Source organism: Phoxinus phoxinus (genome assembly GCF_949152265.1).
Source record: "Phoxinus phoxinus genome assembly, chromosome: 8".
Taxonomy (NCBI): domain Eukaryota; kingdom Metazoa; phylum Chordata; class Actinopteri; order Cypriniformes; family Leuciscidae; genus Phoxinus; species Phoxinus phoxinus.
Window position 1 is genome coordinate 350783 of NC_136883.1, and position 60000 is coordinate 410782.

General features: G+C 45.4%; 1 protein-coding gene across 5 annotated transcripts; it reads left to right on the forward strand.

Annotated features, from left to right (window-relative positions):
* The first annotated feature begins 1518 nt into the window (after positions 1-1518).
* pik3c2g (phosphatidylinositol-4-phosphate 3-kinase catalytic subunit type 2 gamma) lies at positions 1519-46943 on the forward strand. Of its 5 annotated transcripts, none has more exons than XR_013798654.1 (32): positions 1519-2086; positions 4386-4465; positions 4623-4768; positions 5104-5215; positions 6788-6899; positions 6977-7050; positions 7553-7616; positions 8192-8317; positions 8408-8438; positions 8550-8730; positions 10136-10258; positions 12704-12832; positions 13324-13438; positions 16217-16362; positions 16453-16638; positions 17897-17990; positions 18329-18423; positions 22315-22495; positions 22568-22675; positions 23591-23683; positions 27465-27594; positions 28276-28412; positions 29697-29866; positions 29951-30107; positions 31375-31484; positions 36289-36516; positions 37272-37390; positions 38209-38305; positions 44173-44227; positions 45414-45505; positions 45938-46063; positions 46145-46942. XR_013798654.1 is itself a non-coding variant. In XM_079621456.1 (32 exons), exons 1-32 carry the CDS (start codon positions 1868-1870, stop codon positions 46295-46297), a joined length of 3936 nt encoding a protein of 1311 aa, XP_079477582.1. In that variant the 5' UTR covers positions 1519-1867; the 3' UTR covers positions 46298-46943. The 5 variants fall into 5 exon arrangements, 3 of the variants coding, with proteins under 3 accessions (XP_079477582.1, XP_079477580.1, XP_079477581.1); XM_079621456.1 differs by having other exon boundaries at positions 36289-36463; positions 46145-46943; XR_013798653.1 differs by having other exon boundaries at positions 29697-30107.
* Positions 46944-60000: the final 13057 nt, after the last annotated feature.

Genomic DNA, 60000 nt, shown 5'->3' on the forward strand with positions numbered 1-60000 from the left:
GAGAAATTGGTCATTTGACCACATAATTTTGAAAAGCAATCAATTTTACTCATCCTCCAAAGAAGAGAGACACATGGCATGAGTGTAAACACATTTTAGCTCAAAAAACAATTTTTTTCCTTTCAAAGTAAAATTTCTATGATTAAGGTTTTTTGATTGTAGTGTCTGAACAAGTATAGACAGGTTTGAAAACATTTCACATATGTTTTAGTGCTTTAGCATGCTATACAATGAGTATATACAGTTAGCATAAAGTTAGCTCTTAACTGCTGGATCATGCTAGTTTTTCAAACTTGTGGGTCTGGGGTGATTTGTGCCAGATCCAGACCACCTAGACCTCCATACTCACAGGGGATAATCTGGAGAAGTGAGGAGATGGGCATGCCTCATCAGTGTTTGTTTTTAGCTAACACTGATTTCAGTTTTGAGTTTGCACTATGTTATTAAAGAGAAGTTTTATTAAGTTTTTAAGTGGCCTAAATCACAGGATGTTTAGAAATTAGCCTAGTCACTTTATTCTTATATGCTACATAATTGACAGACAGTGTTCTATGTCAAAAGGCATCTATTGCCACAGCCTTTTTGCCTGAAATGATTCACAAATATCATAAATTGTGTTGCTATGGTGCTCTAAATGGTTGCTAGGGCGTGGCTTGATAGCTTCACAATGATCCTGAGAGACTGATTGGTCGTCTGAGTAAAATGAGCCCGCCCTCTTGTCTCTGTGACACTGTGATCCAGAGTTATGTTCAATACAAAATGTACCATATCGGAAAAACGCATGCTGTGGTATTCTAACAGTTTAATAGGGTGACAATATCTAAATAAACCTTAAATTAGTAATTTTGTATTGAATTTGTCTTGCTTTTATATAGCATTACAGTTCATAACATTAAAATGTTCTGTTTTACTTCAGAAATCACTGGCACAATTTACCCCCAACGTATTCCCCCAAAGGCACAACTTACCCCGCACCAGGGGCAAGTTGTGCCACGAGACCACTTTTTTCCCAAAAGCTATATTTCTGAAACAATTTATTTCAGATCCAAAGTTATTGTTCTCAGGGATGCACCACATCCTGAAATATATGTACATCCTTAAGTTGAAGGCATTACTGTCATGGCCCCACTTTAAAGTCACTTTGAGTAAAAACTGGCACAACTCACCCCACTTTCCCCCTACAGTTAAAATAAAAATGGATTTGTTGTGGAGTGAGGGGAACTAAAATATGTTAATTCTATTTACTGTTTTTTTATTATTATTTTTTATCATTATCATTATCTTAATTAGTAATAAAATGCGATTTAAGTTTGATTCTGTGCTGTGCAACATACTATGGTAAAGAACGTAATATAAGGTAGGCTAAATTATAAAATGTATTTATTTGTAAATAAAATGTACAGATGGGGACCATTTGCACCAGTAAAACAGGCACATTGTTTTCATTACTCCCACCACCCATTCTAACTTTGAGTTTAATCACTGTTGTATATAAGTTTGCTTTAGACTACAGTCGTTCGGACGCACTGCAGTATGACCCCTATGGCGCTCCATACAGGTGACCGCCTGTGGGAGGAGCCAGCAGAGTCCGAGTGCGCGAGAGTTTCGCGCTGAAAAGTGCCTGTGAATTCCTGCTTGTGTTCCTTCCCAGTCGTTTAATCTACAACAGTCCAAAATACTCTTTTATTCCGATTCTGACCCACACAATCTCACTCAAGACGACTAAAAGATCCACGCCGGCGAGAGAGCGAAAGAAAAAACCTGCATTCTGATTTCTTTCTTCTTTTACGGATGAAGAAATGCCATTCATATTTCTGGACATAAAGACATAAACCCGGACTGCCCACAGCTCTCTGTCTCTGATCCAATGGACCCTGAAGATCCGGCTGGAGGAACCGAGGATCACGCGTTTCATGGATGGGATGTTCATGTTCCTGTCTTCTCAGAACAGGATTATTTGGATTTATACACACCCGTCTCTGGTGTACTAGCAGCCGATCAGAGGAAAGAGCAGGCGGATGTGGACATGAGGAATGAGGAAGCAGCGGTGAGGAAAACACCTGGACGACACCTGCGCGGGCCACAGGTAACAGACACTGACACACACACACACACACACACACACACACAGACACACAGACAGACACACACAGACAGACACACACACAGACACACACACACACACACACACACACACACACACAGACACACACACACACACACACACACACACACACACACACAGACAGACACAGACAGACACACAGACAGACACACACAGACACACACACACAGACACAGACAGACACACACACACACACACACACACACACACACACACACACACAGACAGACACACACAGACACACACACACACACACACACACACACACACACACACACACACACACACACACACACACACACACACACAGAGACAGACAGACAGACTCCTTCAACATTTCTCACATTATTATCAGTTTTCAGAATCAGGTTTAATATCTGTCAGCTGTTAAATTTAACTACACAATTAATAGCCAATTTAGCTTTACATTTATATAAATCTTATTGGTTTTCCACCGTATGAAGAATTTTTGGGTATAATACTTTATTTTGCTCTCCTCACTCCTCACATAAATGAAGTATAGTGTCCTGCACATACCAGTAAAAAATATAAAAAATTATATCTGGTGTCTGAATAATTTTTGGTTTGACTGTACAGACACACACACACAGACACACACACATACAGCCACACACACACACACACACACACACACACACACACACACACACACACACACACACACACCCCACTGCTTCCACAGAAGCCATAACCCATAGTCTGTCCCTCATTAATCTCCATAACCTGAACATTAGCATCGCAGAAGTTACGTGGCAGAAAAGACTTTGGCTCATAGCTAAACGTTTACTTAAATTTTACTTCACAGTTTACTACTTCAACTAGTACTATGTTTAATACTAGGCTACTAAAAACTAGATGCTTATTAAATTAATTATATTAATATATCAAGCCAACAATAGGTCTACATGATGAATGAAATAAAGCCCGTAGCAGATCCTGACTGTAGGTTAGGTGGGGCAGACTCCGGGTCAGGGAAGTGTAAGCTTTAGAACTACTACAGCTAATTATTATTAAATAATATTATTACATTTAATTAAATTAAATTTTACAGGTAAATTATGATTAAATGCTTGTAAGTTTACATTCTAAACAAATCATTTCAAATAATAAGTATTTACTGAAATATTTCTAATTTAGGGAAACACAATTTGTTGTCTGTTAAAATGAGGGAAAGCCCATTGAAACCATTAAGCACCAACACTTCTAACTATAGGAGTATATATATTGCTACTGTGATATTTAATACGTCTGTAATGGGCCTATGAGCTTTTGAAGTTATTAATGTTCTGTTGATGGTAATTTGTTAATATTTTGTTAAACTTTTCTTTTGGTGTTCGATGGTTGAGTGGTGAGGAGAAGACGGCAGCGCAGTGTCCGCTCAGATCCGCCTCCGTCCTGGGCCAGATCTGGGTCGACTGTGGCTGTCTGGGTTATTATCGCATTCATAGATCAAACCTTTAAACAACGTTATTTGCAGTATCTGATTGTTTGTAAAAGCACAATGAAATCAAAATTACAATCCTTATTTTTTTTATGGAATATTGTAGTTTATTGTAAATGATTTATCGGTGCACATCATTACTGTGTTAATAATGTTGAATCAGAATAACAGCAGCATCTCTTCTCTGATGACGAGGGCGGGGCTATAACCTGTCACTCACATGAGATCAGCCAATAGCAAACCACAACATCCAATCAACTCCCCACAGACACAATCCATGGCCAGAGCCATGTGCTCAACTTTTAATCTCTCCAACTTACATCACGGTAGATAGTGTAGAAAAGCCGAAACATATTTGTTGTAGAACGCTGAGCACATTACGAGTGAACAATGCATCGATAGATTTATGTAGAGGTCTGTTTTCAGACATGTGCGTCCTGGTTACGGTTGGGAATCTGGAGTCGAATACTTAAGGTCAGGAATTGGATACATGTTATAAAATTTCAATTTCGATTCCTCTTATCGATAAGAATCAGAATCGTTTAAATAAAAAAGATACCCAACCCTAGTCCTGGTGCATCTTGCCAGGGGAAAAAAATATTTTCAAAATGACCACCAAGTGTGAACAAGAAAAGGCTTTTCTTTTTTTAACCTTTTTTTCTGACTGCATTCTATATTCATCATGACTTGCAAAGCGTAAGATTGTTTCCATGGGCCTCACTGGCAACAGAGGATTGTAGACGTTGTTTCAAGCGTTCTATGACCGTAATATCATGATCGCTCTCCTCATGTCTGCAGGACTCGTGGAACATCGCTCTGATCGACTCGGCCCGAGGCAGCAACAGCAGAACCGCACTGCTCTGCACGTCAGCGTCGCGGTAAGATGCACTCATCCTAATCAACACACGAATGTACATCCATGGGTTCTGAACTCACTTGAAGATTTTCACTGACCCGAAATTCAATTCACACAGCTACTTTCATAATATAACTGAGCACATCTGTCCTCGTGTCTGCACTGCTGTTGTCTGCCAGAATCCTCTCAGAACACGGCGTGACCCGTGCCGAGTCCAGCAGGAGTGTGCTGTGGGCCCGCGCGGCTCCGGTTCTCGTGTCCGACGACCTGCTCTTCAGGGTCTCTGTGCCGTGGCTCTCTGTGCCACTACCGATCCGATGGAGACGTAAGCGATGCAGAGGACACACTCAACATATCAATCCTGTAGATCCAACTCGTCTGGGAAACACATTCTTCTGGACTGGCCAAACTTTAATGTTATGAGACAGCGCTTGTTATCAGGACAAACGTTTAAGGACTTATTTATGGATCCAGAATTTTAGCAGTACATTTAAAAAATATTGAATGGAATTGTACTTATGATGTTTTATATGTATCTGCCATGTAAGGCAATAAACTCAAATGCTGCCACTACAACATCACCAGATGACGCACTCAGTTCTACATTAGGCTGGAGCTTTCAGGACACTTTGGCACACTTTATTTGCATTGTTCTATCAGTAGACGGCACAGCCCGGGACCTGATGGAGGCGGTTCTGGAGACTCGAGACCAGAGAGCGCTCAGTGGACACTACCTGATGAAGCTCTGTGACTCCGAGGAGTTTCTCAGAAGGTAATCAGTAGTGGATCTGATGTTCTTGCTGTTGCTGGATGGAAATGCTCTCTCTCTGGTCATTAAGTGCATCAGATATTGATGCAGGGTTATGGTTAGGTAAGCAGGTTGGGTTAGGGTTAGGTTAGCAGGTTGGGTTAGGGTTAGGTTAGCAGGTTGGGTTAGGGTTAGGTAAGCAGGTTGGGTTAGGGTTAGGTTAGCAGGTTGGGTTAGGGTTAGGTAAGCAGGTTGGGTTAGGGTTAGGTAAGCAGGTTGGGTTAGGGTTAGGTAAGCAGGTTGGGTTAGGGTTAGGTTAGCAGGTTGGGTTAGGGTTAGGTTAGCAGGTTGGGTTAGGGTTAGGTTAGCAGGTTGGGTTAGGGTTAGGTAAGCAGGTTGGGTTAGGGTTAGGTAAGCAGGTTGGGTTAGGGTTAGGTAAGCAGGTTGGGTTAGGGTTAGGTAAGCAGGTTGGGTTAGGGTTAGGTTAGCAGGTTGGGTTAGGGTTAGGTAAGCAGGTTGGGTTAGGGTTAGGTTAGCAGGTTGGGTTAGGGTTAGGTTAGCAGGTTGGGTTAGGGTTAGGTAAGCAGGTTGGGTTAGGGTTAGGTAAGCAGGTTGGGTTAGGGTTAGGTTAGCAGGTTGGGTTAGGGTTAGGTTAGCAGGTTGGGTTAGGGTTAGGTTAGCAGGTTGGGTTAGGGTTAGGTTAGCAGGTTGGGTTAGGGTTAGGTTAGCAGGTTGGGTTAGGGTTAGGTAAGCAGGTTGGGTTAGGTTAGCAGGTTGGGTTAGAGTTAGGTAAGCAGGTTGGGTTAGGGTTAGGTTAGCAGGTTGGGTTAAGGTTAGGTTAGCAGGTTGGGTTAGGGTTAGGTAAGCAGGTTGGGTTAGGGTTAGGTAAGCAGGTTGGGTTAGGGTTAGGTAAGCAGGTTGGGTTAGGGTTAGGTAAGCAGGTTGGGTTAGGGTTAGGTTAGCAGGTTGGGTTAGGGTTAGGTTAGCAGGTTGGGTTAGGGTTAGGTTAGCAGGTTGGGTTAGGGTTAGGTTAGCAGGTTGGGTTAGGGTTAGGTTAGCAGGTTGGGTTAGGGTTAGGCAAGCAGGTTGGGTTAGGGTTAGGTTAGCAGGTTGGGTTAAGGTTAGGTTAGCAGGTTGGGTTAGGGTTAGGTTAGCAGGTTGGGTTAGGGTTAGGTTAGCAGGTTGGGTTAGGGTTAGGTAAGCAGGTTGGGTTAGGGTTAGGTAAGCAGGTTGGGTTAGGGTTAGGTAAGCAGGTTGGGTTAGGGTTAGGTAAGCAGGTTGGGTTAGGGTTAGGTTAGCAGGTTGGGTTAGGGTTAGGTAAGCAGGTTGGGTTAGGGTTAGGTTAGCAGGTTGGGTTAGGGTTAGGTTAGCAGGTTGGGTTAGGGTTAGGTAAGCAGGTTGGGTTAGGGTTAGGTAAGCAGGTTGGGTTAGGGTTAGGTAAGCAGGTTGGGTTAGGGTTAGGTAAGCAGGTTGGCTGGAGGTGGACGATGACGCAATTTTCTTCTAGAAACAAACTTGATGTATTATTTTCATGTTATCACTGTGAAGCTGCTTTGATACACTCTGTATTGTTTATACATCTATACACTCTTCCAGTGATGACATCTTGGGGTCTCACGAGCGCCTCCAGGTGTATCAGAAGTTTGCTTCAGACGTTCCCGTGAGGATGATGCTCAGGGACGCCGCTGACAAAACCCTGACGCGAGATGTATGACACTTTATTACAGTGGCTCACAACTATTACTAATTTGAAGAAGCTCATATTGTGATTGCATGTGTCTGTAGGAGGAAGACGGCGACGGGCAGATGTTTCATTTTAAACAAGTCCTCGTTTCTGCTTGTGCTTTCAACACAATAAGGTTTGTGTACGTCTGTTCTATGAAAGCATAAAGCTGACAAAATTACATTTTTTGAAACGTAATTTCTCTATGTGCGGTATTCCTGTATTTTACATTTCCCTTACCTCTGCTTGGTGCATTTTATTTTTAAGTTGAAACATCACTTTATGTATGTCATGATTTGCAAAATTAAAATGTATTATGTTGTTCGCTGTGACGTGAATATGTTAATGCTGTCACTGCATTTTCTTACCGACATTGAATTTATAATCCTTTTTGACATTGAAACACTAACCCTTGATGGATTTGCATCAATTTTATGTGACATTTTGCACATAAAGGCATTTAAATGAATTTTACATTTACATTAAAACCAGAACTGGAACTGACAAATTCAAATGACATTTTAGAATTGTAACTTTATATTCCTCTAAACGCTGCATATATGCGTATGGGAAATGTACAGAAATAGATTGCCACCATTTCAAATGACTGGTACATATTGAGCATCATGTGTTCTTAGGTCGTGTCTGCAGGAGAAGCTGGATATCTACAGCAAGGAAGTGAACGCGCTCATGAGAAGCCAGGTTTGTGTTGACCTGAACTCCACACGATTGAAATGCTTAGAAATTCTGTACATATTTAGAGTTTATTCTGAATGATCGGAGTGGCTTCATCCGTTGATGGATGGACTGTAGTCAAGATGATGGTGTGTAATTATGAAACTGCTGCAAAGCATCTCTACAGGACACATTATTGTCATTATTCCGATCAGTTCAAGCTTTGTTCTCATCTGCAGTCTAATCAGTGATATTGCTGAATATTAAAGAAATAGTTCACTTAAAAATCAAAATTATCATCATTTACTCAAGTTGTTTAAAACCTTAAAGTTTCTTAGAGTTTCTTTCTTCTGCTGAACACAAAATAAGATCTTTTGAAGAATGTCGGTAACTAACAGTTGATGGACCCCTTTGACTTCCATAGTGGGAAAAACTAAATACGGATGTCAGGCAATGCGGTCCATCAACTGTTAGTTACCGACATCTTCAAGATATCTTATTTTGTGTTCAGCAGAATAAAGAAACTGAACTATTCCTTAAGTTACCTGACCGCTGCAGAAGCGCTCAGAGACCTGACTGAATGTAATGAGTGTGTGTGTCAGGGTGGCGTGTGTGTGAGTGCGGTCGTGGACAGCGTCAGCGGTGTGTGTGAGCAGATGTGTGGCGTCACCACAGCAGATCTAGAGGAGGCCGTCGGGCGGCTCAAGCGCTCCGCTCCTCTCGCACGGGTACGGCTCGCATCTTACTCACTGCATGTGGGTCACTGGAGCAATATAATACCCAGAATTTATTATTAATTATAATGTTCTTTTCCCTAGACTCCAGTGGACATGAGTGACTGTGAAACTGGTGAGTCTTTAATAAGGTGCCTCTGGACAGACTCGTGCTGTGGTCTGTAGGGGACGAGTGGGCAGTCTGTGGTTTGCGTGTGTTTGTAAGCGTGAAGTCTGCATGTTTCAGCGCTAGTCACGCTCCATCAAGCTCTGCTGAAGCTGCTCCACATCTTCTTCACAAACTTTGATTTGGACTTCAGAGGACCGGAAGTTCCCGATCCGCCAGCATCCGACGTCCGGCTCAACACACACATGCTTCAACTCGACCTGACCGGCTTCTACAGGCTCCTGCCCGACTGGGTCCACGGGTATGACACCAGTGCAGAACACACACACACACACACACACCAGTGCAGAACACACACACACACACACACACACGCACACCAGTGCAGAACACACACACACACACACACGCACACCAGTGCAGAACACACACACACACACACACACACACGCACACCAGTGCAGAACACACACGCACACACACACCAGTGAAAAACACACACACACACCAGTGAAAAACACACGCACGCTAGTGCAGAACACGTGCAGTATATGTGCAGGTTTGTAATTCTCTACAAACCAATCCTAAACAAACTACTTGTCTGGACTTAAACATTTCAGACAGAATTTTATCACTTCGGGGTAGATACGCGAAACCGAAATTTCCCCACAACGCTTTATCTGTAGAGTGGTAAAGGGATCCTCCACAGGGAGAGGCTAGTGGACACTTCAGCGCTGAGGTGTCATCGGGTCCAGGCGAAGGTCCTTCCTCAGATCTGGATCCGGCAGGAAAACCTCGGGATAAACAGAGACTAAAATTAGCGTAGATGCCATTCTTCTTATGATGTATCGAGTTCATCAGGATTTAAGGGAAGTGTTCCCAGTTCCGGCTGACCTAATCTATGCAGCCTAACATTGAGTTATATAAGTCTATAATGTGTTATGTGAATGCTAGGCCGAAGAGATGTGTCTTTAGTCTAGATTTGAACTGACAGAGTGTGTCTGCTTCCCGGACAATGGTAGGAAGACTGTTCCAGAGTTTTGGTGCTAAATAGGAAAAGGATCTACCGCCAGCAGTCGATTCTGATATTCTAGGTATTATTAACTGGCCGGAGTTTTGAGATGGCAGTAGACGTGAAGGACTATAATGCGTTAAGAGCTCGCTCAAGAACTGCGGAGATAAACCATTTAGTGCTTTGTAAGTGATCAGCAATATTTAAAAATGTATACGATGTTTAATAGGCAGCCAATGTAGATATTCAATTAATTTCATTTCATTAGTAGGTGCACATACTGTAAAATAAAGTGCAACCAAACAGTTTTCTTTACAAGTCTACTTGTTCACATTACCAGGAAAATATGTGGAAACGGATTACCTTAAATTTCTCAAGAAAGTTTTACTCAAAATTGCAAGTGGTTAATACAAACAAAACAGTGCATTAATTAAACTGCAAACACTGCTCAAATACGTTGTGTGTCTGAAGCTCAACTGAATGAAATGAATTGAATAAAACTAAAAACTTCACTTTACCTCAAATCCCCAATAGCATACATGCATGAACTAATGTAACTAGCTAATAAACAGCTAGCAGGAGTAAATGTTGATAGTATGTTCCTTTATGGGTGAACAGTCTCTTTAATACACAGAGAACATAGATGAATGTGTGTGTGTGTGTGTGTGTGTGTGTGTGTGTGTGTGTGTTTCAGCTACGATCACTTCAGCGTGAGCTGCGCGCTCACACACTGCGGCAGGAGTCTGACGGAGCCGGTTCTGTGTGAGAACATCAGCACGTCACTGCAGATGCACTGCCAGATCCACTGCAGCCGCCTGTAAGAACCCGGCGCCGCCTTTATCCCGTTTATCAAAGGCCTCATCAACTAGATCTATTGTGGTTTGTGTATGCATTATTGGGATTGGGTTTAAAAGGGAAAAAGACCTATTCTGCTTATCTCCACGTTTATCTCTCTTTAGTGTGTAGTGTTGCGGTTTGAGCATTGAGCAAGTTCTTCGCTCCAGTTCTTCTCTATATCAGAGTCAGTGTTTCTGAGCTCCTGAAGCGCCTCCACTGTAGTCTCGAGTTTCTTCCGGGAACGAACACGTCACAATATTCCTCATTATAATAATTAATGCGCAGAATAAAGGGGCGGGGCCTGGGTGAGTTAGTTAGTAGTGTGTTAAACTGGCGGTTATGGTAAGGGGCGGGACATTTCCCAAACACACTCGAAGCGCTCGACCAATCACAACACACTGCTCCAGCCGACCAATCAGAGCACAGTGTGCTTTTCAGAAGGAGGGGCTTCATACTGTGCGTTCACACCGGTGCCGGCGAGAGCGTCAAAGTGGGTGGAAGTCATTCATTTTCAATGAGAGCCGGCGGCGAGGGCGGCGAGGAGAGTTGGAGTCAGGTCAACTTTATGGTAATGAGCTATGACACGGTTCGGCGGCAACCAATTAGAATGTAGAAGTCCTCCACTTCAGAGGATCCAGAGAACGCAGTCAAGTAAAATTTGCTTCCGACCACATTAGTTCCAGTGGCGACTGCTGGTCTTTCAAAGAGGGGAAGCTCATTTTCGGCCTACATCATAAAAATTATCCAAAACTTCCATCAAAATATGTGTATCGTGATTGTCAAAACATTAGGTAATTAAACAGAATTTTATTAAGTTTAGTAAAAACATGTTACAATGTTTACATGGTACAATGACTGTAGGCTACTGATTTTATTATTGCATTTCAATTCAATTTTATTCTTTTGATTTGATTCGGATCTTGATTCAATATCGATTCATTTGGATAAATATTAGGTAACGTTAGCCTAACTTACATTAATTTTTTTTTTTCAAGAAAAAAAAAATCTCATACATGCTGAGAGCCCTGTCAGCTGGTATTATTATTAAAGGTTAAATAACATCTCAAATTAAATATAATACAAATATAATATAAAGATGTCATACAGTGCACATATTTAGCAAAATACTCCTCTCTGTAGCTAATTTTTCTAGCCAACTAACGTGCAATGGTTATTAAATGGCTTTCTTGATCCTGAGGTAACGTACGTTAAACCCTGCTAAACCTAAACGTTGTGCCATTTTTCTTTCCGCGTTGAAAAACACTGATTGCTCGATATTAAGTATGAGGGATATACATTTTGGTAAGTTGTACTGGATCTTTCAACATGCTGATTCGTGTTTATTTATTATTTACTAGTTGTAAAGAGTGAGAGATGATCTGTCACGTCACATTTACAAGTGCTAAAGCGATATTTATTGTTTGAATTTCGTAATACAATTTACAGAATCGGAGAGCTGAGAATTTGCTTATCAAAAGTAACCTTCTCTTTGTTGTCTGTCAGTGTCAGTGTCCTCTTTGCTTCGCGATTTTTCCCTGCGTGAGAAAAGCGTTTTTCAGTTTACTTTTCATTGAGCTCGAATAGCTTCAGCTATGGACAGAAATTCTGTCAATCAAAAGGAGATGACAGACCCTCCAATCACCACGCAGAAGCCCGGAGTCCGGGCCCGCCCACTCCTCCATTCCCCCCAGAGACGCTGAGCGTCCGTGGGCGGGACATAATCGCAGCATTTATCCAATGACCGTCTAGTTTCGGAGCACTGAAAAAAACTGTTCAAAGCAGCCCCATTGAAGTCAATGGACGCTCGGCTTCAACAGAAAAATGCACTGTGACGCTACGGCAATGAATGAGAAGAAAATCGAGTCAGCTGACCAGCTGCTGATTCTGAACGAACTCGTCTTCGAGATGAACGCGTTCTAAAGCATTTTTAGTCAATAAAATGTTAACAAAATAGTACATATATTTGACCATTAATTGTTGACATTATAGGGGAAGCCGAGCTTCCCTTGCAGTCTTAAAGAAATCGCCACTGATTAGTTCCCAAGCAAAATAGAAGAGAGGTTGATCATGTGAATTTGATAAGAAGGCGTGCAACACTATTTATAGGCAACATTTTTGTGCTAGCTTGTTTTACAGCGGGAATGCGATTTAGATTAGCACTTAACCATGAATACAAAAGCCACACTACACAAATGGATTTTTGTTAGCAAACATGTCACTATAATTGTTAAGTTCTTTCCATCTATCAATTTCTTACTTTCACATTTAAAAGATTCCATGAGGTTAACTATACCCTACTTGGTCAGTCTGCACAAATAACGATCAACATGCTTGTTTGCTTTGCGGCCCCTTTAAATAAAATAAAATAAAAAGACCAAGCATTCGATCTACGTCTGATGCTCTTTCTGTGTCTGCTGTGCTTCAGGTTGGTGTTCCCTGTTCCAGTCAGAGAGCTGCCATATGAGTCCATGTTGACTTTTCATCTTTTGGGCTCAAAACAGTCCAGAAACCCTGAGCTCCTCTGCTGGGCGGCCCTTCCTCTCTTCAACAACAAGTATGCCATCAAACGATCTTTCATATAGCACTGATTTCTCTTGTTGTTTTCTATCTGCTGTTTCACAGATGCTCTACACACACGTGCACAAACACACACACACATTCCTGCTGACTCGAACAGTTTTCCAGTGCTAACGATGAAATTGTTTGGTAACGACGAGGATTTTAGATTTCATAAATTATAACAAAGATGAAAGATGCATGATAATGAAACTATTTCAAGTCAAACATATTGTCAACAACAAATATGACAGACAATGCTGCTGTTCTTAAACAGTTGTTGCGTGTTTTGTGTTGTTTTACAGTAAAAGTCCATTAGTAAACATGATGTACTTGTGTAATTTGTGTCAGTGACAGTAAGAGTACATTTAGGTGTCAATACTTTTATGCATAATTACTGAATTTGTGGTTCTGGACCGCCATGGTTCCAGCCATTAGATTCGAGCCGTGTTTCTGTGAGCTGCTGTGATTTGATGTTGTATGTTGCAGGACTCTGGTTCACGGCACTGTTCTGCTCAGCATGTCCACACAGGTGCCGCCCAGATGTCCTCCATCCGCAGCACTGACCCACGGCCATCGGCAGCCCACCGGGGTCATTCTACAGGTCAGCTTGTCCGTACCGCACACACACGTGCTCTGGAAACATCAGTACCGTACACACACACACATGCTCTGGAAACATCAGTACCGTACACACACACATGCTCTGGAAACATCAGTACCGTAAACACACACACATGCTCTGGAAACATCAGTACCGTACACACACATGCTCTGGAAACATCAGTACCGTACACACACACACATGCTCTGGAAACATCAGTACCGTAAACACACATACATGCTCTGGAAACATCAGTACCGTACACACACATGCTCTGGAAACATCAGTACCGTACACACACATGCTCTGGAAACATCAGTACCGTACACACACCTGCTCTGGAAACATCAGTACCGTACACACACCTGCTCTGGAAACATCAGTACCGTAAACACACCTGCTCTGGAAACATCAGTACCGTACACACACATGCTCTGGAAACATCAGTACCGTACACACACCTGCTCTGGAAACATCAGTACCGTAAACACACACCTGCTCTGGAAACATCAGTACCGTAAACACACACATGCTCTGGAAACATCAGTACCGTAAACACACACACATGCTCTGGAAACATCAGTACCGTAAACACACACACATGCTCTGGAAACATCAGTACCGTACACACACATGCTCTGGAAACATCAGTACCGTACACGCACCTGCTCTGGAAACATCAGTACCGTACACACACATGCTCTGGAAACATCAGTACCGTACACACACATGCTCTGGAAACATCAGTACCGTACACACACATCCTCTGGAAACATCAGTACCGTACACACACCTGCTCTGGAAACATCAGTACCGTACACACACATGCTCTGGAAACATCAGTACCGTAAACACACACACATGCTCTGGAAACATCAGTACCGTAAACACACACATGCTCTGGAAACATCAGTACCGTACACACACATGCTCTGGAAACATCAGTACCGTACACGCACCTGCTCTGGAAACATCAGTACCGTACACACACATGCTCTGGAAACATCAGTACCGTAAACACACACACATGCTCTGGAAACATCAGTACCGTACACACACATGCTCTGGAAACATCAGTACCGTACACGCACCTGCTCTGGAAACATCAGTACCGTACACACACATGCTCTGGAAACATCAGTACCGTACACACACATCCTCTGGAAACATCAGTACCGTACACACACCTGCTCTGGAAACATCAGTACCGTAAACACACACATGCTCTGGAAACATCAGTACCGTAAACACACACACATGCTCTGGAAACATCAGTACCGTAAACACACACACATGCTCTGGAAACATCAGTACCGTACACGCACCTGCTCTGGAAACATCAGTACCGTACACGCACATGCTCTGGAAACATCAGTACCGTACACGCACATGCTCTGGAAACATCAGTACCGTACACACACATGCTCTGGAAACATCAGTACCGTACACACACATGCTCTGGAAACATCAGTACCGTACACACACATGCTCTGGAAACATCAGTACCGTACACACACATGCTCTGGAAACATCAGTACCGTACACACACCTGCTCTGGAAACATCAGTACCGTACACACACATGCTCTGGAAACATCAGTACCGTACACACACATGCTCTGGAAACATCAGTACCGTACACACACATGCTCTGGAAACATCAGTACCGTACACACACATGCTCTGGAAACATCAGTACCGTACACGCACATGCTCTGGAAACATCAGTACCGTACACACACACATGCTCTGGAAACATCAGTACCGTACACACACACATGCTCTGGAAACATCAGTACCGTACACACACATGCTCTGGAAACATCAGTACCGTACACACACATGCTCTGGAAACATCAGTACCGTACACACACCTGCTCTGGAAACATCAGTACCGTACACACACCTGCTCTGGTAACATCAGTACCGTACACACACACATGCTCTGGAAACATCAGTACCGTACACACACACATGCTCTGGAAACATCAGTACCGTACACACACACATGCTCTGGAAACATCAGTACCGTACACACACATGCTCTGGAAACATCAGTACCGTACACACACATGCTCTGGAAACATCAGTACCGTACACACACGTGCTCTGGAAACATCAGTACCGTACACACACGTGCTCTGGAAACATCAGTACCGTACACACACATGCTCTGGAAACATCAGTACCGTACACACACATGCTCTGGAAACATCAGTACCGTACACACACACACGTGCTCTGGAAACATCAGCATCACATTTACAGAGATATAAGTCGTCTACACACCCCTGTAAAACGTCTTGCTTCTGTGATGTAAAAACTGAAACAAAGATACATCATATCAGACCATTTGTACCTTTAATGTAAACACCACAAGCTATGCTGTGACACTGAAAACCAAAGTGACGCGTTTCAGAAAAGAAAATATAAATAAAAACTAAAAATGTAAATAAGCTAACTGCATAAGTGTGCACCCCCTGTTATATTTGGCTGTGTTGATAATGAACTAATCATGTTCCTGTCTGTGCATAGCTTGTGATGTTTACATTAAAGGTAAAGGTCTGATATCATATGATTGATCTAGTTCAGTTTTTACATCACAAAAGCCAGCGGTTTTACAGAGGAGTTTTCTTCCTAATGAGTGAACGTGTATATGTAACAAATTCAACTATTTCCTCTTGAGATGTTTTGTTAGATTTGTTCCAGAGTATAATTGTATGTTGTTTTGGCTTAAGTTCATAAGTGAAATCTCATTCATGTGTGTTTGTGTGTGAAGCTTGGTTTCCCAGACTCTGATCAGTGGCGATACGAGCGAGCGTCCGCACGGCCCGGCTCAGTGCTCGGGTCTCCTGCGTGTGAACCTGCGTGTGAAGAGCTGCAGAAGAGAATAGCAGACGTGTCTCAGAAACACTGCCTGTCGCTGTCAGTATAAGATAACCCTCTCCTGAACCTGTGGGTAATGTGGACACTGATGTACACACTGATGTCACTTCCTCTGTTAATCGCCCGCAGCTTGACTGAGAACGAGAAGGTGTTCCTGTGGAGCCGCCGGCAGGTGTGCAGCTCGAGGAACTCACTCCTACACCTGGTGTTGGGCAGCGCTCCTCAGTGGAGACCGCAGGACCAGCCCGAGATCTACGGGATCCTGCAGCGCTGGGGCATCAGCTGTGAGGAGGCCCTGTTCCTCCTGAGCCACGAGTACGTGCTGTCTCTGCTATCTGGCTTCAATAGACCAGGGTTAGGGTGTCATTTCTTCAAGGGTTAGTTCACCCAAAAATGAAAATTAGCCCATGATTTACTCACCCTCAAGCCATCCTTGGTGTATATGACATTGTGTGTATGAAAGGTGCATCTATCCATGATAAAAGTGCATCCATCCATGATAAAAGTGCATCCATCCATGATAAAAGTGCATCCATCCATGATAAAAGTGCATCCATCCATGATAAAAGTGCATCCATCCATGATAAAAGTGCATCCATCCATGATAAAAGTGCATCTATCCATGATAAAAGTGCATCCATCCATGATAAAAGTGCATCTATCCATGATAAAAGTGCATCCATCCATGATAAAAGTGCATCCATCCATGATAAAAGTGCATCTATCCATGATAAAAGTGCATCTATCCATGATAAAAGTGCATCCATCCATGATAAAAGTGCATCTATCCATGATAAAAGTGCATCTATCCATGATAAAAGTGCATCTATCCATGATAAAAGTGCATCTATCCATGATAAAAGTGCATCTATCCATGATAAAAGTGCATCCATCCATGATAAAAGTGCATCCATCCATGATAAAAGTGCATCTATCCATGATAAAAGTCCATCTATCCATGATAAAAGTCCATCTATCCATGATAAAAGTCCATCTATCCATGATAAAAGTCCATCTATCCATGATAAAAGTGCATCCATCCATGATAAAAGTGCATCTGTCCATCATAAGAAGCGCAGCTGCGTTGTATTCTGGGTTTACCAGGGTAACTGCTATATTTCTGCTGTCCACCTTACATCTAAACAATTAGGATAAAATCATATCAGACCTTTTGCACCTTTAATGTAAAAATCACAGCCTGTGCAATGCCAATAAAAACCAAAGTGACACGTTATCTTGGAATAACTGCTTAAGTGTGGCTCTTATAGTAGCAGCAACTAGAGAATATGTTAGAAAAATCTTACAAGAACAGCTGAGACTTACAGCTGAGTTAATCAGTCAAGACAGGTGTGTACTATGACTACAGGTGTGTACTATGACTACAGGTGTGTACTATGACTACAGGTGTGTACTATGACTACAGGTGTGTACTATGACTACAGGTGTGTACTATGACTACAGGTGTGTACTATGACTACAGGTGTGTACTATGACTACAGGTGTGTACTATGACTACAGGTGTGTACTACTAATCTGTATTATTTGAACTGTAAAGCTGTTTCTGATCTTTCAGGTTTCATGACCAGTTCGTGCGATCAGTGGCAGTGCAGTATTTCCAGCAGATGTGTGACAGTCAACTGGAGGAGTTTCTGCCTCAACTGGTGCAGGTGAGACGCACACATACACACCTGTAAACACACATCTGAGACACACACACACACACACACACACCTGTAAACACACATCTGAGACACACACACACACACACACACCTGTAAACACACATCTGACGCACACACACACACACACACACACCTGTAAACACACATCTGAGACGCACACACACACACACACACACACACACACACACACCTGTAAACACACATCTGAGACGCACACACACACACACACACCTGTAAACACACACCCTCACGCTGACCCTCACGCTGACCCTCAGGTGCTGATCAGTGTTGTAGTGAACCCTGATGTGTGTGTTCCTCCTCAGGCTCTGAAGTTGGAGTGGGACTCTGATGGGCCGCTGGTGACGCTGCTACTCTCCAGATCCCTGCGCTGTATCCGTATCGCTCAGCAGCTGTACTGGTGCGGGAACACACACACACACACACACACCAGATCCCTGCGCTGTATCCGTATCGCTCAGCAGCTGTACTGGTGCGGGAACACACACACACACACACACACACACACCAGATCCCTGCGCTGTATCCGTATCGCTCAGCAGCTGTACTGAGCAGTAACCGAACCAGAGACCGACCCGAGACCGACATAGCAGTAACCGAACCCGAGACCGACCCGAGACCGACATAGCAGTAACCGAACCCGAGCCCGACCCGCGTCCGACAGAGCAGTAACCGAACCCGAGCCCGACCCGCGTCCGACAGAGCAGTAACCGAACCCGAGACCGACCCGAGACCGACATAGCAGTAACCGAACCAGAGACCGACCCGCGTCCGACATAGCAGTAACCGAACCCGAGCCCGACCCGCGTCCGACAGAGCAGTAACCGAACCCGAGACCGACCCGAGACCGACATAGCAGTAACCGAACCAGAGACCGACCCGCGTCCGACAGAGCAGTAACCGAACCCGAGACCGACCCGAGACCGACAGAGCAGTAACCGAACCCGAGACCGACCCGAGACCGACATAGCAGTAACCGAACCAGAGACCGACCCGCGTCCGACATAGCAGTAACCGAACCCGAGCCCGACCCGCGTCCGACATAGCAGTAACCGAACCCGAGCCCGACCCGCGTCCGACATAGCAGTAACCGAACCAGAGACCGACCCGAGACCGACATAGCAGTAACCGAACCCGAGCCCGACCCGCGTCCGACAGAGCAGTAACCGAACCCGAGACCGACCCGAGACCGACATAGCAGTAACCGAACCCGAGCCCGACCCGAGACCGACATAGCAGTAACCGAACCCGAGCCCGACCCGCGTCCGACAGAGCAGTAACCGAACCCGAGACCGACCCGAGACCGACATAGCAGTAACCGAACCCGAGACCGACCCGAGACCGACATAGCAGTAACCGAACCCGAGCCCGACCCGAGACCGACATAGCAGTAACCGAACCCGAGACCGACATAGCAGTAACCGAACCAGAGACCGACCCGCGTCCGACAGAGCAGTAACCGAACCCGAGACCGACCCGAGACCGACATAGCAGTAACCGAACCCGAGACCGACATAGCAGTAACCGAACCCGAGACCGACAGAGCAGTAACCGAACCCGAGACCGACCCGAGACCGACATAGCAGTAACCGAACCCGAGACCGACATAGCAGTAACCGAACCCGAGACCGACAGAGCAGTAACCGAACCAGAGACCGACCCGCGTCCGACAGAGCAGTAACCGAACCCGAGCCCGACCCGAGACCGACATAGCAGTAACCTAACCCGAGCCCGACCCGAGACCGACATTTAAAATCCCATTTTTTTCTCATACTAATTACACATCTACGTTTGTTTGTGTGGAAAGCCCGCTTTTATTAAGCAACTGTAGGAAGGCATTCGGTAATGTCAACAGGATGAGCGCATCAGCGCGCGGAGCAACAAGTGCTCTTAACATAGGCGCGCATGCACGTGTTTCGTTGTCACGGCTACTAGGGGTGGGACGATACAGGTACCTCACGATTCAATTCTGTGGCGATATGTGGTCCACGATATGATAATATCACGATTCAATATATTGGAAGAAATTTCATCAACGATATATCACGATATATGTGACTGAAAAGAAAAAGAAGGAATAAGGAAATAAGGAAATTTTATGCATTTATTAATGCCAACATTTCCAAAATTGTGCAAAGAAATATGCATTTGCATAATAACTCACTGCCTCCTGGTCTTTATCCAGTGCCTTTCCGTCGACTGTCTCGTAAAACCCGAAGTGTCTCCACACTTTAGAGTGGAAACTAGCGGGTGGGTCTTTGCGTACAGCGTGCGCATACACTGTCACACACACACACACACACACACACACACACACACACACACACACACACACACTCTCTCTCTCTCTCTTGTTTTTTTATGTTGAACGGAATGGCTACTGTTCTCTGCTTTTCAACAAATCATTTGCACACACATTCTGTCATTCTTCTATCTGAAGCTCTTGCCTGCATCATCGAAAGCTCCGGTCTCTGTGTTTAGCGCGAATGCTCACGTGATTGCCGCCGGCTCGGGATCAAATGTGTGCAGGACAGTCGTGCCGTGTACCGGCTGCTTTGACCCGATTATCAGTTTAACTGACTCGTAATGTGTGCAGTATCTCACGACCTCCCGAGTGTCCGAACTCGCACCGTGTACTGTGTTCTTCACCGGCCGCTGTTTGCGCCACTTTACCCCTATAACTCGAACAGCGCCCCCCGCAAACAGAATGGTAGATATTGGGTAGTGACAGTGACACTGACAACGGGTAAATTAATCATTTTGTGTTGTAATAAAATCTCGATATTGGGCGTTAGTGTATCGATTATTTATTGCGACAGAGAGCACAACAATATGTTGCAATATCTATTTTTTTTCCCACCTCTAACTCGGCTACATAAACAAATTTCCGCACACAGGAAGACAGATGTTATGGTAATATTTTACACATATTTTAGCCTGCACTAAAGCTAGATGTTGAGTTGGTCCAGACAGGAGTTTGGAGACATTGACGGGTTGTTGATTCTTCTTCCCTTTTTCATTGGCTTTCATCTGATTTATTTTGGCCCAAAATGGTCTCTTTTGGAATTGAGGTCTCTTTCCACCAATGACTCAACCTTGACCAATTGCTCCACTGTATGCACAGCACCCCTTAGGCTTCCTGCCAGAGAAGGGTTGCAGTTATTTAGGATTCTTCTCACCACTTCTTCCTCAGGAAGGTCAGTCTTCCACTTATATTTTCAGGTGGAGCAGGATTGAAAGGAAGGGACTCTGCTACACCCACATCATATACTGGAATTAACTCTGCCTCTGAATTAGAATTAACAGTTTCCATTGTAAGTATAAAACATTGTTTGACCATCCATCCATCTTCTTCCGCTGACGGATCGGTGCAGCTTCCGCAGTAATGCGGTCAATGTACCGGTCTGTCGTGGTGAAGAAAGAGCTGAGCCGCAAGCTCTCGATTTACCGGTCAATCTACGTTCCTACTCTCACCTATGGTCATGAGCTTTGGGTCATGCCCGAAAGGACAAGATCCCGGATACATGCGGCCGAAATGATGGCCTGGGAGCGCCTCGGTGTCCCCCCGGAAGAGCTGGAGGAAGTGCTAGGGAGAGGGAAGTCTGGGCATCTCTGCTTAGACTGCTGCCCCCGCGACCCGGCATTGTTTGACCAAAATGATCAATAAAAAATCAGATAACACCGTTAAATCAATTCATTTCAATACCACCATTCACATCAGTTTTAGTTGGTACAGGGTCTAACATACATGTTGTTGATTTAGATGATTTAACAAGCTTCTCTTCCTCTCCTATAGCAACGAATGAATGTAATTTTTCCTCAGGAACACTACAATGCACTGTCTGATGCGATACTGTAGTAGACGGTTGCATTTTGCAATTTTCTCTAATATTATCAATCTTGTAAGTAAAAAAGTTAATAAAGTCATTACTGCTGTTCTGTTTGGAAACATCTGGGGGTGAAGCTTTATTTCTTGTTGATTTAGCCACTATTTCAAATAAATACCTAGGTTTGTGTTTGTTTTCTTCTAAGAAGGTAGAAAAATAAGCAGATCTAGCCGTTTTAAAGGCCTTTCTGTATGCAATAATGCTGTCTTTCCATGAAATGCGAAAAACCTCTAGTTATGTTTTCTTCCAGCTACACTCCATTGTTCTCCATTTTTCGGGTGTGCTCGTTGTACAACGGCGTTGGACTATTTTCTTTAATCTTCAAGCGCGAAGGAGCAACTGTGTCTAAAATGCTGGAAAAGAGAGTCAATAGTGTGTGTGTGTGTGTGTGTGTGTGTGTGCAGGCTGCTGGTGGATGCTCTGGAGGACTGGCTCTATAAGAGCTGGATCAGTCAGGTTCTGGCGACGCTGAAGCACTGCTGTGGACGTGCGCTGAGGCTCGAGCTGCAGCGGGAGAGTCGACTGATGGATCTGCTCACACACCTGGCCCAGAGAATACACACCGCCGACAAAAACAAGAGAAAGGTGTGAGCTGTAACACACACACACACACACACACACACACCGCTTTAGTGCTGAAGTGTTGTGTCTGTGCAGGATGTGTTTCGCAGAGAGCGATGGAAGATTGCCAGCTTCTTCTCTGATGGTGTGTCCTGCAGGCTTCCGTTGGACCCGGCGGTCGAGGTCACGGGTGTGAACGTCGAGGTAAAGCCAGTACACGCATTCGTGAGATTGACTGTGCTTTAGTGAACAGGAACAGACGCAGGGTTTCAGACAGAGTAAGAGTTCAGAGGTCAAACCCTGTGAAACTTGAATCATTCAATAATTCCTGATACTTTACAATCTTTAATCAGTTATGAACTTTTCTCCTTGTTGTTTTGTATGTCAGTAAAAATAATCTGGCATCTGCTCAACATTATGATCAGGATCAGATTAATTATTACACTTGTAATCTCCCGTCTCTTGTGTCGGTCTGTCCTTGAACTCTATCTGGAGAATGTTGTGATCTGTAGAAATGTCAGATCTTGTGAAACTATCAGTGAAAAGCAAGTTTTTTTGTATAAGGACTAAGGAGCATAACTGAGCAAACATGACTTATGTTTTCTAATAATTTAGTTATAAATGGAAGATTCAATGTACTTTCCCATTTCAATAAGATCCAGTTGTGAAGGTGTTTCCCAGCGAGCAAGACATGTTCTAAGAACTTTTGCTAATGTTCATATAAACGTTTTTTTCTGAATGTTCTCTGAATTTTCTGAAACCAGTAAACATTTAAAAACGTTTGACGAACATCAACTAAAACATTTCAGAAAAAGCGCTCCATGAAGGATGTATAAATAATGTTTTTGTGCTAATGTTTAGCGAACATTGTTAAAGGCCTGTGAACTACTGTTCTAGTAATGTTACTGGAAGAACGTTTGTTCATAACATTCCCGGTTCGCCGAGGTTAAATCCGGCATGTTCTCTGGATGTGAGCTAGAGATGCGGAGGATCTGACCGTGTTAGACGGCTTTAACCGATCCGTAGTCAGTGCCGTTGTTGAACTACAGGATTAGTCAGTGTTAGTGATGTAGTGTTTGTTTTGTGTGAATCATAAGAAACCCTGTGTGTGTCTCTCAGGCTTTTAAGGTTTATAACTCCAACGCAGCTCCTGTGGAAGTGTCCTTCATCACCGCCGACCCGCTGGGACGAAGCTACAGCATCATCTGCAAGGTATGAGGGTCTCAGCAGTTTCAGTTTCAGTCCGGCTGAGCGGAGTGTGTGTGTGTGTGTGTGTGCTGTTTCAGTCTGGCTGAGCGGAGTGTGTGTGTGTGTGTGCTGTTGTTTCAGTCCGGCTGAGCGGAGTGTGTGTGTGTGCTGTTGTTTCAGTCCGGCTGAGCGGAGTGTGTGTGTGTGCTGTTTCAGTCCGGCTGAGCGGAGTGTGTGTGTGTGCTGTTTCAGTCCGGCTGAGCGGAGTGTGTGTGTGTGTGTGCTGTTGTTTCAGTCCGGCTGAGCGGAGTGTGTGTGTGTGTGTGCTGTTGTTTCAGTCCGGCTGAGCGGAGTGTGTGTGTGTGTGTGTGTGTGTGCTGTTTCAGTCCGGCTGAGCGGAGTGTGTGTGTGTGTGTGTGTGCTGTTTCAGTCTGGCTGAGCGGAGTGTGTGTGTGTGTGTGCTGTTGTTTCAGTCCGGCTGAGCGGAGTGTGTGTGTGTGCTGTTGTTTCAGTCCGGCTGAGCGGAGTGTGTGTGTGTGCTGTTTCAGTCCGGCTGAGCGGAGTGTGTGTGTGTGTGTGTGCTGTTTCAGTCCGGCTGAGCGGAGTGTGTGTGTGTGTGTGCTGTTGTTTCAGTCCGGCTGAGCGGAGTGTGTGTGTGTGTGTGCTGTTGTTTCAGTCCGGCTGAGCGGAGTGTGTGTGTGCTGTTGTTTCAGTCCGGCTGAGCGGAGTGTGTGTGTGCTGTTGTTTCAGTCCGGCTGAGCGGAGTGTGTGTGTGTGTGTGCTGTTGTTTCAGTCCGGCTGAGCGGAGTGTGTGTGTGTGTGTGTGCTGTTTCAGTCCGGCTGAGCGGAGAGTGTGTGTGTGTGTGTGCTGTTTCAGTCCGGCTGAGCGGAGTGTGTGTGTGTGTGTGTGCTGTTTCAGTCCGGCTGAGCGGAGTGTGTGTGTGTGCTGTTTCAGTCCGGCTGAGCGGAGTGTGTGTGTGCTGTTGTTTCAGTCCGGCTGAGCGGAGTGTGTGTGTGCTGTTGTTTCAGTCCGGCTGAGCGGAGTGTGTGTGTGTGTGTGTGCTGTTTCAGTCCGGCTGAGCGGAGTGTGTGTGTGTGTGTGTGCTGTTTCAGTCCGGCTGAGCGGAGTGTGTGTGTGTGTGTGTGCTGTTTCAGTCCGGCTGAGCGGAGTGTGTGTGTGTGCTGTTTCAGTCCGGCTGAGCGGAGTGTGTGTGTGCTGTTGTTTCTGTCCGGCTGAGCGGAGTGTGTGTGTGCTGTTGTTTCAGTCCGGCTGAGCGGAGTGTGTGTGTGTGTGTGTGCTGTTTCAGTCCGGCTGAGCGGAGTGTGTGTGTGTGTGTGTGCTGTTTCAGTCCGGCTGAGCGGAGTGTGTGTGTGCTGTTGTTTCAGTCCGGCTGAGCGGAGAGTGTGTGTGTGTGTGTGCTGTTTCAGTCCGGCTGAGCGGAGTGTGTGTGTGTGTGTGCTGTTGTTTCAGTCCGGCTGAGCGGAGTGTGTGTGTGTGTGTGCTGTTGTTTCAGTCCGGCTGAGCGGAGTGTGTGTGTGTGTGTGTGTGCTGTTTCAGTCCGGCTGAGCGGAGTGTGTGTGTGTGTGTGCTGTTGTTTCAGTCCGGCTGAGCGGAGTGTGTGTGTGTGTGTGTGCTGTTTCAGTCCGGCTGAGCGGAGTGTGTGTGTGTGTGTGTGCTGTTTCAGTCCGGCTGAGCGGAGTGTGTGTGTGTGTGTGTGCTGTTTCAGTCCGGCTGAGCGGAGTGTGTGTGTGCTGTTGTTTCAGTCCGGCTGAGCGGAGTGTGTGTGTGCTGTTGTTTCAGTCCGGCTGAGCGGAGTGTGTGTGTGTGTGTGTGCTGTTTCAGTCCGGCTGAGCGGAGTGTGTGTGTGCTGTTGTTTCAGTCCGGCTGAGCGGAGTGTGTGTGTGTGTGTGTGCTGTTTCAGTCCGGCTGAGCGGAGTGTGTGTGTGTGTGTGTGCTGTTTCTGTCCGGCTGAGCGGAGTGTGTGTGTGCTGTTGTTTCAGTCCGGCTGAGCGGAGTGTGTGTGTGTGTGTGTGCTGTTTCAGTCCGGCTGAGCGGAGTGTGTGTGTGTGTGTGTGCTGTTTCAGTCCGGCTGAGCGGAGTGTGTGTGTGTGTGTGTGCTGTTTCAGTCCGGCTGAGCGGAGTGTGTGTGTGTGTGTGCTGTTTCAGTCCGGCTGAGCGGAGTGTGTGTGTGTGTGTGTGCTGTTGTTTCAGTCCGGCTGAGCGGAGTGTGTGTGTGCTGTTGTTTCAGTCCGGCTGAGCGGAGTGTGTGTGTGCTGTTGTTTCAGTCCGGCTGAGCGGAGTGTGTGTGTGTGTGTGCTGTTTCAGTCCGGCTGAGCGGAGTGTGTGTGTGTGTGTGTGCTGTTGTTTCAGTCCGGCTGAGCGGAGTGTGTGTGTGCTGTTGTTTCAGTCCGGCTGAGCGGAGTGTGTGTGTGCTGTTGTTTCAGTCCGGCTGAGCGGAGTGTGTGTGTGTGTGCTGTTGTTTCAGTCCGGCTGAGCGGAGTGTGTGTGTGTGTGTGCTGTTTCAGTCCGGCTGAGCGGAGTGTGTGTGTGTGTGTGTGCTGTTGTTTCAGTCCGGCTGAGCGGAGTGTGTGTGTGTGTGTGCTGTTGTTTCAGTCCGGCTGAGCGGAGAGTGTGTGTGTGTGTGTGCTGTTTCAGTCCGGCTGAGCGGAGTGTGTGTGTGTGTGTGTGTGTGCGCTGTTTCAGTCCGGCTGAGCGGAGTGTGTGTGTGTGTGTGTGTGTGTGCGCTGTTTCAGTCCGGCTGAGCGGAGTGTGTGTGTGTGTGTGCTGTTTCAGTCCGGCTGAGCGGAGTGTGTGTGTGTGTGTGCTGTTTCAGTCCGGCTGAGCGGAGTGTGTGTGTGTGTGTGTGCTGTTGTTTCAGTCCGGCTGAGCGGAGTGTGTGTGTGCTGTTGTTTCAGTCCGGCTGAGCGGAGTGTGTGTGTGCTGTTGTTTCAGTCCGGCTGAGCGGAGTGTGTGTGTGTGTGTGCTGTTTCAGTCCGGCTGAGCGGAGTGTGTGTGTGTGTGTGCTGTTGTTTCAGTCCGGCTGAGCGGAGTGTGTGTGTGTGTGTGTGCTGTTGTTTCAGTCCGGCTGAGCGGAGTGTGTGTGTGCTGTTGTTTCAGTCCGGCTGAGCGGAGTGTGTGTGTGCTGTTGTTTCAGTCCGGCTGAGCGGAGTGTGTGTGTGTGTGTGCTGTTGTTTCAGTCCGGCTGAGCGGAGTGTGTGTGTGTGTGTGTGCTGTTGTTTCAGTCCGGCTGAGCGGAGTGTGTGTGTGTGTGTGCTGTTGTTTCAGTCCGGCTGAGCGGAGTGTGTGTGTGCTGTTGTTTCAGTCCGGCTGAGCGGAGTGTGTGTGTGTGTGTGCTGTTGTTTCAGTCCGGCTGAGCGGAGTGTGTGTGTGTGTGTGCTGTTTCAGTCCGGCTGAGCGGAGTGTGTGTGTGTGTGTGTGCTGTTTCAGTCCGGCTGAGCGGAGTGTGTGTGTGTGTGCTGTTGTTTCAGTCCGGCTGAGCGGAGTGTGTGTGTGCTGTTGTTTCAGTCCGGCTGAGCGGAGTGTGTGTGTGTGTGTGTGCTGTTTCAGTCCGGCTGAGCGGAGTGTGTGTGTGCTGTTGTTTCAGTCCGGCTGAGCGGAGTGTGTGTGTGTGTGTGTGCTGTTTCAGTCCGGCTGAGCGGAGTGTGTGTGTGTGTGTGTGCTGTTTCAGTCCGGCTGAGCGGAGTGTGTGTGTGTGTGTGCTGTTTCAGTCCGGCTGAGCGGAGTGTGTGTGTGCTGTTGTTTCAGTCCGGCTGAGCGGAGAGTGTGTGTGTGTGTGTGTTTCAGAGTGGAGAGAACCTGCGGCAGGACATGCTGGTGCTTCAGATCGTGCGTCTCCTGGACCGCATGTGGAGGCTCGAGCGGCTGGACATGCGCATGGTCACATACAGATGCCTTTCTGCTGGCAGAGATCGAGGTCAGTCTGTGTGAGAGTGTGTGAGATCGAGGTCAGTCTGTGTGAGAGTGTGTGTGAGATCGAGGTCAGTCTGTGTGAGAGTGTGTGTGAGATCGAGGTCAGTCTGTGTGAGAGTGTGTGTGAGAGTGTGTGTGAGATCGAGGTCAGTCTGTGTGAGAGTGTGTGTGAGATCGAGGTCAGTCTGTGTGAGAGTGTGTGTGAGAGTGTGTGTGAGATCGAGGTCAGTCTGTGTGAGAGTGTGTGTGAGAGTCTGACGAACACGCTGCGTCTCTTTCACCTTTGCTGCAGATTCACACACACTCCAGTTATTTGCAGTGTATTGCATATCAACAGTGTCTAGTAATCCTGCATGATCTCTTTCTGTCACACCTTTGTTTTAGTGAAAAGAATGTAAAATCTGATTGAATCTTGGATTCTTGGTTCCAAACCTGGAGTTACAACCGCAATAATCACGAACTCTTTACATTTAAATGACCTTTTATTGAATAAGATAGGCGATGCATTGTTTTGCTTTAGTTAAAGTGTGCGGTGCGCCGTGAGTGTGTGAGTGTGAGTATGTGTTCTGAGTTAATTGGTGTGAGTATGTGTTCTGAGTATGAGTGTGTGAGTAGTATGAGTGTGTGTGTGTGTGTGTGTGTGTGTGTGTGTGTGTACTCTTACCGCTGGTTTGACTGTGTTCAGGTCTGGTGGAAGTGGTGCAGGACGCAGTGACTCTGGCGACGATCCATCAGGAATGGGGTTTATCCGGAGCGCTGAGGGAAGACACCTTAGAGAAGTGGTTCCACATGAGGAACAAGACGAAAGAGGACTACGAGAAGGTGACGGATCAGTACTAGTGCTTTATTTCTGCAATCAGTATTTTCTGTTTGAGTGTGAAAATAAGTGTACATACTTGCGATACTGACGTTGTTTCGAGAGCAAAATAAACTTAAAGGGGGGGGGGGGGGGGTAAAATACTTAGTTTCAGTCAATCTCATGTTAATCTGGAGTACCTATAGAGTAATAGTGCGTCCTTCATATCGCCAAAAAGTCTTTAGTTTCATCATATTTATAAAATAAAAATACAGCTTTCCGATTCTATCTGGAAAAAGCCGAGGTCGTTGATTCTGGGCGTGGGCGGAGCTATAGAGTCAAGCGGGGATTTCCAGCACAAGAAATAAATCTGATACCGTTGTACTTGCATGAATGGGGTGTTTTATCACTGGGACCGCACCATTGTACCCCCCCTTTAACGGGAAACAATGAATGTATAGCTGTCATTGTTACCCCTTTTCCACCAAGGCAGAGCTGGTGCTGGTTCGGAGCCAGAGCCTAGTTTCAAATCGGTTCTTTGTTTTTCGACCACCAAAGCACCAGCTCCGAACCAGTAAAAGTGGTTCTTAAGTAGCACCAAAACATTGCTGGGCTAGAAGTAAGAACCGCTTGCGTCGGGGGCTGGGGGCGGGGTTACCGTGACCAACAAGACCAACAGAAACTTGTGACCGCCATTTTTTAAATGGCTGCTAATCGAGCTAATAGCTGCTCGATTGTAATCTCCGTCTGTGCAAGTTACGGCGAGCTGCACGAACGCGTTGGATTCGCCGTGTTTGGATGCCGATGTAGGTTCGCAAAGCCATGAGCATCAATAGTAACGCAACGACCGCCATTGTTGATGTAAGACTTGTTCGAGATGCATCGGAGCGGCGCGGACCGGTCAGAGCTCCGGGAGTGTGTGGAGAGACACGACTCCTTGTGCTTTTGGATCGCTTTCGCAGTGCTTTGATGTCACGCGGCGATCGGTCTGCGAGAAGCCGAACCATCTCGAACAAGCCTGGTGTGTTTGTGTTTGGCGCTGCTGCGTTAGCGTTGCTGGGCAACATGAGATGTGTACACAGTGACGTAAGATCTGGCTCTGTTGTGGCGCTCTAGCCGGTGGAAAGGCAAACCGGTTCATAGAAGACCCGTCAGTAGAACCGACTCCGAACCGGCTCTAGCTCTAGCTCTGAACCAGCACCTGTTCTTGCTGGTGGAAAAGGGGTATCAGACAGCGAGAGCAGACGCAGACACACACACACACACACACACACAGACTGACCTCGATCTCTCACACACACTGTCCTCAGGCTGTGCTGAACTTCCTCCACTCGTGTGCCGGCTGGTGTGTGGTCACGTTTGTTCTGGGCATCTGTGACCGTCACAACGACAACATCATGATCAAACACAGCGGCCACATGTTCCACATCGACTTCGGGAAGATCATGGGAAACGCCCAGAAGTTCGGCAGCATCAGGAGGCGAGTGTTTGTTCTCTTGTCTTGTAGTCTTTTGAGTAATGGAAAGGAAACCCTTATAAAAGAAGCGTGTGTTTGTGTTTGCAGAGACCGAACGCCCTTCATCTTCACGCCAGAGATGCAGCGCTTCATCACAGGCGGCGGCGAGAACCCTCAGCGCTTCCACCGGTTCGTGGAGCTGTGCTGTAGCGCTTACAACAGCCTGCGCACACACACACCACTGCTGCTCAGCCTCCTGCAGCCGGTGAGACACACACACACACACACACACACACACCACTGCTGCTCAGCCTCCTGCAGCCGGTGAGACACACACACACACACACCACTGCTGCTCAGCCTCCTGCAGCCGGTGAGACACACACACACACACACACACACCACTGCTGCTCAGCCTCCTGCAGCCGGTGAGACACACACACACACACACACACCACTGCTGCTCAGCCTCCTGCAGCCGGTGAGACACACACACACACACACACACACACCACTGCTGCTCAGCCTCCTGCAGCCGGTGAGACACACACACACACACACACACACCACTGCTGCTCAGTCTCCTGCAGCCGGTGAGACACACACACACACACACCACTGCTGCTCAGCCTCCTGCAGCCGGTGAGACACACACACACACACACACCACTCCTGCTCAGTCTCCTGCAGCCGGTGAGACACACACACACACACACACACACACCACTCCTGCTCAGCCTCCTGCAGCCGGTGAGACACACACACACACACACCACTGCTGCTCAGTCTCCTGCAGCCGGTGAGACACACACACACACACACACACACACCACTGCTGCTCAGCCTCCTGCAGCCGGTGAGACACACACACACACACACACACACCACTGCTGCTCAGCCTCCTGCAGCCGGTGAGACACACACACACACACACACACACCACTGCTGCTCAGCCTCCTGCAGCCGGTGAGACACACACACACACACACACACACACCACTGCTGCTCAGCCTCCTGCAGCCGGTGAGACACACACACACACACACACCACTGCTGCTCAGCCTCCTGCAGCCGGTGAGACACACACACACACACACACACACACACACACACACACACACACCACTGCTGCTCAGCCTCCTGCAGCCGGTGAGACACACACACACACACACACACACACCACTGCTGCTCAGCCTCCTGCAGCCGGTGAGACACACACACACACACACACACACACACACACACACACCACTGCTGCTCAGCCTCCTGCAGCCGGTGAGACACACACACACACACACACACACACACACACACACACCACTGCTGCTCAGCCTCCTGCAGCCGGTGAGACACACACACACACACACACACACACCACTGCTGCTCAGCCTCCTGCAGCCGGTGAGACACACACACACACACACACACACACACACACGCACACACACACGCACACACACACGCGCACGACAGCTTCACTTCACTGACTCCTTCTGTTATCTCTGTGTGTGTGTGTGTGTGTGTGTGTGTAGATGCTGGCGGCCGGAATGCCTGATATGAAGGATGTCCGGGATCTTCAGTATGTTCACAATAACCTGCGGCCACACGACTCCGAGCTCGAGGCCACTTCATACTTCACCAGGTCAGCAGAGATCAGAGAATACTGAACTCATGTAGAGTAAGAGATGATGTACATCCAGCCGGTTATTATCTCAGAGTAAACCCGACAGGGGGATCAGGATCAGGTCTTCAGCCTGAAGGGGTTTATTCTGAACACACACACACACACCTGAAGGGGGTTTATTCTGAACACACACACACACACCTGAAGGGGGTTTATTCTGAACACACACACACACACACACACACACACACACCTGAAGGGGGTTTATTCTGAACACACACACACACACACCTGAAGGGGTTTATTCTGAACACACACACACACACACCTGAAGGGGTTTATTCTGAACACACACACACACACACACCTGAAGGGGGTTTATTCTGAGATAACGACCGGCTGGATGTACATTATCCCACTTATTAATTACATGGATACTTGCCACATAAGTAAATAATAAGACACGAAATATTGATCTGAGTTACACGTTCATGAAAAATGCCACAAAAGAATCGGCAAAAGTAATGATTATGAATATGTCAAATATAGCAAGGAGACATTTCAATTGTTTATTAATAAACAAGTGTTTTCTGTCACTCAAAGATGGAGTTGACGATGCTAACTCGTGATCTTCGCAGTGGTGAACGCGCCAAAGAGAAATGCACATTTCATAAGCAGAGAGTAGCCTAGTTCTTTCGTTTTGAATAGTTTTGTTTAAAAGTAGACATTTCAAGCTTTCTATATATTTCTCAGGGCTTTGAGGCAAAGCTTATACGCTGAGTTTCGGTTCATTTATGAGAAGCTCCAGTTCACGCGCCGGCGCGGAGCTCCTGAGAAGTCCTGATTATATTGCCTGCTATATTTACTTCATATTTATTAAATCAAAGCAAATGGTTGATGAAACATTGATTCAAATTAGGATACTTAATTTTAAATGTCGTTAATACGAAACGAAATTCACTTTAAAGTAGGGATGCATCGATCCGATATTCAGTATCGGTATCGGCTCCGATACTGCCATTTTTGCCAGATCGGGTATCGGTCAGACGAGGCCGATCCAAATCCGATATTGTGCGTATACTATTCTGTGCTATTGTTAAGCCCCACAAAAGGCACACAAACATTATAAAGCACCATAAAGTTGTCCTGCACTATATTATAAGTGTTCGGAAGCCATTATATAGTATAATGTGAGATAGAAATGAATATTTAAGTCATTATATTCAAGATCACGTACACTTTTCCCTCCGCTGCGGCTGTCAGTCATTCTCCATTCAGCATCAAACAGCGTCGCGTTCGGTTACGAGTCAACACGATGAAAAACTCTCTCCAAGATGATTCAAAGTTACTAGAATTATACTTGATCTGTAGATAAAGGTCTATGGTTTATCTTTATATTGCTGAACTTTATAGCTGTACCTTAATCATGTTACTTTCTACCGGTTGTCTCTCACAACACTGGAGTCAGAGCACTATAATTGTTCTTCACGCGCACAGTAACTGACATTTAAAACTTTTAAAAGAAAATGCTCAATAAACTATTGCATAGATAGATACTGTATAATACACTACGCATCAATATGTCTTTCCTTTGTGATTTGAACTTTTTAATGCGGACTCGAAGCGCTGCGCTGTGACTCGTGTTGCTTCAAGCGCATCATTCTGCGCTCGGGATGCGCATAAGCGCTTTGTGCCGCACTGTACTGGAGCCTTTCATATCATAATACAGTGACGCAATGAACGATTAATAATAGCCTTTCTAGTTCTGTCCTATCTATCATATGTTGCTGCCTCATTAAACCGCTGTGCTATACATTTAAAACTCAATTTTATAGTAGGCCTAGGCTATAAAAGAATTTATCTTTTTGATTTTTGTTATCTTGTTTTTCATGAATGTATTTTACAACAATACAAAGAGCAATGTGTAACGTTTTACCAAATTTAGTGTTACACTTATTCTCATATTTGTTCCCCACTAAATGTTTTTTCATGTTCAGATTTAATACAATTATTGTGCACTTGTGATTTTTTTCTAGACTAAATTTTACTGCTGAATTATCCACTAATCTAGTTTATAATAGCATTTTTGTCACAGATTATGATCATATTTTTTTTTGATTTGTTGTTTTTCTTTATAATGAAGTTGTCTGTATTAAGTAGATTGTGTTTAACACACAAAAGAGTGATTATCAGTTCAACACACAGAGTTATAGAAATTCTACTTGATTAAAAAGAAAAAACTGTGCTGGTATCGGATTGGTATCGGTATCGGTCGATACTCAGAATGTTTGGTATCGGATCGATTCTGAAAAAACGGTATCGTTGCATCCCTACTTTAAAGAAAAGTTTCTACAAAAAAAAACGTAATGTTGCTAAACGGTGACATAATACACATACATGTCCAAAAATGCGCAGTTCTTTGGCAGTTGGGTCTGTTCGAGGTCGGATCACGTTCTCACCACAAACGAACCGCTCGAGTTTGTTTGAAAGCTCCTCTCCGCTTTTGGTGCGCACCCGAGTGCGACTGCTGCATTCTCACCTGCCCAAACCAACCAAGAGGGACAACAAACTCTAGTGCAATTCAACCGAATTAAATGAGGCAGTGTGAAAGCACCCTAAATCATTTTCTTTAATGACTAGGCTACGACACGTAGGCCTATTAGCCTAGAGTACAGAGAAATTTAATGTCGGAGGGATTTGAGCGATGCCGTCTTACCGGTGAGGATGTGGGGGGGGAGATAAACGATTTTCGAACAATCATCTAATATTATTTTGCTTGATATGCCAATCCTTAATATTTGGTGTTTGAGGTCTCTGTGAAAGTTTTAAAGCAGTCTTTAATTAAGTGTCGCTTTCAGAGGGGTCACGTCCGAAGAACTGTTATGTCCATAACATTGTTTTTTCCTCATAAATGCCAACACGAAAAATAGAATAAAATGGATATTTTATGTTCTGTGGAGAGCCAACCCTTCTTCATCCGGTGGGTAGTATTACTTTTGGTTTGCGCAGTGTAATTCACAGAATTGATTGCTCTGCTACCAGCCTCTGTCACGTAAGTTACCGTGTGGAGCTTGACTATTGCAAGCGCAGCTGAGAAGACTGTGTCGCTTTCAAATCTGCCCCTGGGGAAAGTAACGTTGTGCCGAATTGAAAAAGGAACTACATTTCGTTACCAAATTTTCAGTAGTAGTGCGTTACACTACTTTTTACCCGAAAAAGTAGTTCTGTTACTGTAACTTTGTACTTTCTCGAAATCGTACCTGTTTGTTTCTTATAATCCAACAGTGTACGAAACAATAGTCATAAAATGGCGGCAGCTGCGTTTGTATGAGACGAGAGAGCGAGTCCACGATACGGGATAGCATAATTAAATAACTGTACACAAAATATTGATTCGACTGAGTTTTAATACTTTATTAGCTCACCAAAGCAAAACTTCCATGAAGAAAAAGCGTTCCTAGTGACCGAATAGCGCTGATGTCTTCAGTGACCCGAATCAGCCTGAGTTTGTTTTCTGGGAATAACATACCGCTGGATGGAGCGATTGACCAATCAGAATAAAGTATTGCACAGAGCCATGTAATAACGTTAACTAATGCGACCTTATTGTAAAGTGTCACACATTTGAGTTTGTAAGGCCTTAAATATGAATATAGCAGAAGGAGAGTTTGTGGTATGTGGATTTTTCATGTTTATTTTAAATATCTGATCATGATTTCAGTGGATCTTTACGATATCTGATCATGATTTCAGTAGATCTTTACGATATCTGATCATGATTTCAGTAGATCTTTACGATATCTGATCATGATTTCAGTAGATCTTTACGATATCTGATCATGATTTCAGTGGATCTTTACGATATCTGATCATGATTTCAGTAGATCTTTACGATATCTGATCATGATTTCAGTAGATCTTTACGATATCTGATCATGATTTCAGTAGATCTTTACGATATCTGATCATGATTTCAGTAGATCTTCACGATATCTGATCATGATTTCAGTGGATCTTCACGATATCTGATCATGATTTCAGTAGATCTTTACGATATCTGATCATGATTTCAGTAGATCTTTACGATATCTGATCATGATTTCAGTAGATCTTTACGATATCTGATCATGATTTCAGTAGATCTTCACGATATCTGATCATGATTTCAGTGGATCTTTACGATATCTGATCATGATTTCAGTAGATCTTTACGATATCTGATCATGATTTCAGTGGATCTTCACGATATCTGATCATGATTTCAGTGGATCTTTACGATATCTGATCATGATTTCAGTAGATCTTTACGATATCTGATCATGATTTCAGTAGATCTTCACGATATCTGATCATGATTTCAGTAGATCTTAACGATATCTGATCATGATTTCAGTAGATCTTAACGATATCTGATCATGATTTCAGTAGATCTTTACGATATCTGATCATGATTTCAGTAGATCTTCACGATATCTGATCATGATTTCAGTGGATCTTCACGATATCTGATCATGATTTCAGTGGATCTTTACGATATCTGATCATGATTTCAGTGGATCTTTACGATATCTGATCATGATTTCAGTAGATCTTTACGATATCTGATCATGATTTCAGTAGATCTTCACGATATCTGATCATGATTTCAGTGGATCTTTCCGCATCTGTAAGAGCTTGTCACCACAGAGATCTCACACCACAATTTAATTCCTGTGCAAAAAAGGCCGGCCGATCTGAGGCCTTCAACACAATTATCCCACTGCCCTTAGAGTGTTTGTGGAGGTTCTACTTTTTTAGGACTAGATTTTATTTTCTGTTTCAGAAAGATTAAGGAGAGCATGGAGAGTTTCCCCGTGAAGTTAAACTTCCTGATCCACAATATGGTGCAGTTTTCCTCCAGCAGACGTTCAGAGCCGCTGGCTGACAGCAGGATCTCCAACAGATCTAACATCCAGCAGGCCGTGATCCAGAGATACAGCTGCAGTGGCAAAGATGTGGTGAGGTTCCTTCAGGAAGACCTTCGAGAAGAGGAAGAGTGGGAATGAAAGCAGTTCAGTGAAGAGTATTCAACTGTGCTGTTAATATTTTAAACTAAAAATAAGATTATCTCAGATAAGGCAGTCATACTTCAATTTATACTTGCGTATTCTTGAATTAAAATGACAAGTATACAGAAAAGTTAAAGTATATTTGGGCAGTAAATATTTTTTTTCACACACATTGTCTTCTTTCAGGTCCAGCATGTTTTACATACTATCTAATTAATGTACACGTTCAAATATAGAGTAACATTGTTAGTTTAACTAATCTAGATAATGTTAACCAATGAAACTGTAACACTTTACAATAAGGTTCATTAGTTAACATTAGTTAGCATGAACTAATAATGAACTGCATGTTTACAGCATTTATGAATCTCTGTTAATGTTAATGTCAACATTTACTAATAGCCTACTTTATTAAAATCTTGGTAACATTAGTTAATGCAATGTGAACTAACATGAACAAACAATGAACAGCTTTATTTTTATTAAGTAACATTAACAAAGATTAATAAATCTGTAACAAATGTTTTGTTCATGGTTAGTTCATGTTGGTTAATCCGTTAACTAATGATTAGACTGAACACTGCTCCCTATGCTTACTACACAGACACAGCCTTCCCTGTTTATTAGTAAGACTTTACAGTAAGGCTGTTTGTGTAGTAAAGCATAGGGAGCAGTGTTTGGGTGCGAGGCTTCACAGACAGATGAACTCTAGCAGATGTCTAGTGACTCCTAATGACAGCAGTGCTTCTCCTGTCAGACGTACGAGCTGAAGCTGACCATCGAGGATGGGTTCGTCATCAGTCACAAGAGCTTTGCTCAGTTCGAGACGCTCCACAAGCTGCTTCAGAAGCACTTCATCGAGTCCACACTGCCCAAGTAAGTGTGTGTGTGTGTGTGTGTGTGTGTGTGTGTGTGTGTGGTCAGAAGAGGTGTCAAAAGTATTCACATTCATTACTCGGGTAGAAGTATAGATACTAGGGTTTAAAAAGACTTCTGTAGAATTTGAAGTATCACCTCAAGCTTTTTACTCAAGTAAATGTACTGGTTTCAAAAGGCCGCGTTATTCACGTACAAACCAATAGGGTGTCGGAGTGGTATATTTTTATACTTCTCATCTACAATCAAATTCACTCTCTCCGGGTGGCGCAATTTATCTGGATAGGTTTTTTGATTTTATTTTAACGATGACAAGCCGAAATGAAAACAAGCCGAAATGAAAACAAGCCGAAATGAAAACAAGCCGAAATGAAAACAAGCCGAAATGAAAACAAGCCGAAATGAAAACAAGCCGAAATGAAAACAAGCCGAAATGAAATAGGAGTAACAAGTAACAATACCCAACATTTCTACTTAAGCCTTTGGCAGTGAGTGAGTGAGTGAGTGAGTGAGTGAGTGAGTGAGTGAGTGAGTGAGTGAGTGAGTGAGTGAGTGAGTGAGTGAGTGAGTGAGTGAGTGAGTGAGTGAGTGAGTGAGTGAGTGAGTGAGTGAGTGAGTGAGTGAGTGAGTGAGTGAGTGAGTGAGTGAGTGAGTGAGTGAGTGAGTGAGTGAGTGAGTGAGTGAATGCAGTGAGTAAGTTAGTGCTGTCAGTCAGTGCTGTTCTTCCACAGCCGGCCTGATGAGGAAAGTGTGTGAGAGAGTGAGTGTGTGTGAGTGAGAGCCGCACTGATCCTGATCCGCTGTTCTCCTGCTTCCAGGTTCCCCAGCTGGTTCCACATGTCCTTCACGGCGAGCAGGAGGATGGTTCTGCTGAACCGGTACCTGAAGGAGCTGTTCTCCGGGCCCTGCAGAGGAGTAAGCATGACTGAGCCGCTTCCCAGAGTTCACTGCTCTCTCACTGATGTTTCCCAGAGTTCACTGCACTCTCGCTGATGTTTCCCAGAGTTCACTGCACTCTCACTGATGTTTCCCAGAGTTCACTGCTCTCTCACTGATGTTTCCCAGAGTTCACTGCACTCTCGCTGATGTTTCCCAGAGTTCACTGCACTCTCGCTGATGTTTCCCAGAGTTCACTGCACTCTCGCTGATGTTTCCCAGAGTTCACTGCACTCTCGCTGATGTTTCCCAGAGTTCACTGCACTCTCGCTGATGTTTCCCAGAGTTCACTGCACTCTCACTGATGTTTCCCAGAGTTCACTGCACTCTCACTGATGTTTCCCAGAGTTCACTGCTCTCTCGCTGATGTTTCCCAGAGTTCACTGCACTCTCGCTGATGTTTCCCAGAGTTCACTGCACTCTCGCTGATGTTTCCCAGAGTTCACTGCTCTCTCACTGATGTTTCCCAGAGTTCACTGCACTCTCACTGATGTTTCTCAGAGTTCACTGCACTCTCACTGATGTTTCTCAGAGTTCACTGCTCTCTCACTGATGTTTCCCAGAGTTCACTGCACTCTCACTGATGTTTCCCAGAGTTCACTGCACTCTCACTGATGTTTCTCAGAGTTCACTGCTCTCTCACTGATGTTTCCCAGAGTTCACTGCACTCTCACTGATGTTTCTCAGAGTTCACTGCTCTCTCACTGATGTTTCCCAGAGTTCACTGCACTCTCACTGATGTTTCCCAGAGTTCACTGCACTCTCACTGATGTTTCCCAGAGTTCACTGCACTCTCGCTGATGTTTCCCAGAGTTCACTGCACTCTCACTGATGTTTCCCAGAGTTCACTGCACTCTCACTGATGTTTCCCAGAGTTCACTGCACTCTCACTGATGTTTCCCAGAGTTCACTGCTCTCTCGCTGATGTTTCTCAGAGTTCATTGCACTCTCGCTGATGTTTCCCAGAGTTCACTGCTCTCTCACTGATGTTTCCCAGAGTTCACTGCACTCTCACTGATGTTTCCCAGAGTTCACTGCACTCTCACTGATGTTTCCCAGAGTTCACTGCTCTCTCACTGATGTTTCCCAGAGTTCACTGCTCTCTCACTGATGTTTCTCAGAGTTCATTGCACTCTCACTGATATTTCCCAGAGTTCACTGCACTCTCACTGATGTTTCCCAGAGTTCACTGCACTCTCACTGATGTTTCTCAGAGTTCACTGCACTCTCACTGATGTTTCCCAGAGTTCACTGCACTCTCACTGATGTTTCCCAGAGTTCACTGCACTCTCACTGATGTTTCCCAGAGTTCACTGCTCTCTCACTGATGTTTCCCAGAGTTCACTGCTCTCTCACTGATGTTTCCCAGAGTTCACTGCACTCTCGCTGATGTTTCCCAGAGTTCACTGCTCTCTCGCTGATGTTTCCCAGAGTTCACTGCACTCTCGCTGATGTTTCCCAGAGTTCACTGCTCTCTCACTGATGTTTCTCAGAGTTCATTGCACTCTCGCTGATGTTTCTCAGAGTTCACTGCTCTCTCGCTGATGTTTCCCAGAGTTCACTGCACTATCACTGATGTTTCCCAGAGTTCACTGCTCTCTCACTGATGTTTCTCAGAGTTCATTGCACTCTCACTGATGTTTCCCAGAGTTCATTGCTCTCTCACTGATGTTTCCCAGAGTTCACTGCACTCTCACTGATGTTTCTCAGAGTTCACTGCACTCTCGCTGATGTTTCCCAGAGTTCACTGCTCTCTCACTGATGTTTCCCAGAGTTCACTGCACTCTCACTGATGTTTCCCAGAGTTCATTGCACTCTCACTGATGTTTCCCAGAGTTCACTGCTCTCTCACTGATGTTTCTCAGAGTTCATTGCACTCTCACTGATGTTTCCCAGAGTTCATTGCACTCTCACTGATGTTTCCCAGAGTTCATTGCTCTCTCACTGATGTTTCCCAGAGTTCACTGCACTCTCACTCATTGTTTCCCAGAGTTCACTGCTCTCTCACTGATGTTTCCCAGAGTTCATTGCTCTCTCACTGATGTTTCCCAGAGTTCATTGCTCTCTCACTGATGTTTCCCAGAGTTCACTGCACTCTCGCTGATGTTTCCCAGAGTTCACTGCTCTCTCGCTGATGTTTCCCAGAGTTCACTGCACTCTCGCTGATGTTTCCCAGAGTTCACTGCTCTCTCACTGATGTTTCTCAGAGTTCATTGCACTCTCGCTGATGTTTCTCAGAGTTCACTGCTCTCTCGCTGATGTTTCCCAGAGTTCACTGCACTATCACTGATGTTTCCCAGAGTTCACTGCTCTCTCACTGATGTTTCTCAGAGTTCATTGCACTCTCACTGATGTTTCCCAGAGTTCACTGCACTCTCACTGATGTTTCCCAGAGTTCACTGCACTCTCACTGATGTTTCTCAGAGTTCACTGCACTCTCACTGATGTTTCCCAGAGTTCACTGCACTCTCACTGATGTTTCCCAGAGTTCACTGCTCTCTCGCTGATGTTTCCCAGAGTTCACTGCACTCTCACTGATGTTTCCCAGAGTTCACTGCACTCTCACTGATGTTTCCCAGAGTTCACTGCACTCTCACTGATGTTTCCCAGAGTTCACTGCACTCTCACTGATGTTTCCCAGAGTTCACTGCTCTCTCACTGATGTTTCCCAGAGTTCACTGCTCTCTCACTGATGTTTCCCAGAGTTCACTGCTCTCTCACTGATGTTTCCCAGAGTTCACTGCACTCTCGCTGATGTTTCCCAGAGTTCACTGCTCTCTCGCTGATGTTTCCCAGAGTTCACTGCTCTCTCGCTGATGTTTCCCAGAGTTCACTGCACTCTCGCTGATGTTTCCCAGAGTTCACTGCACTCTCGCTGATGTTTCCCAGAGTTCACTGCACTCTCGCTGATGTTTCCCAGAGTTCACTGCACTCTCGCTGATGTTTCCCAGAGTTCACTGCTCTCTCGCTGATGTTTCCCAGAGTTCACTGCACTCTCGCTGATGTTTCCCAGAGTTCACTGCACTCTCACTGATGTTTCTCAGAGTTCACTGCACTCTCACTGATGTTTCCCAGAGTTCATTGCTCTCTCACTGATGTTTCCCAGAGTTCACTGCACTCTCGCTGATGTTTCCCAGAGTTCACTGCACTCTCGCTGATGTTTCCCAGAGTTCACTGCACTCTCACTGATGTTTCCCAGAGTTCACTGCTCTCTCGCTGATGTTTCCCAGAGTTCACTGCACTCTCGCTGATGTTTCCCAGAGTTCACTGCACTCTCGCTGATGTTTCTCAGAGTTCATTGCTCTCTCACTGATGTTTCTCAGAGTTCACTGCACTCTCGCTGATGTTTCCCAGAGTTCACTGCACTCTCGCTGATGTTTCTCAGAGTTCACTGCACTCTCGCTGATGTTTCCCAGAGTTCACTGCTCTCTCACTGATGTTTCCCAGAGTTCACTGCTCTCTCACTGATGTTTCCCAGAGTTCACTGCTCTCTCACTGATGTTTCCCAGAGTTCACTGCTCTCTCGCTGATGTTTCCCAGAGTTCACTGCTCTCTCACTGATGTTTCCCAGAGTTCACTGCTCTCTCACTGATGTTTCCCAGAGTTCACTGCTCTCTCACTGATGTTTCCCAGAGTTCACTGCACTCTCGCTGATGTTTCCCAGAGTTCACTGCTCTCTCGCTGATGTTTCCCAGAGTTCACTGCACTCTCGCTGATGTTTCCCAGAGTTCACTGCACTCTCGCTGATGTTTCCCAGAGTTCACTGCACTCTCGCTGATGTTTCCCAGAGTTCACTGCACTCTCGCTGATGTTTCCCAGAGTTCACTGCTCTCTCGCTGATGTTTCCCAGAGTTCACTGCACTCTCGCTGATGTTTCCCAGAGTTCACTGCACTCTCACTGATGTTTCTCAGAGTTCACTGCACTCTCACTGATGTTTCCCAGAGTTCATTGCTCTCTCACTGATGTTTCCCAGAGTTCACTGCACTCTCGCTGATGTTTCCCAGAGTTCACTGCACTCTCGCTGATGTTTCCCAGAGTTCACTGCACTCTCACTGATGTTTCCCAGAGTTCACTGCTCTCTCGCTGATGTTTCCCAGAGTTCACTGCACTCTCGCTGATGTTTCCCAGAGTTCACTGCACTCTCGCTGATGTTTCTCAGAGTTCATTGCACTCTCACTGATGTTTCCCAGAGTTCACTGCACTCTCACTGATGTTTCCCAGAGTTCACTGCACTCTCGCTGATGTTTCCCAGAGTTCACTGCACTCTCGCTGATGTTTCCCAGAGTTCACTGCACTCTCGCTGATGTTTCTCAGAGTTCATTGCTCTCTCACTGATGTTTCTCAGAGTTCACTGCACTCTCGCTGATGTTTCCCAGAGTTCACTGCACTCTCGCTGATGTTTCTCAGAGTTCATTGCTCTCTCACTGATGTTTCCCAGAGTTCACTGCACTCTCGCTGATGTTTCTCAGAGTTCATTGCTCTCTCGCTGATGTTTCCCAGAGTTCACTGCACTCTCGCTGATGTTTCCCAGAGTTCACTGCACTCTCGCTGATGTTTCCCAGAGTTCACTGCACTCTCGCTGATGTTTCTCAGAGTTCATTGCTCTCTCACTGATGTTTCTCAGAGTTCACTGCACTATCACTGATGTTTCTCAGAGTTCACTGCTCTCTCACTGATGTTTCTCAGAGTTCACTGCACTATCACTGATGTTTCCCAGAGTTCACTGCACTCTCACTGATGTTTCTCAGAGTTCACTGCACTCTCACTGATGTTTCTCAGAGTTCATTGCTCTCTCACTGATGTTTCCCAGAGTTCACTGCACTCTCGCTGATGTTTCCCAGAGTTCACTGCACTCTCGCTGATGTTTCCCAGAGTTCACTGCACTATCACTGATGTTTCCCAGAGTTCACTGCACTCTCACTGATGTTTCTCAGAGTTCACTGCACTCTCGCTGATGTTTCCCAGAGTTCACTGCACTCTCGCTGATGTTTCCCAGAGTTCACTGCACTCTCGCTGATGTTTCCCAGAGTTCACTGCACTCTCACTGATGTTTCCCAGAGTTCACTGCACTCTCACTGATGTTTCCCAGAGTTCACTGCACTCTCACTGATGTTTCCCAGAGTTCACTGCACTCTCACTGATGTTTCCCAGAGTTCACTGCACTCTCGCTGATGTTTCCCAGAGTTCACTGCACTCTCGCTGATGTTTCCCAGAGTTCACTGCACTCTCGCTGATGTTTCCCAGAGTTCACTGCACTCTCGCTGATGTTTCCCAGAGTTCACTGCACTCTCGCTGATGTTTCCCAGAGTTCACTGCACTCTCGCTGATGTTTCCCAGAGTTCACTGCACTCTCGCTGATGTTTCCCAGAGTTCACTGCACTCTCGCTGATGTTTCCCAGAGTTCACTGCTCTCTCGCTGATGTTTCCCAGAGTTCACTGCACTCTCGCTGATGTTTCCCAGAGTTCACTGCACTCTTGCTGATGTTTCCCAGAGTTCACTGCTCTCTCACTGATGTTTCCCAGAGTTCACTGCTCTCTCACTGATGTTTCCCAGAGTTCACTGCACTCTCGCTGATGTTTCCCAGAGTTCACTGCACTCTCGCTGATGTTTCCCAGAGTTCACTGCTCTCTCGCTGATGTTTCCCAGAGTTCACTGCACTCTCACTGATGTTTCCCAGAGTTCACTGCACTCTCGCTGATGTTTCCCAGAGTTCACTGCTCTCTCGCTGATGTTTCCCAGAGTTCACTGCACTCTCGCTGATGTTTCCCAGAGTTCACTGCACTCTCGCTGATGTTTCCCAGAGTTCACTGCTCTCTCGCTGATGTTTCTCTGTATTTATGACAGAACGAGTACGTCTGCAGCCTGTTCCTAGACAGACCGAACGCCGCCGGCAAATCAGGTGACTTTCCATATCGGTAACGTTTACATCAGTGACAGCAGATTCTGATGATTCTCAGTCACACTTCACGGCGCTTTTGCTTTCAGATGGGAGAAATACACAAATAATAACTATAAGATTAACTAACTGTATTATAATTAAAATAATAATTTGATTAAAATATAAAAAAGATGAAGTAAAATTGTATTTAAAGCTGCTGTCCGTAACTTTTTTGGGTTAAAAATGATCCAAAATAAATGTCTGAGCAAGTACATAACCAGCCAGTGTTCAAAACGTTCTGCTTGCCTTAGCTCGATTCAAAACGGTTAGCTTGTAATAATGATTTTAATTCCAGTGGTACTGGTGGATTTCCGTGGGAAATTAGTAGTCACTAATGTAGTCACGCAATGCTGATATTGTTAACATTAACAATTTGAGAACAAAGTATACTTTGCACGGTTTGACGTGATATGACAAGCGATCGTTAGATTTAATCAGGACGATTTACTGCAATGCTTTTTTCCCCTTAGTTGGTCAGAACAAAAGTGGATGTTACTTACTTGTTCAGGTGTCATTTAACTCAACGTTCTGTATGACTAAAGAGTTAACCCATTTTCCTGTGAAAATTCTTATGTTGGTCATACTTCCAAAAAGTATAATCTGTGATTCTGAATGACAGTATCCACACCAACGCGGTGATTGACACCCGCACAAATCAACTCTTGTAAAGTTGGTAATTCCGCAAGTGACTGCAATTGCAGATTTCGAACAGAGATGGCGACAGAGGAAAAACTACGGACTGCAGCTTTAAATAAATATTTTATTAAAATAAATAAATGAATAAACTAATAAATTAATTTGATTAAAATAAAACAAACTAATTTAATTCTTTTTTAAATTAAATTCCTTAGTTAAATAAATACAATTGATGAAAATAAATATCTGAATAATCCCTGATTTAATGAAATCATAAATTAACTTTCAGTTTCATGTTCTCAGTTATCACACACATCTGTTGGCGCCTGGCTTTGACTTGTTTAGGGATTCATTCACACATTTTATTCCCAAACCAGCGATATTTTGAAGGTTTAAATGGATTTGAATTTCCAAGCGCTTTACATTTTAACATGAGTTATTTCTTCTGTTTAAAACACTGAAATATTCCCGCAGTTCTGCATCAGTTAACGGCTCATTGTTTCTGTTTCAGAACCAGACGCTCATCTCCGGCCACAGATTCAGCTCTACCTGTCTTATAAAGACTTTAAACTATCTGTCATGATAAAGCACTTGAAAAATATTGTGAGTCATTTTTCAACCGTTCTTGATTTGAAAATCATTATTTGACATGACGAGATCAATGTGTTCACTTAACTAACTCACTCACACTACCGAGCAAAAGTTTGGAAGAATTATGATTTGAAAGAGTCTCTTCTGCTCAGCAAGGCTGCATTTATTTGATTAATAATATTTCACAACATTGCTGTTTTTATTGTATTTTTAGTTTACATTAGACGAACAGCCAACTAAAACACGTATATAAATCATGTTTTTGTGCTAACGTTCTGAGAACATTATTAAAGACCAGATGAAATTATCGTTACCGGAAGTGTGTGTGTGTGTGTGTCTGTGTCTGTGTCTGTGTCTGTGTCTGTGTCTGTGTCTGTGTCTGTGTCTGTGTCTGTGTGTGTGTGTGTGTCTGTGTCTGTGTCTGTGTGTGTCTGTCTCTCTCAGAGGTTGTCTAACGGCTCGTGTCCGGATGCGTATGTGGTCACGCGACTGAGACCCGATCCACACGACCAGAGCAAGAGGAAGACGCAAGCGGTCCGCAGCAACGACAATCCCACATTCAATGAACTGGTGAGAGGAAAGCTCTTCACTTGTACCTGGTGTTTGGGAAGTGCATGTGTTCAGCAGCTGAGACCTGCTGTTCTCTCTCAGATCGAGTACAGGAACGTGCTGAAGCTCCACGGCCGTGTGCTGGAGGTCACGGTGAAGAGCAGAAAGGCTTTCGTTGCTGCCACAAACGTGGTTCTGGGAGAGAGAGTTCTGGACCAGGAGAAGTGGTTTCCTCTGGGCTTCTCTGCGGTCTAAAGACCAGCTTTACTCCAGCGCTCAATGTTTCACAGAACCAGCAGATCTCTACGTTTCTGGTAGAGATCTTATAATATGAAGGAAAGATGGCGAACAGTATTAATGAAACTCATCGGATGGAGTTCCTTGCCACTGTGTCCTCGGTCTCGCGGCTCATAAAGACTCAGTAAAGCTGTACTTTAAACTGGTGTAGATAAACTCACTGTGTTCTAGACATGCTTTGTTGTACTTGAAGCTGCATTAGAAACCACTGATTCTTCACACACTCATTTTACTGTAAAACTGTTTTGAAGGAATTTTGTATTGTATGAAGTGCTAAATTAATAAAAGTAAAACTTGATGAATATATAGGGAAATTAAGAACTCTTTAGTCATACAGATCGTTGAGCAGTTTCTGAACAGTGACAGCAAGAGCTGGTTTCCCAGAACTCAACACGTGTCGGCCCAGATCTGGCACACGTGGAATACCGGACCTGGGCCGCCACTGTTGAGTTCTGGGTAGTTTTACTGAATAAATACTGATGGTTTTAATGTGTCGTAACAGCTGGATAACACGCATATTGCTTTTTCCTTTTATTCATGCTTTGCAAACATAAAAATTGTCTTGTCTACCCATTTATTTTTTAAATAAAATAATTTATCTTCAAATGTTCTGAGTTCATTTTCTATAACAAATGTCTTGGACTGGCTTGCAGATCATCATCCATTACTCTGGCATCGCAACAGCAATCCCGAAACCGCTTACAAAGTTACGAGCAGTTGAGGAATAATAAGAGCAGGAGACCGTCGAGCTTCTGCCCTTCAACAGAAGATCAGCCTAAAATATCAGTAATGCAATCGTGCTGTTTCCCTCCATCATAAACGAGTGTGTCCCAGAGCGTCAGACGAAACACTTGAACACTGTCATCTTGCGTTCGAGAACACACTCGTGTGAGACGCTTCTGGAGGGAATTAAACCAAATCATTCTGATCACACACTTCGACTCCGGCGTTTCAGAAACACCAAACCAACATTATAGTCCAGACTAAGTAGCGTTTTACGACAGACTAATTGTAAAATAATTTTATGCAGCTTAGATTATTTCTATGAGGTGTCCAGAACAACGTACTTAAAGTCTTAAGAAATCCTAGTTGAGGAAGTATGTTACATTTTCATCAATCCGAGATGTGTGCTGTAGGAAACTTTTTCCTTCGTCAAAGCAGAGACCAGGAGACGTTGGGATCGCGTTCAAACAGAAGTTATTATTTTATTGAGAACTCTGTGCGCTGCTGCAGTCGTCCAACAGTCTAGTTCAGACAGTACACATTTGTAGTTTAAATACATTTCAAGGGGGAGGAATTTACATAAAGGAGGAGACTCTGAATAAAGCATGCAAATGAAGTAGGCGTTAGCTCATGACCAAACTTTCCGCGGCTCTAATCACATCAGCATAACCGTTGTTCAGAGCATTGACGCTAATCCAATCAGCTAGGCTAGTGAACGACTGGGCCAGGGCCGGTCTCCAAGAGCCATCAAAGACAGAAGGTGTGAGTCGGACTCATTTAACTCGCAATAGAGAGAACAGGACTGGCAGGAACCTCAGCTGATATCATCATCTTAAATGCTTGACCGTATTAGAAAGACGATAAATAAACTTGAACTTATTTCCCCAGATGCCCCTAAATTTATTTTAGGTGATTTTAATCACTGCTCAATGGACAGATCTCTTAAAGGTTTTTATCAATATATTAACTGTCCAACCCGCTCAGGAAAGACACTGGATAAATGTTATGGATCAGTGTCAGAAGCATACAAAGCTGTCCCCCTGCCCCCTCTTAGCTCTGCTGATCACCTTGCCATTCTATTAGCTTCAGCATACCTACCAGTTGTGAAGAGGTCAGAGAAAATAGTGAGGGACATTAAGCAGTGGACTGCCGACAGCATCAAGGAGTTGCAAAGATGCTTTGAGATCACCGACTGGTCCATACTGACATCTTCTTCTAGTGACTTAAATGAGCAAGTGGATTCAGTATCATCTTATATCTCTTTCTGTGTGGACAGTATTATACCTACTAAGAGGGTCACAATTTTCCCTAACAACAAACCCTGGGTGACTAAGGACCTAAAGGAAATTTTGAATAAAAAAAGAGGGTCTTCTTTACCGGCTCGGAGCTAGAAAAGAAAAATGTCAACAGAGAGGTCAAGCGTGCCATAAAATTTGCAAAACTGAGATATAAAAATAAGGTGGAGAGAACGTTTGCCCAGGGCAACCTCCGTACTGCATGGCAGGGTCTTAAAAGTATGGCAGCAGTTAACTTCAGTCCTGGCAGTCGCAAGCCCATCCAGGTTGCAGGCTGTAGCCCGACTTCACTATCTAATGACCTGAACATCTTCTTCACTAGATTCGAGAAAGATAACAGCTCTGATCTCAAAAGGCTAATTTCTTCACTCGATCCTGATGACTGTGGTATCACCATCGACACTGGAGAAGTGGTCAATGCCTTTAAGAGGACTAAAGTAAATAAGGCGCCAGGCCCAGATAATATCTGTGGGCGGACCCTTAGGTACTGTGCTGAGCAATTGGGGGGTGTATTCCAATACCTGTTTCAATGCTCCATTAGCCGTGGCACAGTCCCCCAGTTGTGGAAACACTCTACGGTGATTCCCATACCCAAGAAGGGTACCACCAAAATCCTGAATGACTTCAGGCCTGTGGCCCTAACCTCTCTGCTAATGAAGGCCATGGAGAGACTCATTAAGGAATACATCACCAAGGTATCTGATCCAATGATGGATCCACTTCAATTTGCATATCGGGTGGGCAGGGGTGTCGACGATGCAAAAATTTTCATCCTAGACAATATCCACAAACATCTGGAAACCCCAAACTCCACAGCCAGACTTCTGTTCGCTGACTTTTCATCGGCATTTAACACCATGCAGCCGCACATCCTGGCAGAGAAGCTCATTAACCGCTTTTGCTTGAACCATAAACTTACCTTGTGGATTATAAACTTTCTGACCAACAGGACACAGAGGGTTTTGGTCAATGACACCTTCTCTGAAGTCCGGACTACGTCAACAGGTTCGCCACAAGGGTGTGTCCTTTCTTCCCTCCTCTACATCTTATACACAGATGACTGCAGGTCCAATCAGTCAAACTGTCACATTGTGAAATTTGCAGATGACACAGTCGTTCTGTCTCTGCTTTCTGGTTCCCTCCATGATCATAGTTCGGCTGTGCAGGAGTTTGTGAAGTGGTGTGAAAGGTCCGGTTTAGAGCTGAATGTGGAAAAAACCAAGGAGATGATAGTGACCTTCTCACCAAAGCAGAGGCAGTTGACCGAGGCAGTCACTACTACCATCCAGGGGAAGCTGGTAGAGCTTGTAGAGGAGTATAAATACCTAGGGACTATCATTGATAACCAGCTGAAGTTTTCGTCTAACACAGAGGAAATTCTTAAGAAATGCCATCAGCGGCTATACCTGCTCAGGAAATTAAAATCATTTGATGAAAACAAGGACATTTTGACCACATTTTACTACTCATTTATTGAAAATGTGATAACCTTTTCCTTCACTTGTTGGTTTTACTCTATTAATCTTCAAAACAGGAACTGCTTACATCAGATTGTTAAAGTCTGTTCCAGAATTATTGGACACCCCCTGAGAGCTCTGTCCATCTTATGTGAACAGCAAACCTTAAAGACTGCCTGTAGGATCATGCGTGATCCATCCCATGCTGTGTTTTTTAAGTTTGAATGGCTTCCCTCAAGGCGCAGACTCCGCTGTCAAGCTTGTAAGACCCAGAGGAGGAAGGTGACCTTTGTCCCCAGGGCTGTCCTATTACTAAACTCCAAGCCCGTCTGCCCCCCAAACTCTTGGGTTGCACTAAAACATGCCATAGACTGATGCACTCATCCTCTTTTTATTTTATTCTTATTTTTTTAATATAGATTTATTTATTTTATTCATGATGTACTGTGTGTGGTGGAATATGCTGCTCTTTGTGTCATTTAATTGCCCCTTGGGGATTAATAAAGTGATTTGAATTGAATTTAATTAAATTCAATGTACAGAACTTTCTCAGTTTATATACGATTGTATTGGAATCTAAATTAAACATTTAATAAATTTGTAACACTACATTTCCCCCTTTGGGAGTTCTAATAAGTCCCACAAAATACAAATTTAGACACTTAAGTTAATTCTTGTAACTTGTGATCGTTACAGGCACAAAGCACATGATCTGTGGTGATTTTCTGTAATTGCATGCGGACACAGAAACAAACATGCAACTAGGGTTCGTGAAGTTCTTACGGGTAATAATCTTTTCTGGCTGGAACTGTCATGTTCTCGTGAGGGGCGTGAGTCATTTGTTGAATGAAGCATTTGATACTGTGGATGCATAGATAGCACGCCAGTCGGAGAAACAACAGCAGAATTGCTATTTCCTTTATCCACCGCCAGGGTTTACCTAACAAGTTTCCGAACCATGAAGAATTATCTTCAGTCATCTGGTGTAATTTATCTGAAACATCAAGAATGTCTTGTTGGATTTTGTTCAAGTTCTCGGTTGGATCCATTAAACCTGTGCAGCATTCAGGGCCAATAATGGTGCAGGCTCCCCCTTGTGTTGCAAGAATGTAACTTGATCGAGAGCCTGTATGACACCATACGACGGGATTAATGCTCCAAGAGTTCTTGACCACCATGTTTCTGCACAAGTGAGTCCTGGAATGCAGCCATCTTCTTTGTTGGTAGAAGGAGCTGAATTATGTAACTGTGGAGATCTTGTGTATTTTATAAGGCCAGCAAACAAGGCCTTTCTTGACATATTCATCAGCTCTAAGAATATGTTGTTTCTGGGGTCCATGATAGTTAGTATTAAGGCAATCTTGATCATGTTGATGGATGACTGAAGTTCCCGTAGGTGAGTCTCTGCGTTGTGTATTTTTTTTTATTTTTCTTTGTGATAGTTGGCTCGGCAGTGGGTCGGGTCGTTTTCTGGAAGGTTGTGGCTTCATACGCAGGTGAGGAGGTCATGCATATGGGTCTCGGGACAGTCATCCAGTGGTATCTGCACAGAGGAAGAAAGAAAACAAAAGAGAAAACGGCAACAGAGCAGTATTCGTTGTAAAGACTGCAAACATTAGGGTTGTATCCTCTGTTCAATCCGAGTCTGCTATTTGTTGTTCCTTCTTTCCCTAACTCTTAGTTCATCAGACCCCTACAGAACAGTGAGGTGAGGATAGACTAGTGGAGGGGAAGGGCATATAAGGGAGTCTTCATGAGACACCTACAGAACAGTGAGGTGAGGATGGACTAGTGGAGGGGAAGGCCTATAAGGGAGTCTTCATGAGACACCTACAGAACAGTGAGGTGAGGATGGACTAGTGGAGGGGACGGGCCTATAAGGGAGTCTTCATGAGACACCTACAGAACAGTGTGGTGAGGATGGACTAGTGGAGGGGAAGGGCCTATAAGGGAGTCTTCAGGAGACACCTACAGAACAGTGTGGTGAGGATGGACTAGTGGAGGGGAAGGCCTATAAGGGAGTCTTCATGAGACACCTACAGAACAGTGAGGTGAGGATGGACTAGTGGAGGGGAAGGGCCTATAAGGGAGTCTTCATGAGACCCCTACAGAACAGTGAGGTGAGGATGGACTAGTGGAGGGAAGGGCCTATAAGTGAGTCTTCATGAGACCCCTACAGAACAGTGAGGTGAGGATGGACTAGTGGAGGGAAGGGCCTATAAGGGCGTCTTAATGAGACCTACAGAACAGTGAGGTGAGGATGGACTAGTGGAGGGAAGGGCCTATAAGGGAGTCTTCATGAGACCTACAGAACAGTGAGGTGAGGATGGACTAGTGGAGGGAAGGGCCTATAAGGGAGTCTTCATGAGACACCTACAGAACAGTGAGGTGAGGATGGACTAGTGGAGGGGAAGGCCTATAAGGGAGTCTTCAGGAGACACCTACAGAACAGTGTGGTGAGGATGGACTAGTGGAGGGGAAGGCCTATAAGGGAGTCTTCAGGAGACACCTACAGAACAGTGAGGTGAGGATGGACTAGTGGAGGGGAAGGGCCTATAAGGGAGTCTTCATGAGACCCCTACAGAACAGTGAGGTGAAGATAGACTAGTGGAGGGGAAGGGCCTATAAGGGAGTCTTCATGAGACACCTACAGAACAGTGAGGTGAGGATGGACTAGTGGAGGGGAAGGGCCTATAAGGGAGTCTTCATGAGACACCTACAGAACAGTGAGGTGAGGATGGACTAGTGGAGGGGAAGGGCCTATAAGGGAGTCTTCATGAGACCCCTACAGAACAGTGAGGTGAAGATGGACTAGTGGAGGGAAGGGCCTATAAGGGAGTCTTCATGAGACACCTACAGAACAGTGAGGTGAGGATGGACTAGTGGAGGGGAAGGGCCTATAAGGGAGTCTTCATGAGACACCTACAGAACAGTGAGGTGAGGATGGACTAGTGGAGGGGAAGGCCTATAAGGGAGTCTTCATGAGACCCCTACAGAACAGTGAGGTGAGGATGGACTAGTGGAGGGGAAGGGCCTATAAGGGAGTCTTCATGAGACACCTACATAACAGTGAGGTGAGGATGGACTAGTGGAGGGGAAGGCCTATAAGGGAGTCTTCATGAGACACCTACAGAACAGTGAGGTGAGGATGGACTAGTGGAGGGGAAGGCCTATAAGGGAGTCTTCATGAGACACCTACAGAACAGTGAGGTGAGGATGGACTAGTGGAGGGGAAGGGCCTATAAGGGAGTCTTCATGAGACACCTACAGAACAGTGAGGTGAAGATGGACTAGTGGAGGGAAGGGCCTATAAGGGAGTCTTCATGAGACACCTACAGAACAGTGAGGTGAGGATGGACTAGTGGAGGGGAAGGCCTATAAGGGAGTCTTCATGAGACCCCTACAGAACAGTGAGGTGAGGATGGACTAGTGGAGGGGAAGGGCCTATAAGGGAGTCTTCATGAGACCCCTACAGAACAGTGAGGTGAGGATGGACTAGTGGAGGGGAAGGGCCTACAAGGGAGTCTTCACCGCAGGTTTGTCCCCCGAAGCCTGTTGCTCTCGGTTCTTCCCTGGGCTCCTCACCGGTCCGTGTCCTATCCTATTCCTGTAGGGGGAACAACTGTACAGTGTGACACATGAGTCCAGGTTTTCCTTCCCTGACACAACACTGCAGCTGCTGTCATCAACATCACTGGATGTGGTCTGTGCCACTTAGAGCTGAACCACAAACAAACAACTCAAATTCTGAATTCTCTATGGGAGTTTCTTTTACTTTCCTTGTAGGTGTGTATGTAAGCGTAACACAATCGTGAGTCATTTCTCCTTCATCCTCTAACACAACTTCAGTCATGGCAGACATCATACATGAGGATGGGTTCGTGACTGGCACACGCTGAAAAATTTTCGGGGCTGTGAGGGTAGTTAACCAATTTCCCCAACGGAAGGAGGTGACAGAAGGGACTTTTGCTTGATTCATTAGTCACTGCATGAGGGCATTTTACATTTACAGTCTGACCGAACACCATTACTGATGAAGCCTGTGCTGTAGCATAACATTTTAGGCTGTGAGTTTACTTAACCAGTGTCTCCCAAAGGAAAACTGAGACAGTCACTTTTCATTTGTTCTATTAAACAAAAACAAGTCTTTCATCTTTGTTGTAAGTTACTGGGGAAATTAAGCACTCACAGCCCAAACGGTTAACACCTCAACAAGCTGCCCCACGAGTTTAATGACGAGGGGAGGGGCAGTTTCAGAGACTGAGTAGAAGCTGAGTAACATTGTTAACGTCTCTAAAGTCCTTTTTGTTTTTCCTACACTCTTTTCTCCAATGTCAGTGCTTACCACAGCAATAACAACTGCCCTCTCTCTTAGGACATTTGCGTTTCTGTTGATTCTCTGAGTTGACCTTAAAGGATGCTGCTGCAATTTTTACTCTTGCCTTGATATCAGAATCTCGTTCCCAAGTGGCTAACCTCTCCAAGTTGTTTTGCAGGGTTCTGTTGGACCATGTTAAGTCTAAGAAAGGCAGTGCCTTTCTATGTTCTGACAATAGACCATCAAACCACGTGCGAACTAGGGGACCATTAGCATCTAGCACCTTCTCTGACGTGTCAGCTATCCCACTGTAAGCTGCAGCTGTCTGACACAATCTCTCTGTGTATTCACTAATAGTTTCCTCCTTCTTCTGTACACAACTAGTGATCTTTGACCAGTCCATGTGTGGTCCAACAATGTTCTTTAGAATTTTCAAAACACCTTCTCTCAATTCATCTTTACTGGCATGAAGTAGTTCAGAAGCAACAGCAGATTCAAAACTGTTGAATTCAGATTCAGTTCAAATGTGTGACATCAACTGTGTGACTTCTGTTACCGCCATGTCATATAGACGCATTTTGCTGATCAATGCTCTTCTAAATTCAGAAAACTGTGTGTGTGCTGGAGGTAAGCTCTGAGATATTCGCTCTATATCTGTAGGAGAGAAGAGTTTTAGAGACGGTCCCTAAATGCGCGAACGTCCAACGTCAAGCCAACTTTATAACCAGTATTTCACTGGGAAACGTTCAGCGTGAAACTTTGCGTGTTAAGTTCATATTCTGAGTCCATCTGCTTGCCTGTAGCCATATAGTACAGCCTTCTCAATAAGGTGTGAGTTTGGTCTTTTATATCACTGTATTAGTCCATTAAGATAAGCGTTGTATATGCCCAGCAATCCTGAATTATTGAGGGAAACCTGCGCAGCACATCGCCACGATATAAAGTTTAGGCAACTAAACAACCAAGAGAAATATATGTCTACCTCAAATGTAACATTTGTTCTGTACATCAGCATCGGGGGAATAACATTATAATCTCGCTCACGGTAGAGAAAGATGCATGTAGGCTACACAGTGAAGGCACTGAATTAAACAAAAACAGCCCTCATAATAATCACAAATACACGTACATTTCTATAAATCAGTTTTTATGAATGAATGGCTTGCTCTAACTGTTGCTCTGGTCTTCGTCAACAACACACGCTTGCACCCCCTGCTGGTGAGGTTGATTAACAGCAGATGGAGATTATGCTCGGTAATCTACTGCTTTTCCTGCAGTTCCTGGATGTCAATGTTGAATTTACTGTCGAATTTGAACCACTAAATTTGTGAAAGCGAATTTGTAAAGTGAAATAAAATGGACCGAAAATTGCCCGTTGAATGTTATAGGTTGTATTTGTAAACAGTTTTAATATTTTGGAAGTGAAATATGAAAGGTGAATATGGATTGTTGAATTTCTATTAATGAAAATGTGTTTTAAATGTTTTGATTTGAAATACTCACAGCTTAAATATACAACCATGTTGAATTTCAGCCCATAAAAATACAATTCATTAAAATACAAGCATGGTTAATGCAATGCATATTTTTTTCAAGTAGTGCAATTCAACAGGCTTTTTATTTCAAAAACATTTGGCATTATTTTACTTCCATACAAGTTTCTTTGAAAATAAATTTTAGTATGCAAGTGAGCTATACATTAATCGAATATGCCCAAAATACACCTAGGTAGGCTTAATTTTTTCCTTTACTCCTACAAACAATAAAAGTAACTTTTTTTGTAATACAAGTTTCTTTTGAAATGAATTTGAATATGCACATGAGCTCCACACTTATTGAATATGTCCTAATTTGCATAGGCAGAAACAACATTCATATGTATGACAAACACATCGGCCCAATCTTCATCATCATCCTACAGCCAATGGGTGATGGCACTGCTGCTTTTAGACTGGCCTCTGACCTGAAAACGGCCTGGCCCGGTAGTACCTTCCAGGGGTATAACCCCCGCCGGTGTCTTCAGGGTCCCGGAGGCACACAAGCCTCCCCACCACGGCAATTTATTTCCTTTTATCCAGCCTGGATCCTTGACCCCTTCTCTGAGGCTCTTGGTTCGGGCACCCCTGTACCCCTGTCTAACCCTTCGAATGGCAGTTGCTCGTCTAGGACTTGATGAGTCACCTGTCCAATCTGCCCAAACAAATGTGTTTTTCAGACAGACCACAGCTGCAACTTCTTTTGCCATGCCACCATGTAAGGATTTTGTGGCTGAATTCTCAAATGCTCTCACTGGTTCTGGTCCGCCTAAACGGCGCTCTAAGATTGCTCGAACGCTAGCATCTATGGCTGAAGCAGATTCTATTGGGGTGGGTCGTGCTCCGGAAATAGAGCAGCCTGTGGCAGCTTTGGTGGTGTCTCCTGATGAGGCTCTGCGAGGGAATGTGCGATGTCCCAGTGCGCAATGCGGTCGTACGGATTCCTTGCTGAAAAAGGCATACGAGTCTGTTGCCTACATTACTCGAGCAGAAAACACAATCTGCCAGTTACTCCTTGCTGCCACCAGTACGCTGGAACCTGCGAATGCGGATCCCTCTGTTTCACAATTTCTGCAAACTGCTCTGTTAGCAACAGGCCATGTGACCCGCGAGCTGGGTAGTCTTACAGCCACGCTTCTGGCAGCCCGCCGCCAAGTGTGGCTTGCCCAAGCACGACTGCCGGAGGACTGTAAGAAAACCTTGAGAGAACTTCCATTCGTTCCCGGGCATCTTTTTGGTCCAAATGTTCCGGAACTGTTGGAAAAGAGGATAAAGCTGTCTGAAGCTACTCGTCAGCTGACACAGGTGCAGCACAACCCTACCTTTAGGATGCCAGCGGTTCAGACCCGACAGCACTATGCCACATCGGAGCAACGTTTCCGCCGGCATGCTACACCTCAGTCACAGCCCCCTCAGAGACCTCGTGCTCCTGAAGAGGCGAGAGTTTTTCGCCCACCTCATCGACAGTTTCCAGGAGGACCCCGTCAGCGTCCCCCCACGAACACTAAAAATCGCACACATAAAGCCTGAGACAGCCAGGCCGGCGGTCGATCGTTTTTCAATAGATCAACTGGAGTACTGGAGATCCAACACAGCAGACCCCTGGGTGTTGGCGACTCTGAGCAGGGGATATACTCTACAGTTTCGACGTCGGTCTCCCAGATTTTCAAGAATTGTTCCTACGATTGTCAGAGACGCGGTTCGCGCGGTGGCTCTCTCTCTGGAAATTTGTTCACTGTTAGAGAAGGGAGCCATAGAAAAAGTTCATCCCCTCGTTCAGGGAGTGGGTTCTATTCAACATATTTTCTTGTTCCGAAGAAGGACGGTGGTTTCCGCCCAATTCTCGATTTGAGGCTTCTGAATTTGTTCCTGAAGGTCCTTCCTTTTCGAATGCTGCGCACAGCCGATGTTCTTCGGTCTGTGACTGCAGACGATTGGTTTGTAAGTGTCGACCTGAAAGATGCTTACTTTCATGTCCCAATTGCTGTACATCACAGAAAGTTTCTGCGTTTCAGTTTCCTGAATCAAGCTTACCAGTTCAAAGTGCTACCCTTCGGCCTTTCCCTTGCTCCTCGCGTCTTCACAAGGTGTGTGAGCGCAGCTCTGTCTCCTCTTTGGATGAGAGGCATGCGTATTCTTCCTTATTTGGACGACTGGCTTCTCTGTGCCCCAACAGAGCGGCAGGCTGTACAAGACTCCAGACTGCTTTTGAGACATGTGCAGAAGCTGGGGTTTTCTGTGAACGAGAAAAAGAGCCGTCTGATTCCATCACAGACCACTACGTTCATAGGAATGACCCTGAATTCCTGTCTAATGTCTGCCTCCCTGTCTCAGGAACGTGTGACGAACATTCTGCAACTTTTGGCTCGCTTTCGCCCGGGGGTGTCTTTGCAGTACGAGGTGGTCCTACGACTGATAGGGATGTTAACAGCGGCTACAGTGGTGATTCCCCTGGGTTTACTCCACCTCAGGCCACTCCAGTTATGGAACAACAGTTTGCGGCTAGATCCCACCAGGCATCGCCATCGACTGGTTATGATTTCTCACCGTTGCATATGTGCGTTGAGGCGGTGGAGACAGTTAGAGTTTCTGAAGGCAGGAGTGCCCCTGGGTGTTGTTCCCTCTCGTCGGGAGTTGGTCACGACAGACGCTTCCCTCACAGGATGGGGAGCAACGTGGAATCGGAGGGGTATTTGCGGGCGCTGGACACCGATCCAGGCCACAGAACATATCAACCTGCTAGAACTAAGAGCAGTGTTTTTGGCCCTAAAGTACTTCATGCCGGTTCTGGCAGGCCGCCATGTTCTCGTTCGGTCCGACAATACCTCAACGGTGTTCCATCTGAACCACCAGGGCGGCACGAGATCCCGCAGGTCTCTGCAGCTGACTCAAGAGATCCTGACTTGGTGTCAGCCACGACTCGCTTCACTGAGGGCAGCTCATATTCCAGGAGTGTGCAACCAGACAGCGGATGCTCTTTCCAGGGATCAAGTACACCCAGGAGAATGGAGGCTTCATCCAGTTGTAGTGCAGGAGATCTGGCTACGATTTGGAAGAGCAGAGGTGGATCTTTTTGCTTCAGAGATGACCACCCACTGCCGATTATGGTTTGCAAGAACAGAAGTGTCCAGCCCCCTGGGCCAGGATGCGCTGTCTCACGAATGGCCGAACTGCCTGCTATATGCGTTTCCACCTATCCCTCTGTTATGGGAGACGTTGCACAGGATCTCCCTGCGCAAGCACAGAGTGTTGCTGGTGGCACCACGGTGGCCAGCCAGACCATGGTTTCCTTTGTTGCTGAGACTTCTGACAGGGAATCCATGGAAGCTTCCCCCCAGGAAGGACCTCCTCTCCCAGCTGGAGGCCAGTGTCTGGCACCCGGACCCGGCACGTCTGCAGCTTTGGGTCTGGCCATTGGGCTAAATCCTTCCCTGGAGCATTGTGACCCTGCTGTTATTCACACCATCTCTAATGCCAGGGCTTCTTCCACACGACAGATTTATGCTTCCCGTTGGAAGCTTTTTTCTACATGGTGTGAGGAACAAGGGCTTGATCCCGCAAAATGTGACATCCCGAGTATCTTAAGCTTTCTTCAACGCTTACTGGAGGAAGGAAAAGCAGCTTCCACGTTGAAAGTATACGTTGCTGCGATTTCTGCGTATCATGTTCCAGTTGGCGGCTCTTCGCTGGGCTCTCACAGTCTTGTCTGCAGTTTTCTGAAGGGCGCGCGCCGTCTGAACCCTGCTCGGAATCCTAGTTTTCCTGTGTGGGATTTGTCACTCGTGCTTGCATTCCTGTGTTCACCCCAGTTTGAGCCCTTGCAAAGCATTGACGTTAAAATGTTGTCCTTGAAGACTTCTTTTTTGTTAGTTATTGCTACTGCGAAACGGGTCAGTGAGTTGCACGCGCTGTCTGTTAGCGAACTGTGCTTGCGTTGGTTACCGGATGACTCCGGGGTGGTTCTACGACCCAATCCTTCTTTTCTTCCGAAGGTCCTTTTTCCTCAGTTCATAAATCAGCACATTGAACTGGCGTCTTTTCAGACTTCTTCAGGGTCTGATTCAAGTGCCCAACTTTTGTGTCCTGTTCGTGCCTTGAAGTATTATGTGAACTCTACTGTTCAATTTAGACAGTCGGACCAGTTATTTGTCTGCTATGGTGGTGCGAAGAAAGGTGCTCCAGTGTCGAAGCAGAGGTTGTCGAACTGGATAGTAGAGACCATTACAATGGCTTACAAGGCAGCAGGGAGACCACTGCCCTGGGGACTAACTTGCCATTCCACTAGGGCCATCTCATCTTCATGGGCTGTTTTCAGAGGAGTTTCTCTGGTGGA

Bases quoted from the DNA above. Each gene is read 5' to 3' on its own strand.
- pik3c2g (XM_079621454.1), top strand. From the start codon at position 1,868: ATGGACCCTGAAGATCCGGCTGGAGGAACCGAGGATCACGCGTTTCAT. The intron at 17,991-18,328 runs GTGAGACGCACA...GTTCCTCCTCAG, and splicing joins TTCTGCCTCAACTGGTGCAG to GCTCTGAAGTTGGAGTGGGA. The intron at 18,424-22,314 runs GTGCGGGAACAC...GTGTGTGTGCAG, and splicing joins ATCGCTCAGCAGCTGTACTG to GCTGCTGGTGGATGCTCTGG.